This window comes from Gobio gobio (assembly GCF_949357685.1).
Source record: "Gobio gobio genome assembly, chromosome: 1".
Lineage (NCBI taxonomy): Eukaryota > Metazoa > Chordata > Actinopteri > Cypriniformes > Gobionidae > Gobio > Gobio gobio.
The window spans coordinates 26,851,973-26,924,061 of record NC_137097.1 but is presented as its reverse complement, the minus strand read 5'-3'; the positions used below and the strand labels follow the sequence as shown (position 1 = coordinate 26,924,061).

General features: G+C 38.9%; 1 long non-coding RNA gene across 1 annotated transcript; it reads left to right on the top strand.

The window, feature by feature from the left end:
* The first annotated feature begins 14,526 nt into the window (after positions 1-14,526).
* Positions 14,527-45,995, top strand: LOC307137588. The gene is made up of 3 exons (XR_013817937.1): positions 14,527-14,637; positions 14,893-15,106; positions 40,823-45,995. It is a non-coding gene; the product is annotated as an uncharacterized lncRNA (long non-coding RNA).
* Positions 45,996-72,089: the final 26,094 nt, after the last annotated feature.

Genomic DNA, 72,089 nt, shown 5'->3' with positions numbered 1-72,089 from the left:
ATATACTTGGGACTAATGAAAACCAAAAAATATGATTTAATCCCTATCGTTCCCTATAATTTGATCCTCACTCTTATCACTCTGCACTCTTCCTATTGCCCTTTCTGTAAAATATTGCTGTATTCATTTTCTGAAAAGAAGAAATAATTGTGTTACTTATATATAAACACAACTATACTACAATAAACAGTCATAAGGGTCTATTTTTTTTTAATTGAGATGTATAGATCATCTGAAAGCTGAATAAATAATCTTTCCATTGATGCATGGTTTGTTAGGATAGGACAATATTTGAAAATATTGAGAAAATCTCCTTTAAATTTGTCCAAATGAAGTCCTTAGCAATGTATATTACTACTAATAAAACATTTTTTATATATTTACAGTAGGAAATCTACAGAATATCTTCATTGAACATGATCTTAATATCCTAATGATTTTTGGCATTAAAGAAAAATTGATAATTTTGCCCCCACAATGTATTGTTGGCTATTGCCACAAATATACCCGTGAGACGCATGACTGGTGTTGAGCTCCAGGGTCACATTTTATCTTTTTATCTCAAAATAAAATAATAAAATAAAAAAATATTTTTTTTACTCCACAAATCTAAAATCATCAAAGTGTCTACAAATCTCTACCTTATTTAAATTTGAACAATTACACTTTTAAATGTGTTTAGTTTATTTAAACCGAGGGTAGAAAGGTTGAAAGCTTCCCTCTGGAGTTCATTAATTGTGTTTGCTGTGTATGTTATCAGAGTGTCCTGTGGCAGCACCCACACTGCCCTGGGCCTCTGATAGCACAAAGGAGGACAGACACGCATATCACAACCCTTCCGGCAGCCTGCAGATAACCAGCAGCTCACACCTGGAGACCAAACACTGCAATTCACCAATATGCTAAATTAATGACATATAGGCTGAAGAGGAAAACGGGCAACTTTGTGTTTCCCTGAACAACGGCAAAAGTAGGATTTAAAGTCTCTAGTTGGTTTGCTTTCATGCTTTCTGCAGCCCATATTAGTTAACTTGTAATCCATGCCAAGACACTTTAAAGGAATTACCCACAACCTATGATTTAATCATAACTAGTTTCCTACCCAACATCAGTAAAGTTTTAAAAACATCTAAATAGTGTAGTCACACAGTTGATAGCTTTTCACAAACCTCTGAGATGAATGGGCATTCCCAAAGACGGTGGAAAAATGTGCCGATACTGTTATGGCATTTATGACACTGGGGAGGTGTTTTTGGGGACATATGAGCTCTGTGTACAATGTTAAATTGCATTTAGTTGAATCTGGTGCAAACTGAAGTATTTCAGGGCAGTTTAGAAATGTTCTCCCAGACATTTTTTGGGATTTAAAAGTGTTATAGTAAGAATTATTAACAATGTCAAGTACAGTTAACACTCTAACCTCTTCTGGTCCATTTACCTGAGTCTACATAGCCTATTATGTGTTTACATACGCAGGCAGCTTTAAAGAAGACTGTAATATTTGGTGCATACTGCCCTCTTATGGTGTAAAGGTGTAACTAGTGCACTGTTAATTCAACATCATCTCATCTGCTTTAGCTAGAAACCAAAGCAATTTGGCTTAGATTTAGTTTCTAAAACAGATCCACAGATTGGATACATTAAGTATTTAGTTGACTGGGATTATACATTTTTGGGTATGAAATTTTAGATATATTTTCCTTTTTTAGTGGTTTTATTTAATATGTCGTTAATGAGCACAGCAAGATTCAACAATATTTTGGATATATTCATTAACTGATCAGTAACAAAAAATAAATTGCTTGTGATTCTGCCATATTGACTTATCCTTAACCCTGTAAGACCCATTGTTGTAATATTACAACATCAAGTTTAGCTCTACTAAAATAAATCTGTAGATATTTTTTTTCTCTCTAAGACCACATTTACACAACTAATAGGTCCTATTGTTCAGTCTTGCAATGCTATTGGATGGAACATTTTGTGAATAGGCCTGTTTACCTGGCCATGAACTCACACAACCTGCGGATTTGACTTGAAGCAGATCATGAAGTTTTACTGGACTGGATAAATCAACATTCAAGTAAGTAAAATTCCCCAAAATATTTTTTATGTGATTAGTACTATGTCTAGATCATGCCGATATTAAGGTACTGTTGAATACTTTAATCATATTAGAATTTGAGCTTGTAATGTCAATGTTGTAATTTTACAACATTGGGTGAAAGGGGTAGCAAAATTTACCCGTGCACCTTGCATATTACATGGATGAAATGTACTTCTCACCTGTTCCGTGTTAAGTAAATACTAAAAGAAACAATGTTTTTGATCATTTAAAAGTTTTAAAATGTCATCTTTGTTACAATTTTGAGTTTTAATCAACATTTAATTATTATTAAATAAGTTAAAGTTGAATTAAGGAATACATTATTTCTTTGAGAATTTGAAAGTATTTGTTTAGCAGTATTTGAAACTATCTGTGTCTTATGATTTATAAAACACTCTTAACTGGTTTTGTTTTATGGGCTTTGTTTGCCCAAATATCTGCTTCCTGCATGAGGGACAGGTGATAATGTTCAGGAATGTGGGGGGTAATAGTGCTATTAGCATGATAGTAGAGGGCACAATAAGCTAGCCAGATGGTATTGTGTGAATTCTGTGGAACGTGTGAATTCTTTATATGTGTAAGTATCATTGGGATATGGAAAATAACCAGTGAGGAAAGACTGTATTATCTACAAAGTGTTTGATGTCATTGATGGCATCCAAAATGGTAACAGTGATTTTTAAATGGATTCTGATACAAGTTAAGAAGATGAATGTGGAGATGCCTGTGAACTGGAAAAGTAAAATAAACAACCCAGTGACCACCCGTCTGATGATTATGTGGACATCATGCCAACAAAATCGAGTCCCTCAAGAAAACAGACCATGCCCCGTGACAGGTATCACTGGCTGATAAAGGATTTTATCAGTCCAAACACTGATTTTTCAGGTTATATCAGTAATGATGCCGAGCTTAATAAACCACTGGAGTATTTCTGAAAGTTTGTGTTGGAAGATATGAAGAAAATAGAGGATGCCGCAGACACTGTGGTAAAGGCTACACCAACACACTTTGCAGCAAGGGCAATGTCCACCTCTGCTTCTCTGAGGACAAGAACTGCCTTTGGGACTATCATAACTGAATATGGCTATGAACATAGCTAAATGACTTAAATGCCAAAGTTTTCATTAAGTTCATCATGTTTTGAAATTACAATCTAAACATATTTTTTTATAATAAATAATTTTTCATAAAAATATGACTTGTCCATTTATTAATATTGTGTGATTATTAGTGTATACATATGCTACTAATACAGGAAAATATTCTTAATGTAAATCAGTAACCCTTTGAGAATCCTTGCTCCTGCTAACAAATTATCCTGTGAAGTAAGCCTATTTGCAAGAACTTCCAATAAATAAAACATTTATTAGTTGTTGTAGTTGTAGTAGTAGTAGTAGGTGGAGTAGAATTAGCATTTTTATCCTATCTTTAATAATGTTAATTTGCACAGTATTTTATGGTGATTTTTTTTTGTGTGGTGTAAATACTTTCTAGGCAATCTGTAGTTAACTTGTTTTTTTTTATATATATATATATATATATATATATATATATATATATATATAATTTAAGATCAGATGCTGAAAGAAAGCTACACAAAAAAGACGGAAGGAAATGAAGACAGGTATAACTAACTAAAATACAACCCCAAATCAGAAAAAGTTGGGACAGTATGGAACACGCAAAAAAAAAAAAAAAAGAAGTGATTTCTAAATTTACTTTGACTTGTATTTCATTGCAGACAATATGAACAAGGACAAGGACAATATTTTGTCTGGTCAACTTCATGTAATTTGTAAATATGCATCCTTTCCTGTCATTCAGACCTGCAACACATTTCAAAAAAAGTTGGGACAGTAAAGCATTTACCACTTTGTAATGTTGCCATTCCTTTTCACAACACTTAAAAGACGTTTAGGGACTGAAGACACCAAGTGATGAAGTGTTTCAGGTGTAATTTTGTCCCATTCTTCCTGCAAACAAGTCTTAAGGTGGGCAACAGTACAGGGTCTTCGTTGTCGCATTTTGCGCTTCAAAATGCACCACACATTCTCTATTGGAGACAGGTCGGGACTGCAGGCAGGCCAGTCAAGTACCCGAACCCTCTTCCTCTGCAGCCAGGACTTTGTAATGTGTGCAGAATGTGGTTTTGCCTTGTCTTGTTGAAATATGCATGGACGTCCCTGGAAAAGATGTCTTCTTGAAGGCAGCATATTATGCTCCAAAATCTCTATGTACTTTTCAGCATTAATGGTGCCTTCACAGAAGTGCAAGTTACCTTTGCCAAGGGCACTGACACAACCCCATACCATGACAGACCCTGGCTTTTGGACTTGTTGCTGGTAACAGTCTGGATGATCCTTTTCTTCTTTGGTCCGGAGCACACGGCGTCCATTCCTCCCAAAAAATACCTGAAATACTGATTCATCTGACCACAGTGCACGTTTCCACTGTGTGATGGTCCATCCCAGATGCCTCCGAGCCCAGAGAAGTCGACGGCGCTTCTGGACACTGTTAACATAGGGCTTCCTTTTGGCACAGTACAGTTTTAACTGGCATTTGTGAATGTAACTACGTATTGTGGTATTGTGTGAAATATCCAAATCTCTTCCTATCTTTCTTTGAGGAACATTGTTTTTAAACATTTCAATAATTTTCTCACATATTTGTTGGCAAACTGGCGATCCTTGGCCCATCTTTGCTCCTAAAGGATTAGACCTTTCTTGGATGCTGCTTTTGTACCAAATCATAATTACAATCACCTGTTGCCATCACCTGTTTCAAATCACATCATTATTTAAACATTTTACCTCATTACTAGCCCTAAATTGCTCCTGTCCCAACTTTTTTTGAAATGTGTTGCAGGTCTGAATGACAGGAAAGGATGCATATTTACAAATGACATGAAGTTGACCAGACAAAACATGTAATATTTTGTGTTCATATTGTCTGCAATGAAATACAAGTCAAAGTAAATTTAGAAATCACTTCTTTTTTTTTTTTTTTTGCGTTTTCCATACTGTCCCAACTTTTTCTGATTTGGGGTTGTATAATCATTACACCCTGTAAATGAACCCTTAGATGTTCTCTACATTTATTCAGACAGTGAGTGAAACCACTGAAATGCCGCTACCCAACAGGCCCAACGTTGCAATATTACAACATTCCCCTAAAAACTTGATAAAATGTCGAAAATGTAAAACAACATATATTTCTGCATTAGAGGCCTCCTACAACAACATGTATAAGGTGGAAATTTTTTTTACAGGTTTTTTTCTATATTTGGGTCTTACAGGGTTAAACAAGTGTAATGATATCACATTTTTAAATGTGAATAGTTTTTTTTTCTTCTTCATTTTAAATCTATCACATGGGGAATTTGAAAATGCCATCGGTCTGCGGAATTTGCATAACGCAACCTGGGCTCCTGGGACATATGGCATCCGTGGCCGTGCTAATGCCACCCGGACTGCTCCATATGAGACCGCTTCAGCACTGGCCTTGCGATCGAGTGCTGAGATGGGCATGGCAACAGGGCATGCTCCGGGTCCCATTGACTTGGGCCTATGTGACAGGCCTATGCGCCGAAGTGAAACCTCTTCATCACCTGGCCTTTTCCTCGGAAGACCCCAGGAAATGCCTTTTGGGTCAGTACCTTCCACAGGTAGAGCAGAGCAATGGCAGTCTCCTCTGCCCTAGAGGTTTAGCCCACCTCGACCTGGTGGACTTAAACGGTACGATCTATTCCGCAGATCTTACATGCCCTCTTGGGACCTCACAGTGGTGTTACTACCCTGCTGAGTGCTCCCTTTTTGAGCCCTCGCAGTCCGTCTGAGTTTAAGGTAAGTTCCTTTCAATGAAAGCGACACTCTCGATTGCAAGGCTCCTTTCAGGGGGATATGTGACCTGCAGGCATTGTCGGTGACAAGTGTGCCTGGGATTCAAGCTAACTCTCACGTGCTTACGTGAGACCCCAGCTTGAATATGTGCCCAAGGTTCCCACCTCTCCAGGTGCCGAACCTGCAAGCACTGCCTTGGAGGAGGCAGACCGAGCCTTGGCATTGCCCCATCCAGTACGCGCCCTTGCGCTTACGTAGACCGGCCGCAGTGTTCAGTACCTCAGATTAGTTCTTGTCTGTTATGGAGTGCAGCAGAAGGGAAGGCTCTCTCCGTGCAGAGGTTGCTCGCTCTGTCAAGCTGTGGTGTGTAACAGCCACTTAGGCGGGCTGAATTTTATTGTAGCCTCCTCAAATCGCAAGCAATCGCGTTGCACATTATAACCAATCAGACGCGCAATCTGTTGAGTGTATGAATACAATGGCAAATAATCAGAGGCGTTAAAAAAAAAATGTGACGATGATTGACAGGACAGTTTAAACGGTGACGGGATGCACGTAACTAAGCAACTGAGTCCGTTATAGATGACAAAGTAGTATGCCCCAAAGCTTGCATACTCTTCTGCTACACACTCTTAACAAAAAGAGTACATACTTTTAAGTCGTAGTAGATCGTCGCTGTCCGATGAAAACCACGTATGTCCATTTTGCCGATTTTGAGATTTTTCAACGGATTGAATGTCCAGGTTCATTTCCGTATACAGTATGCTTCACATATCTAAATGGCCAATGAAAAGTTGTGAAATCATGTCATCTGATTTTCACGTATATCCATTTGGTGTCAAAGCTGTCAATCGCGCCGCGGATCTCCCACCCTGTGGAAGCATCTCGCCGGTCTCGTGAAGTTTCATCGAAGCTCAGCACTGGATAGCCGAATAACACTGTGAGGTAAAGTATCAGCAAACGTTTGTTTTTGACAATAAACTGAGCGTATTCCTCTGTCAATATGAAACGCGACTTGGCCATTCTAATTAATGATCGGAAGAACGCGTATCGACCACCGTTACTGTAAAATATGCACGTATGTCCATTTAAACTCAATTTTGGTCAAATGTGGATTATATCATTACACTGGCAAGAATATGGTTACATGTAAAGATGCCGTACCAAGTATGACAACGCTACATTCAACTGCTTTTGAAATACGGTGTTTTTTTCACTTACTGAAAAGTAACCGTTTTGGACATACGTGAGTTTCATCGGGCAGCGACGATAAGTAGGCGAATTGAGACGCAGCAGTAGCCTATGTGCGATGTACATAGGAGATTAATTCATCATACAGTGCTTGACTTTAGTTTAGTTCAGCAGCGAAAATAGATTCAAAGAAAGATCACAGCAGAGCCACAGCGCATCTGATGGGACTGGCATAAAGTTGGCTTGATTTTAGACGTTCGATATTCGCAAATTTAGGGACATTTAATGAAAAAAAATGTCAAATCACATGAAAATATGGATATTTTATGGCTACTGTATCAGCTCATACACAAAATATGCTAGATTTAAATAGGCCTATGTCATAGCTAATATAACACTTATGAGAATATTGCTTGAGAATAAATATTATATATAATATAATACATTTTATTTACACCAAAAAATCTTATATTTTTCAGACAAGCAACGTTTCTCTGTCTAGATTAAGGAGCTCTACACACAACCGTATCAGAGCTAAATAGGCCTATCTGATGACCTGTCATGTTATACATTTCATCTAGACTTGATCATGTAGAGTTGGTGTGTACAGTGGTCACTTACATATAGCCATTAACAAATTTCCCTACAACAAAATTGTGGCAAGTGAAAAAGAGGCTAGTAACTATGGAAAACTGCAGTATCACTTAAAAAAGGGCAGTATTTTTTTGTAAGGGTTGGCTCCTACAAAATGTCCCACCTAGCGTGGCTTCAGCATCAATAGGTATGGAGTGTCTGTTTTGCCTGTTTTCTGGTCTCTTGGTTTATATGCTGACCATATCATATTATTGATAGTCCAACATATCTGCTTCAGGAAATTTAAACAAAGATGTGTTGACTTGTTTGTGGTAGCTTTGGCACTTGACAATGATTTTCTGACTAATTTGGCAATATTATCTTATACTTGCAACTTCACCATCATCCCACCAGCTTCATTATCACTCCACTGCTAACAGGAATGACAAGTTCCCCCAGCTTGGTCATCGCTCCACTTTCCACTGATTATGCGTCCTGTTGAAAACAAACAAAACAACAACACACACATACAGTGATTGTGTAAAGCTTTGCAAATTAAATCCCACCTGTTCGACAGCTGGAACTTGAGACTTACTCTATCTAGGTATAAGTCTTGCTTTAGACTTCTCGATCTCATCTGAAAGACTGAAAACTTGCATAATGCCAGGTTGTCTGGTGGAGGAGAATCCACTCATACAATTATCACTCTCATCTGAGACGTCATACTGAGTGACGCCCGTTTCACACATACTCCGTCTGCAGTGCGTTTGCGGTGCTTGTTGCGGTGCGTATGCGGTGCAGGAGCAGCACGTGCTGTTGTGCTTTCATATATGCTGCGTTTGCAGCACGCAACTGATCCGTGGTTGTATACCACAAACACAGCATTTATTATTGTCTTTTTTTTTCAAATCCAAAAGTTGTTACTGAACATGGCTTGTCAGAATTGCAATTCTCTTTGTTTACACTTTCATAGATGTCACGTTTTAACGTAGTAGTAGGCTACATTTAAACAACGTTTTATTCAATTCACTATTTATATTTATAGCCTATAGATTTAGCTCACACAAGTGGCAAAACATTTAAATATAACTTATAGCCTATAAACATTTTAAATTAGAAACGTACAATAGGCTATATAAACAGCCGACTTTCGTCTTTTCTTTCGTTTTTAAACCCTTTTAAAAGCAGGTCATAAAGACCTTTGTTTTTCCCCCTCCATGAACGTATGTGCTCTCCATTATTTCATTTTTTTTAACCTAAATGCCAGGTAAGGTGTCGTTTCCTTGCTTTACCCGAGAAAAAAAAGCCATGTGTTGACTTTGAAACAGAGTATATTTTAAATTATATGCATCTGTGGTAAAATTACTAGATTTTCGTGTCAGTACATGTTTACTTTAAAGCGAACAATGTTCTGTCACTTTAATTGCGCAGTGCAGCACAGCAAAAAATAGACTCGGTACGGAAATGATCGCCGGACTGCTGCAGACACACCGCACCTGGAACGGACTGACGGACAGCATCCGCGCGCAGTGTGAAAGCTGTAATCCGTTAACATGGGTACGGAAAAAAATACGCACCGCATACGCACTGCAAACGGAGTATGTGTGAAACGGGAGTGAGAATGGCTCTAATTTACATGTATTTCTTTTTACCTGAAACTTTCCCCAAACTCCTGATTCCCTCTCCTGAAGAGATCATCCGAAATATACCCAAAATCTATTGGATTTAATGTCAATTCTCACTATACAGTATTATATGTGTTTGATATCGTTTGAAATGTCTCAGTGCGACTGGTACAAAAATCTTATAACCACAGAAGTATACAAGAAGTTAATAAGAGTTTTTAGAGCTTAGATATTTTACTTATGATGGTGGGTTTGGCTGTTGGAGCCATTTGGTTTCTTTTCAAGACGGAAAATGGGAGTGAAATTAAATTTAAATTCCCTTTGTTATCAGATGTTTCCATTTGAAAGAGGTTTCGATCTGGTCTGAGCTACTTAAAGCGATGTAGCAGTGAGTTCGGGGCGCAATACTATAACAAGGTTGGCCTGTAGACGCTCCGCGTTATGTAATATTCAGAAGTCAGGTATCAATATCTTATTCTTTGCTATAAAGTATTTGATATTAATTATGGATTATCTTTGAATTGATTATGTAATTGGCATTATACATTACCTGACTTTTAATACATTTTTAAATTTTTGATCCTTTCTGAATTACTCTGTAATTATTAACTATCTCTAGTACGGAACGGTATAATTGCAACAAAAGGTTAAAACAGAATGATTAAATGTGTGACTAACTATTAAATATAAATGACCAAACAACCAATTCTATCCTAAATTCGAGATTATGATAAAATGGAGTCAGATTAAAGACACATTAGAATTAAATCCATTCTGCCCAGGTGAAAACACCGAACGCACAGCGACCTTCGAACGGAGATCATTAGCCTCCATTGGAATGAGAGAGAGAGTGAGAGAGAGAGAATTTTTGAATTTGAAAATCCTTTTATTACAACATTTTCAAACTTCATTCACAAAATCAAAATACATACATTCCACACAAAAAATTTTATAAAGTAAATAAATAAAATTTAAAAAATGAATTACATCAACACTTCTGAAATAGCAATTTCATTATCAACTAATGCACATAGCACATTATCACAGCACCACTCCATTTCAAAAACATTCAACGCACTCATTAGTTTATAGAAGTTAACTCAATCACAAATCGGGATATTACCATTTTTTTAAAAATTGATACAAGTTCTTGGTCCCCTTTCTGTTCAAGATTATTTCTCCTAGTTATATAGATGGCTAATTTTGCAATACCAACAATAAAATTGAGCAATTGACATTTGCACAAGAAGAGAGATGTAGCCCAGAATACAAAGAATTACAGTAATCAAGCAGAGTTGATATAAAAGCATGAATTACTGTTTCAAAACTTTTCCTGCTTAAGAAAGGTTTGACTTTGGATAATCGGCGAACATGATAAAAACTGGTACTAACTATGGTGTTATGGTTGTTTGTCTAGTTTAAGACTATTATCTAGGTGAAATCCTAAATTGTTAACATTAGAAGTAAGATAGGGAGTTAGAGTGCCGAAGTCAATTGCATCTTTTGGCACCCAGACGATTTGGGTTTTTATCGTCGTTACGTAGCATTAAATTATCTTTCCGTTTAATAGGTATATAAAGTTGTGTATCGTCCGTATAGCAGTAGTACTATACCCCAAATTTACGCATAATTGATCCCAGAGGTAACATGTACAACGAAAATAATAACGGTGCTACAATCGATCCTTGGGGTACACCACAGGTGACATGAGCCACCGAGGATGAATGGATGCCCAAATTCACCGTAAATCTTCTATTTGACAGGAAAGATTGAAACCATTTCAGTACCGTACCTGTGATGCCAATCGAGTGTTCAAGACGAAATAAAAGAATCTTGTGATCAACAAAATCAAAAGCAGAACTCAAATCTACTAAGGCCATAGTATCACCAAAATCTGTGGTCATTAAAATCTCATTAAAAACTTTTAAAAGAGCGGACTCAGTGCTATGAAGGTTTTTAAAGCCGGACCGAAAAATATCAGAAATGGAATTGGTTTGCAAGTAATTCTTCAGTTGTATAAAAATGGAAAATTAGAGATGGGTCTATAATTTGCATATATTGTGGGGTCAAGTAAAGGTTTTTTGAGTATGGGAGTCACAGCGGCAAATTTAAAACAGGCTGGAACTGTTCCGGTCACTAGACAGTTATAAATAAAGCGTAAAATGTCCAGGCCGACTATATAAAAAATCTGTTTTAGCAAATGAGAAGGAAGAGTCATGAGGTGAAAAAGTCGGTTTCAATTTTGAAGGGATTTCGCTACATGTCTGAAGGGAGATTGGATCAAATTCACTCCACTGTGAACTGGAGAAAGAGAGATCAAGTACAGGCTGTATCGAAATAAAAACTTGGGCTCGAGTTGTGTTAATTTTGTCTGAAAAGAAGTTAAAAGGTCCCATGGCATGAAATTTTCATTTTATGAGGTTTTTTAACATTAATATGAGTTCCTCTAGCCTGTATATGGCCCCCAAGTGGCTAGAAATTTTGATAGGTGTAAACTGAGTTCTGGCTGTCTTTTTCTGCCTTGTGAGAGATGAGAGCTCAGACGAGCCGATCTGGAATGTCCCTGTTATGTCATCAAACAAGGAAAGGTTACCTCCCCTTCCTCTGCTTTGCCCGCCCAGAGAATTAGGAGAAAATGGATTCAGTCTTTGATCGGTTAACTATTTTATATGTTCTTCAATATGTTTCATGCGGTTTCATGCGCGAGGGACGCCGGACAAATGGATGTCTATCTGAGTCTAAAAATATACAGGCAGCATGTGACCTAAATCTGGTCTCTAATTGGTTCTTAAAGATCCTCCTCCGGACGCAGGTCGCTGCGTCCCTGGCGAATCAGAATTGGATGCGTGGTATTTTATCCAATCTGATTGGTTCTCGTCACCTGTCATTCAACTTTCCGTTCTTGGCCACTAAAGCGAAAGTGCGCGGGGGACACAGTCACTTGGACTCCGCCAAAACCTTGTTATGATGTTCAGTTTCATAGAGATGGCAGCAGTTAAACCAAATTCTTTCACAAGGCGTTCGTTGGAAGATCCCGAACCGGACCAATGCGATTTACAAATCCAGCAGCAGGCCAGTGACAGGACGCAGCTGCACTCGGAGCTTCACCTGCGCTTGTTATGAGAAACGTAAGTGGCTGGCTGGATGTGTTGTTAGCAATGCCCTTTATTGCTTTCCCTGTCTTTTATTTCAAAGTGTTGGTAAGTTTTGTGGACAACAACGGGGGTAAGAGACCTCAAATATCTAACTGAACAATACAAACGTCATGACACTACTGAGATGACTGACTTTAATCAGGAGAGTCATTGAGAAATTTGCTGGCCAGAAAAAAAGGAGAGCAAAATGTATGTTCAATTAGTCAACATGCTAGTCTGTTGTGGCTGTTTTCTTTTGTTTTTGAATTCCTCATTCAATTATATGTGGTAAATGAATGTGTAAAAAGATAAAAGTGAAGACACTGTTCTCATTAATGCTTGAATTTAGTCAACATGCATCTTGATACTGCCAACCCCCCCTGCTGGCTCTGTAGTGGTTAAACATGATATAATTAGTCTTGTCTAGATCTAACGGGCAATCTTTGGTCTCATGAATCTATAATTTGTTCCCTGGTGAATCGTTTTGACTGAGGGCAAAGTGAAGTTTAATAACTATTTATTTAGGCTATTTAACTTTACCATTGTAGCCAGTGTTGGGCACGTTACTTTAAAAAAGTAATTAGTTATAGTTACTTGTTACTTCTTACAAATAGTAACTGAGTTACATCATTATAAAAGTAACTAATTACCAGGGAAAGTAACTACTGTTACTTTTTTTTTCTTCAAATGTTCAAATATGTCAAATAACTTGGATGCCCCCAAAATTAAATATATTAAATAAGTTGCACGTTACATAAACATTTCACCTCAACGAGGGAAAAGTAGCGCCTATACTTCCAGACTTGCCATCGCTGACTGTGCATATGCGTGTGCGTCATAGGTGCGTGTGTGTGTGTGTGAACTCAACCTATCAACCTCAACCTTGTCTCCCACCCACCAATCATCATCAGTTATGTGTACCACCCAACCCACCCCCCAACACGCATGGCTGGCGCGCACACACACACACACACGTTGCAGGTCCGACTGACAGAGAACCAGTTCGGATGAAAACCGCTTCAGTGAGCTCAGTTATAGTAACGCCACATTTTTTTCTCAGTAATGCTAACGGCGTTGTAACGGAAGAAACAGTAATTCGTTTGATTACTCGTTACTGAAAAAAATTATTCCGTTAGTAACGCCGTTTATCTATAACGCTGTTATTCCCAACACTGATTGTAGCCTTTTAGCGCTAACTTTGTTTGAATGAATTGTTTGCTTTATTTATTTTATAGCTTCTTATACCTTTTACTTATACTTTTATAATGGCTATTATTGATCACACATAAACTGACATAAACTGATTTAACAAAAAGAGACAGGGTTGTGCTTTGTCATATTTAATTTATTACAGTTATAATCATATACGTATATGCACACTTATTTTCTGAACCACATGTTAATGGGTTAAAAAATTATAATTTTTGTAAACGAAGAGGCATGGTTGTGTTTTATATTTAGTTTGTTATAAATATACATGCAGTGAAGATAATCCAGGTATGCGTTGCCTGAACCACATTTGTGTGGCTATTATCTTAATAGATAATTGAAATGAGCTGATGACATCACCGTTTTCTCCAGAGCGGCTGTACTGCCGAATCAAATGCTGTTGCATTATTTTCCTGTTTAACACTGTGAAGCTGCATTGTAAAAAGGACTATATAAATAAAGTTGACTTGACTATTAATGTTAAATATTTTTTTAATTAAAATTAAAAGATGCATTGTGGTGTTTTATGATACATTTCGTTTTATTGTAGCCTAAAATATACATACAGAAGTGAGAGCGAGCTGTCATCCAGGCGCAGCTCCTTTTAACAAACACATTATTTTTTCCCCCTTCTCCGATAAAGGACATTGTGCAAAGTATGGTAGCTACACAATGATGAGCTTAGATGACAACAGGGCAGTGGACAATCAGTTGGTGCAGGTAATTAAATAACCAAAACATTTTTTTTTAATACAAATATTTTTTATTGTACCCTTCCACTCTCCAGCGGGGCAGAATACATGTGTTGAAGGACTAAGAAAATGATTTTATTCTTTCAGAGTAAAGAGGTTTTTGAGGAACACAATAAGACTTATTGTCACTGATCGCCATCCAGTACCTCAGGGAGCAGCGACCTGACATCAAACATTATTTTGACACTTGGCATGTATCGAAAGGTTTGTTCTTTTCAACGTGAATTTCCCTTGCAGTAATTCCGAGTGGATAAATATGTTTTATAAATAAGATGGTTGGGCTATTTAGCTGTCAAAGTTTAAATCCCATCTGGCTAGCGCGCGTTTACCTTCTCCATTATATCAGTAGGCGGATACAACCACATGACTTATGACAATTTATACATTTTGCATGAAAGGAGAAAGTTGATTTTCTAGCTCTGAGCTAATTTTACAGGTTCTCTGTATTGATTGCCCAAGGTCTTGCCAAGAAAATATATGCTCTCGGGAAAGAACGAGCTTGTGGAGAAGTGGTGAATCACCTGGTGCGGAGTCTCTTCAAAGACCGGAGAAGAAGCTGTGACAAAGTCGAGGTCAATAACAAATCATGTGCAAAATGTCCATCATCACAGCAGTGAGGTATTTCCTGTGTGTGCTCATCTACAACTTGAGGAGCGAGCATGGCTGAAACCTAGTAAGTAGCTTAATGTAGCAGTAGCGTATTATGTATTTTAAAGCTACACTGTGTAACTTTTTTAGTTTATTCTTAGCTAAAAACACTTAGTTCTTTCAAAAATATATGTGCTCATTAATGTATATTTACTTCTTTCAAGTAATAAAGTATTCTCTTAAGTTTATAATATGCCATTGAAAATACATACGGATGAGGGGTTCGAATGCCGGTCGCCATGTTGCCCCTCGCATCTTGAAAGTACATTAGCCAAAGAGGGACATACCCGTAAATTCAAGCTTCGCCTTTCGCGTTTTAACACTCGATGGCACCGTGTCGAATGTGGACGAGGTCGAACTGGAAACCATGTTAATCTTGGACTAAATCGGCCACCGTAGGAGTTGAGAGGTATTTAACAATATCTATAAAACTTTCATCAACCAAAAAAGTTTTAATGGGTGAAATTTAAATATTATTAGTGAGTTAGAACTCTATTCTTATTTAAATTAACGAGTAGTCTATTTAGATCACCACTAGGGCTGGGACGGTTACCGCATTACCGCGGTCATGTGACGCCTACCGCGGGTCTGAGATTGTCACCGCCATCACCGAAAAAAAAAAAACCTTGGCCTGCACATGTGTGCACATTGTGTCTAATTCCATGGATTCATTGATTCTAATGACATGGATTGTGTCTAATGACATGTGTCTTATATGGATTCAAGGTTTTTTAAACAAAACTTCCATCAAAAGATGGAGCAAATCCGACCTTTCCCGAGTTGGGGAGCGCAATGTTCCATTATAACATTCCGTTTGTATTGACTATTAGGCCTATATGCCTGTGTAATGTCTTGTAGCCTATAATTCAAATTTAATTTTATTAAAGCATAAAATACAGGCGCATAAGCAGGACCTCAGTTTTTAATTGCACATGCTTTACACAATTCTCTCACGTGGTTGCACAGTCGAAAATAGCGAGTAGGTAGATATAAGTCATGAAAGCAGAAAAAGAATGTAACACCCGGGCCATGGGTTTGTGTCGAACGCTGGTGACCGCATTCTCCCATAGCTAGTAAAAAAAAAAAAAAAAACGGCTTCAGAAAGAAAAAACTGAGCTGGACCTGCCTCTTAGTACTGGTAAGTTTTAAAGGTCCCATGGCATGAAATGTTCATTTTATGAGGTTTTTCAACATTAATATGAGTTCCCCTAGCCTGAATATTGTCCCCAAATGGATAGAAATGTTGATCGGTGTAAACCCGAGTTCTGGCTGTCTCTCTCTGCCTTTGAGAAAATGACAGGCCAGACGAGCCAATCCTGAAGTCTCCTGGTTTGACGTCCAAGCAGGAACGGTTTCCTCCCTTTCCTCCGCCCAGAGAATCTGGCACGCCCATGCAAACGCTCGCGAGATCATGGGTTGTGAACGAGTGAATGCTGGCAGTTTCTCAGTGTTTGGATGTACAAATGAAAACAGAAGTCTTTTTTCAGTTCCTTCTGATCTGTGATCAGTGATTTCTGATGTGTAGCTAATTATTTATTATTCGTGCACACAATGCGGCAGAGTCCTGCACGGGTCCATTTTTGGAGACCCGCCCCCGCCCGTACCCGCAAAGTTCAGCACCAGATACGACCCGTCACCTGTGATAATATCAAAATGAAATCCGCACTCGCCCAGACCCGTTAATATTTGGCCCGTTACCCGATCCGTGCCCGTGATAAATCACACACGCTAAAATCATTATAATTAAAGTGCTTTATTTTTTTATCTTGAACCTCTCTCTCATAACATCACAACAGCGTCATAAATGGGCTATGAAACACTTTGTTTTGCGCCATTCAAGTAGCCTACGAACCTAAATAGGCTATGGAAACTGATAACTATAGGCTACCTACGCAAATAGACCTGTTAATGAAGAAAAAACGAAAAAATAAAAACCTGAGCCTGTCACTCACAAACAGTATAGTTTAGGCTATATTATAGACCTTACTTTCCCTTAAGGTTACTGTGCAGGAAAAGGATATCGTCCACAGTCCCAGGTTTAAGTTGCGTTCTCCGTTCTTGGATAACAAAACCAGCTGTGGAAAAGTCTCTCTCACTCGCTGCGCTTGATGCTGGGATGGACAGAACATTCCGCGCAATCATTGCCAGGTTGGGAAATGTTTTCGCATGCTCTTTCCACCACAACAAAACATCGAAAGGATCCCCCTTGGGTGGCTTGAACTCAATGTATGCAGAGACCTCGTCCTCGGGCAGCACAGTGTCTTCGCTGGAGTCCTCTACGTCTGACAAACAGTCAACTGTTGAAACCAAACGAACTCTCTTCGCAGCTGGGGCCGCCGACATGCTGCGGCCTGGTAGCTGATGTTCGCGTTTCTCCTCGAGTTCTATTTAAAAGAAATAGATACATGGATGTATATATTTCACTAAATGATTAATTTGCCCATTAACAATAATTGTTAATTATTAAAGACAAGCAATGGTGGAGGAAGTACTGAATCTCAGTAGGCTACTTAAGTAAAAGTACAAATAACCAGATACATATTTAGTTTAGTAATAGGTAGGCCTACACAATTAAAACCCTACTTAAGTAAAAAGTACCTGATTTAAAATGTACTTTAAGTATTATATTTGCATTACACTCTATTCTCTTAAATGTCTATATTCTAATAATTAGGGCTGTAAAATCGAAATCGCGACACACCCCTATTTGAAGTTAACATTATAGCCTAAATAGAAATAGAAATCACAAAGCCTTTCTTTAAAGGTAATTTCGTTTTGTATTAATTGTATCTTAATTTTAATCAATATTTCATCAACCAATTCCCTGGATTTAACAAATAAGAAGTAAATATAGCAGACAGATGATCGCGACACGGAGGTGCGTGAACTTTAGCTCGTATCATAAATGAACTAAAACTCTAAGTATTAGGTAGCCTACTTGTCTCACAAACCTAAGAAATATATCTATAGCCTATTGAAATGTCTACTTTTAAACAGAGCAATTCAAAACGAAATAAAACAGACTGCTCTCTGCTTATGTAATCCGAATGAAATGTGCATTTCTCTCAGGCGCGTTCACTACCGCGAAGATCGCGAGTCAGCATCACATCTTTGCAGCCACTGACACAGAAAACACTTGTTTATTAATAAACAATTAACATGTCTCTTGCTATATTTTACATAATCATTACTTTTTTGCCGGTTCTTTGTGACAGCTTTTAAGTGCTTTATTGGCAGCGCAACCCTAAAATTTTACATAAACGCATCACCACCGCATCAGCACAGAAAACATGGAGATTTTTTTCAATTCCTGTTTTGGCAGGTGGAAAAACCATGGAAAACTGATCAGAAAATGTTTTTTCTTTTTTTCAAATAAGTATTTGTAATTCGTTACATTCCACCACTGAAGACAAGTATAATTAGTTTGTGCTTGAATAGCTTAACTTTCACAATACGCCGTGCTTCGTTATGAACTGCCATAATGTCACCATGGTCTGCCAGCAGTTTCAGGCTTTTCAACTTTGGATGCAAGAACATTGCCAGCTTGTGCAAGAGATGCAGCTCAAATTTCTCTGTTAAAATCTTGAGGCATTTTTCTTTAAGCGATGACAATGTCAGACTGTCGGTAGAAGACGGCTGAAGGTGACGTCTGAGGCGCTCCAACCACACAGCTGTCAAGTGAATGGTCGGAGTTTTGGATGCTTCCAGGGCTTTGGTGGCTTCTTTGAATCGTGCTAAAAAATTCACAATGTCATGCAAAGTCTCCTTGCTCATGCAGTTTAGACGGTGTTCTTCGTCACATTCCTCCAGAAGAGCATGGATGGCCTCGTACTGGCTGCTAATGGAGTCCAGCATCGTGTGAAGCGAGTTCCATCGCGTCTCCACGGATGCTTTCAGTGTTTTTTGCAGACGATTCTGGGGATGTGACTGCTTAAAATAAGTCACAAGCGACTTAGCGGACTCAATGACACCAGATACCTCTTCGCCAAACAAATCGCCCTCAGCAGGTTTCCCAAGTGTGGTATGCAATACTGTGTTCAGGATATGTGCTGCGCAACTCAATCTCGTGGCTGTGCGGAGGGCCGCAACAATGTTTGCACCTCTGTCAGTTACATACACTAGTTTGGGAAAGAACTCGTCCAGTCCAAATTTGCGGAGTGCTTGGACGATGGCTGGCCTGAGGTTGTCAGCTGTTTTCCGTAAATTGCTGTCCCATTCAGCTGTGCAGAGCACTCGCTCCTGCAGTTCCCAATTGCTTTTAATGTAATGTATTGTCACACAGAGATATCCAATTTTTCGGAAATCATCCGTCCACAAATCCAGCGTCACAGCTAGAGGTGCACCGATCCGACTTTTTCAGTCCCGATACCGATACCGATGCCTGGGCTTTGTGTATCTGTCGATACCCGATACCGATCCGATATATTGTTGAATTAATAATAAACTGTATATCTTCCACCTTATACCTTCCTTGAAGAGACTAAAGGCACCAGACTTTACTAACTAAACATAACTAAGACAAAATAACAGATGTATGTAAGGTGTTGAATTCTTATTTATTTAAAAAACAATTGTGCATTCAAATCTAAAATAGAATGTAATCTAACTTCTTTAAATAAATAAAATGTAGCAGTGGAAACAAAAAACAGTGTATTGGTCAAACATACAATTGTAATCTGACAGTTACCAAACATTTTTTACACTACAGATAATTGTTTTGGTATATAATCATATCAATATTAAAAAGTAGCATTACAAATTAACAAATAGTCTAATTTTCTACCATATGCAATTTAATAAAAATTTTCAGCTAGCTAATAACAACTTTGTTCTGGTTTCACCTCACTCCAGATTAAATGATTGTAGGCTAGGCCTATTTATTTTACTACACATTGTCAACAGAAATAAGATGAAATACTGTTGATAATTAAAAATAATTCTTACTACCCACTCTTGCTAAAATGGGTAAGCACACTTGTGTTCTCATTTCAGTTGCGTTCTGAGTAAATTAATAAACTGAGTTCATGAGTTCAGTGTTGGACAGATCAGTTGTTCTGGCCAGTCGTTAAAATGATTCGGTTCAAAGGAGTCATTAGGTCACGAATCGGACATTAGCAGACGCGTTGTGTGCGAATCCCGTCTGTTAGAACATCGCGAAAGATGTCAACACACAGAAAACACTTCATAACTGGATATAATTTGTCTCCCGCTTATTGAAAGTATGCTTTATGTCAGCTGGTCAGAGAAGAGTCAATGTTTTTTGAGCGCAATTCACACCCAGTGATAATTCAAGGACAAAATTGTCCGAATGTGTCACGTGCAACATGGTTTCGGTCTTCCGAGCTTTTGATTTGGATTAATATGTGAAATATGAGAGCGAACACTGATTATTTTGAAGACCCAGAGAGCGCGCGCGGGGGAGGAGCTCTCAGATCGGTCTCTCTGTCACTCAGTCACAAGCGCAGCATCTGTTCTACATCACTCGTAAATCACAATAACTCATCAAATTAGGCTTTGGCCGTCAAAAAAATGTCAATGCAGGAAAGACCCTGACTTTGCAGTAATACCCTCGAAACAGCGACGAACTAGTTGGCGTGGCAAGCGTGAAATATCTCCTCCACACAGCCGACTCTCTGGCTCGCTCCCTTCTAGCATGCGACACACGTGAAGCTGACGAATGACGTAGGTTCTGCTGCGGCGGAAAAAAACACCTGGATCGGCTTGTGGATCTGTTAATTTTTCCGATCCCCGATCCAGCTATTTTGTCAGTATCGCGGCCGATATCCGATCCTAATATCGGATCGGTGCACCCCTAGTCACAGCCCCGTTGCTCTCGGTCAATTGTTCCCTCAGCTCCGGAATTATGTCTTGTCTTTTATCCTCGGCATATTTAGTGATCCTACGGGAGACAGTAGTTGGATCGGGCAGAAGCTGACGCGCGTCCACAAGGCCAGCTCGTGCCCCAATGCCAATTAAACCCTGTGCCAGTTCCAAAAATCCATCGCCGCACACAGTCTCAAATGATCTAATGTCTCGGCACACAAATTGCACAGCCAATTGTGTTATTGTCTCCTTGTCTTCCCCTCTTGGAGGTTTGTAGCCTTTGGCAAAGTACCTGTCAATTGTCGCACTGGCAACCCCTGCTGTGCTCCTGCAAGTCTCGACATGCTTCCTAAGAGAAGACGTGCCCAGCTTCCGGCTATCAAATGCCAAAACTTTATGGCATGTTTTGCAAGCCGCAAAGCCGCTTATGATGTTATTTTCCTGATCTCTTATTACGCCACACTTTCTCCACACATCCGATTTTGCCTTTAAAGACTCGTTGTCAACAATTTTATATTCTCCACTCGCCACCTTTACTTTTACTTCATCCATACTCCTGCAACGCTCGCTCCAACTAGGCCACGGGAAGCATCAACAAAAGTCTCACTGTCGCAGTGGTGGTGACGTGATGGGTCAAATGTCATATCGTTGTTCCGTATAATGGTAATTTAGACATACAAATATTGCACATATTTTTCATCCGCTCTACTACCCGCCCGCAAGGAGTTAATTATCCGCCCGCATCCCCGCCCGTGAATTTTAGGAATGTCATAATCCACCCGTTTTAGCCACTTTTATGCGGGTACCCCCGTTGCAGGACTCAGCAATGCGGCTTCTCTCTCTCCAGACAGAACGGTGTTTTCGTGTTTTCTATCTTGTGAGTCAGTGTTTTTGTAGGTCCTTGTCGCGTCTATCGGTTCTAAAATGTGCATACAGTCATGAGTTTCTGCTCAACATCAGCCTCACACACGCCGAAGCTCGGGCTGCACTGGCCGGTGGCCTTCAACATCCCCGACCCCCAGTACTGCATCTGGCCCACAGCGGAGGCACCAAACGCGGCGTGAGATTAAGCAGAAGGGGGGTAAGCGTGAGCATATTCGGGCTAGCCAGCCTAGCCCCACAATAAACTGGATTACATTTGATTACTGCTGTTGTGTCTTTGTTTGCGCTGTGTACTCAACGCGCGTCACAGACGCTTTTATTTTATTTTAAAAATAATGCTATTATCAACACTTACTTTTAACTCGTTCATCTCGACAGCTGTAATGGTACTTTGCATGTGTTACAAAGTTGGTAATAATGATGAAGACGGACTCAGTGTGACTGGGACTCGTGTTTATTCAGAACTCTCAGATACAAACACAATAAACTCGCGCTGACAGACAGCGCTCTCACAACTCAGTAGTTACTATAAATAACTTTGTTAGCAATCGCTCAGTCTCTGGTACATTAGTGATGTCCGGTTCGCGAACGATCTTTCTTTTGAACCAGTTCTTTTTAGTGAACCGAATCAGTTCACCAAATCGGACTGAATAGTTCTAAACGGTTCGCGTCTCCAGTCAGCGCTGATCCATAATTTACTAAAGTTACTAACTTTCTGACATGAGTGACAGTCCCTCCGACTAGAAATAGACTTATAACCTGAAGTATATGCTGTAACTACAACAGTTCAGACATGCTGAGAACTGATGTGATTGAACTCGGGTCCATCCGTCTCTCTGGCAGCAGCTCGTGCCTGCTCGTGCCTCGTTAAACCACGCCCCCTCCGCTCATTTAAAATGCAAAGATGTCAGCCAATCACAACAGTGGGCGTTTTTACTGAAGTCTCACAGCAGACACGCCTCTTGAAGCAGGGCATTCAGCCACAGGGCAAACAGCAGTATTGAAAAAATGCCTTTTATTTCTAAATTATGACATTTTATGATGTAAAAGTCATACTAACAATATAAGTACACCTCAGGAAACATTATAAAATAATAGAAAAATGCCATGCCATGGGACCTTTAACTCTCTTCCAACTCTGTTCGGGAAAGATTGACTACAAATAAGCTGGGCCTGTGAAATTTCATTCAATATAATCAATAAATAATCTATTGTAGGCAATTCAATATTTAAGTAGGCTATGTGATTAAAAGGCTATCGAAAAAGATATACGTCTTGCAGGCTTACAAACACAGTAGACAGATAGAAGTCATGAAAGCAGAAAAAGAACGCACCGCCCGGGCCATGGGTTTGTGTCGAACGCTGGTGACCGTTTTTTTCCCGCTTTCTCTCAACACTTTGTTAAATTAAATAGCCTTCGTTAAATATTTGAACCACTGAAACAAAAGCGCACACAAGCTATATAAATTAATATAAATATGTAAAAATATGTCATATAAATATCAATAATAAGTAATATACAATCATGGTAGTGTGAGCAACAACAATTTGTTAAATTAAATAGCCTTCGTTAAATAGCATCACTGAGACAAAAGCGCACACGAGAGAGGCATATAGGCCTATATATAAATTAATATAAATACGTACAAATATATAATATAAATAACAAATATAAATAATAATTATATATATATATTTATATAAGTAATATACAATAACGGTAGTGTGAGCAGCGACTATTTGTTAAATTAGCCTAAATAGTCTTGAACCACTGAGACAAAAGCGCACACCACACAAGATATGTAAATTAATATAAATAGGCCTATGTAAATGTTATAAAATATTAAATGTAAATTAATAGCCTGAATTTGTAAAAAATATGTAATATAAAAATATAAATACTATAAATATAAATAATATATTATATTATATGCGCTGGTGTGTGCTCGAAAGTCGTTAGTTTAAGTGATTGTTTGATGACGACGACTGTAAGCTGAAAGTAAAAATATGGGAAATAAATAAACATGAAAAAATAAATATATATTACTGATAAATAAAAATGTGTTTGTTTGTCTTTGTTTATAGTGTTCCATCTTCAGATCTCTCAGTCATGATCTGGGGCCTCATTTATAAAACTTTGCGTAGGATTTGCGTCAGAAGCGGCGTACGGATGAAACATAGGACATGCGTACGCACAGAAATATTCGGATTTATAAAACCGTGCGCACGCACATCCTACGCAGTTTTCCCTTAATAAATCACAATCAATTCTAAATGTAGCGCAGCTTTTGCGGCTTCATGTCACGCCCATAGTTGCCCATAAATAGTCCGTGAAACGCCCACAAGTTAATATTTATCGATTGCGAAATCATGGCAAATACAGAGAGGAAATCAAAAAAACGTAACTTCACTCAATGTGAAGTAGAAATTATCGTTGGCGAGGTGGAAAAGAGGAGAAAAATATTTGTTGGAGGGCACAGTGTGGGCATTAGCCTACTAATGCCAAAAAGGCACTTGAGTGGCAAAAGGTTGCAGACGCCGTGAATGCTGTAGCATCACAACCTCGGACCGTGGCCGAAAAAAAAAAGAAATGATCGGACATCAAAGTCAAGGCAAAAAAGTGTCTAGCGCTCCATCGCCAGAGTGTGTCTGCCACGGGTGGGGGAAAGGGGACACCAGAGCTGACCCCTCTTGATGAGAGACTGGCGGCAATTATTGGGGAATCCCTATTAATCCCTATCCCTATTATCTACGTGGTAATGGGAAATAGTTCAGTGCAAATGTAATTTCTTGCAGCTTTCTGAATGGTTGAGACATACGTCATATGTTATTTTATCGAAAATAAAACAAACTAAAGGCATTTGCATTAATACCATGATTCCGTAGCTGATGAAGAAATTTTTACTATGAAAACAACTTTCCACAGTGGACAATTAATACATCTATCTATCTATATATCTCCCTAATTATCTATCTATCTGTCTATCTGATTGCATCTCTGCTCCGCCAGACGGACACATTGACGAGAATATCAGTTTTGTACATTATTTCGTTCTGTTTACCATATTATTTATGAGGATGAATTGCATAACATGCCAATATTGTTGCAGAACATATTTCAAATTTATTTTTTTTTGCATTTCTGTTTTCGTTTGATTTAGTTTGTTTTACACTGCAGATCGATCAAACGGGTGTTCGTGTAGGCTGTTAATTGTAATACTTGCTTTGTGAAGTCTTCAAGTTATTTATGAGAGGCAGTATTGCCATTTCTTTTACACAACGGTCTGCAGTTTCACACACTTTCACGTGTTTCTTCCATCTGCCGACGTTGTCGCCATTTCTCATTTCACCCGTTTTTGTGCGTATGCCTGGGTCAGAGCTTGTGTGAAGGACCGCACATTTTCCCGTCAAGTTTGCTTTTTATAAATACCAATTATTGCGTAGAGAGTGGCGTACGCCTTCTTTTGTGCGTACGCAACGTTTATAAATGAGGCCCCTGATCTGCTCTCTCAGCAAAAAATATGAAGACTGGGATGTAGACCATAGCCTAGTCTAATTTCGTTTTGCCAGTACTTTTTTTTTTCAGATATCATTCCATGATATCTTCTAGGTTCTAATTGTTCCTGTTCTAAACGTGAAAAAATAAATGTAAAATAAACATGTTCCTTATTATGTTCAATTGCCTGCGCTGGTGTGTGCGTGTGAAAGTCGAGCGGGAGGTGTTTAAAGCGGTTTACTCCTGAACCGCGGGAATTTTTTGCTTTTCAACCGCGGTAGGAAAAAATACATACCGTCCCAGCCCTAATCACCACAGGTAAAAACCAAACTGCCAAAAATTGCTTTTCGTACTTAGTATTTGTGTCTTTTTTCCAGTTAAAATATCTAAAATATAATATAATATAATGTCTCCTTTTACTAAGGAAAATTACATATTTTTTCTTGATTTCTGTTTGGGATAGAAACAAGATTTCAATCAGAAACAAGGTTATTTTTCTCACCCCATTAGCAGATCATTTTGCTTGTTTTAAGCAAAAACTCACTTCATTTAGATTTGTTTTTCCAGAAAACAAGAAAAAATATTGTATGTAATTTTACTTATCTAGTAAATGCATCTTGATTTAAGATTTTTTAGATATTTAGACTTGAAACAAGACAAAATTACTAAGTAAGAAAAGCGTTTTTTTGGAGTGTAAATGTGCATTTTTTATATTTCATCTTACTGCAAAATTAAGAGATTAACGTTTAGACTATTGCATTTTATAACCTGGATGTGGGAAATAATTACAGTTCGATCCAAAAAGATAGTTTTAGCAACATAGCACAGGTGCTACAGAACATTGTTAGCTTACTATAAGATTGTGTGCTACACTAATATATTACTTCACAGGCATTACTGGCTTTGTACTTTTAAATCCATTATATTATATTTACAGTTTATTGAGGTTCTGTTGTTTTACACGCTTCACGCTTAATTTTTTAAGACCTCATATTATTGTAAGGTGAGCTGAAAGGATGCACTACTATGAAAATCACAGCTTCAGTGTGACATCAATAAGAAAAAGTATAATTTCACAGATATTTTCAATAGATGTTCATATTAAAATCTGTATGAACTTAATACATGAACTACATTATTTATTTAGAAAAATATTAATAAAAACAAATGTTTGCTGTACTAGTAAAGCTTAGTGTGCTCCCTTTAAGCTCATTCACATTAAACGTCTATTCATAAACAGACTTTAAATATTAACTGATGGTTGTCACTTAAAGTTAATCGTTATAAAATTATTCTTTAAAAATGGTGTTTAAAATAAACAAGAATCCTGCATAGGATTGCCTATATGGGGCTGGGACTTGATGAACGAATGACTCAAACCCGAAGACTCGAGAAGTGAACTAATCAATTCTGTTTCCTTTACAGAACATGTGGGATGTTGCGCATGTACAGTCAACAAAAAATGAACGAATCGCTCTCTCTGAGACAACTCGTTGATCTTGAGTCATATTTAAGATTCGTTCAAAAGGAACAAATCATTCATGAACGACACATCACTACTTTTTTCACAAACATACATTTGCGCTTTTCACTTTGCTTCTTTAAAACTACTCAAACAATTCAAGCGGTATATTATGCATATAAAATCATCACACGACTGAACGTGCAAGTAAATATATGTAAACCATACACATTTAACATCCAAGTTACTGATTTTGATAATCAGATCTGCCATTATTTTTTTTCTATCTGCATGTGTTTGCATTGCAGTTTATAACATTTATCTGGAGAAGTGCATTGACATTTGTCTCACACATGAACTCTAATTAACCAAACACAAATATAATATGGATAAACAAATAATGAACATAACTTGGTAACTGGAGCCGGTAATACATTTCACACATGCAAGCATTTTACAACATCCGCAAAATGGCGGATGACCTACACATTTTCAATATATTCATCACACATCAGAACATACACAATATATTTGCAACATAAACATACACATAGTAATTAAAGGACTCGTGTGCATATAGTTTTGTTGTCATGAAAGTCATACCAGTGAAAACAGGAAAATAAATGAGGAGACAGGAGCGAATGCGTGTGTTTCGCCCATAATCCCCAGCAAGTGTTCCGGTGTACGAGTCCTCCGTTCACTTTCAAAATAAGAGTCCCGATCTCACACAGCAAAAGACAATGCTTTATACTTGACATTTTCAGCTTCCTGTTACATGTTACGTATAAAATATAAGCACAAATTAAAAATAGTATATGGAAAATAAACCTTTTCTTCCAAAATCAATACCCAAAATGTGTACATACTTTGGGTGTCACAAATGCTATTCATCAGTAATGGCATTTTGTTTTGCATTCTGTCTAACAGGCTAATCGTTATGTAAAGTTGTTGATATTTTTTTATTTTTTATTGCAAAATTAAAGTTATATAAAGTGACAAAAGTGTCAGCATGGATGTTATACGTTTTTAAAGCCTTTGATTTCAAAGGTTTTGACATTTTCTTAAAGGCCCCCTGAAATCAAAATGGAAGTTTTTTAGCTTTTAGTATGACTATATACTTTAGGCCTTAAAGGGATAGTTCACCCAAAAAGGAAAATTCTGTCATCATTTACTCACCCTCAAGTTGTTCCAAACCTATATGAGTTTCTTTGTTCTGCTGAACATAAAAGAAGATATTTTGAAGAATGTTTGTGACCAAGCAGATAGAGCAACCATTGACTACCATAGTAGGGAAAAAAATACTATGGTAGTCAATGGTTGCTCTATCTGCTTTGTTTAAATGGATCACAGATTTTGATGACATCATCGCAGACTTCACCTTCTCGTCAAATCTTCTGCCCAATCAAATGGTCTCTAGAATCTGAAGTGCCCACCCCCTACACTATAAATAGATGCTGAAGCAGCGGCTGAAATCGGTCAGCTGTTCACACATTTACTATTTTCTACATGGTGAATGGCACATAGCGCACTATATATGCGATAGGAAACGATTCACACAGTATAAATATGCTTTTAGTTAAAGGGTTACTTCAGTGATTTAGCATTAGGCTTTGTATCAGTAGAAACCAGGTAGTATATTCAAATTATGGTACTTTCCCCCTTCATATCCCCCTGAGACAAGAGAATTAAAATATCGTCATTTTGCGTCATCAGAGGATTTTTTGGCCAGAGGCTAAAAACTACAGCCAGTAGATGGAGTTGTTCCGCATGTTATGAACCCGCCCACAGTAGTGATGGGAAGTTCGGTTCTTTTCCGCGAACCAGTTCTTTCGGACAGTTCGTTTCAATGAACCGGATCAAAAAACTGGTTCACCCGTTCTTTTGCGCTCAAACGTAATGACGTCATTTTGCGATGACGTTATTACGTCAAGTCCATTGCGGGCTGGATAAACAAACACTTTACACATTAAAATATATAAAGTCAGTAATCATAACATCATGCTCAGTCAGCATCAGCTCATCAGTTCTCAAATCGGACATGTCCGAAATAAACAGTACTCGGTTCAGTGTACTGCTGATCTGAAAACCGCTGCAACCGGTTGCAACCGATTCTTGATTCGAGAACGAGAACGAAATTGAGATTCGAGAACTGCCAGAGTGATTCAAAAGGAGTCACTTGCTTCGCCTTCGCTGTAGTTTGATTAGGCTATGTTTGATTAGGCTTTCCAAAGATGGCGCCGCCGTGCTCGGTCGCCGTTCAGGTCGCTCCGCTAAGACTTTGCTTTTATTTATTATTCTACTCTCTTTTACTCTCTATTTTTTCCAACGGATCATCTGCTTTGATCTGTTACGACAGCAAAACACTTCTGGAAATTGGTTACCGCTACACTGACCTGTTTCAGGACACTTTCTCCAATCTTCCATCTGAGATTCGCCGGGACGCCGAGTTGAACAATGGCCACTCGAGTCGACGGCGAAGATTCAAAAAACACCGCGGGAAACGCGCTGGGATCCGCAACAGACTGAGAAAAAGAGCATTCAGTCCTCCTCTCCCGAGCATTTTGCTCGCAAATGTCCAATCCTTGGAGAATAAGATGGACGATCTTAGAGCCAGGATAAGTTTTCAACGGGACATGAGAGACTGCAACATCTATTGTCTGTCCGAAACATGGCTCACGCCAGCGGTCCCGGATACAGCCGTGACGCCGTCCGAGAACTTCTCTGTTTTTCGGATGGACAGAACAGCCGAGGCCGGGAAATCTAAAGGCGGTGGAGTGTGTTTCATGATAAACAAGAAATGGTGCGATCCTAGGAACATCTCCATTCTTTCGCGATCCTGCTCGCCTCACTTGGAACATTTAACTCTCATGTGCCGGCCTTTCTACCTGCCGAGGGAGTTTTCCTCGGTCATCACCACTGCCGTTTATATTCCACCACAAGCAGACACGGGGCTGGCTTTATCTGCCCTCCATGATGTGACCAGCGGCTTCATAAACAAACACCCCGACGCTGCTTTCATCGTCGCGGGTGATTTTAACAAAGCTAACCTAAAGAAAGTATTGCCAAACTTTCACCAGCATGTCTCCTGTCCCACACGAGGAGCAAACACACTGGATCATTGCTACTCTCCGTTTAAGAACGCCTACAAAGCTCGTTCACAGCCAGCTTTTGGCAAATCGGACCATGCCGCCATTTTCCTCACACCGGAATATAAACAAAGGCTCGTTCAAGAGCCCCCGGTGAGGAGGGAAGTCAAACGCTGGTCATCCCATTCAGAGATCACGCTACAGGCAGCTCTTGATGACGTCGACTGGGACATGTTCCGCGCGAGTTCTGAAGACGTCAGCGAGTTCACAGAAGTGGCGCTCTGCTTTATTAACACACTGACAGAGCAAGCCACACAAACATTAACTATAACGTCCTTCCCTAATCAGAAACCGTGGGTGGACAGTTCAATTCGCACTGCAGTAAACTCGCGCACCACCGCTTACAATGCCGGTCTCCTAACGGGGGATATGAGGGAGTACAAAGCTTCATGTTACGCTCTCCGGCGCGCCGTTAAAGCCGCAAAACTCCGCTATAAAGACCGAGTGGAATCTCATTTCCAACTCAATGACTCCCGGCGGATGTGGCAGGGACTGAGAACCATCTGTGCTTTTGGAACTAAATCCTCTGCAGAGGTGAGAGCTGATCCGTTACTGGTGAACGAGTTAAACTCTTTCTACGCTCGCTTTGATGGTAATCGCGGCAGCGCGACTCCGGCGAGTGACGCGTCAGAGAGAGTCCCTCAGAGCAGCAACGGTCACGTGATCTCTGTCTCGGAGGACGAGGTTCGGAGGGCACTCAAACGTGTGGATGTCAGGAAAGCTGCTGGGCCGGATGGTATTTCAGGTCGTGTTCTGCGGTCCTGTGCTGATCAGCTCGCAGGGCTCTTTACATCCATATTCAACGAGTCCCTTGCTACATCTGTTGTCCCCACCTCCTTCAAACGATCCTCCATCATCCCTGTACCTAAGATCAGTAAACCCTCTTGCCTAAATGACTATCGTCCAGTGGCTCTCACATCTTTAGTCATGAAGGTCTTTGAGAGACTCATTAAAAACAACATTTGCTCCTCCATTCCTGACACTTTGGACCCTCTTCAGTTTGCCTATCGTCCCAATAGATCGACTGAAGATGCCATTTCTCACGTCCTTCACTCCTGCCTCACTCACATCGACAGCAAAAGTGGGAACTATGTCAGGCTGCTATTTATTGACTATAGCTCAGCCTTTAACACCATAGTTCCCATTAAGCTAACACACAAACTCCTGGATCTAGGCCTGAATTCTTCTCTCTGCCTCTGGATTGAAGATTTCCTCACTGGCAGACCCCAGGCGGTGAGAGTAGGCCAGTTCACCTCCACCTCCATCACCCTGAGTGTTGGAGCTCCACAGGGCTGTGTGCTGAGTCCCCTGCTCTACTCTCTCTACACCCATGACTGTTTGTCCACACACAGCTCCACCTCGATCATCAAGTTTGCTGATGATACTGTTGTCCTGGGTCTCATCTCCAACAACAATGAGACGGCATACTTGGACGAAGTGGAGCAACTGACATCATGGTGCCAGGACAACTGTCTCTCTCTGAATGTTAACAAGACCAAAGAACTGATTGTGGACTTCAGGAAGAGACAGCATCGGTCATACTCCCCTCTCATGATCAGCGGGACACCGGTAGAGAGAGTGAGCAGCTTCAAATACCTGGGTGTGAACATCTCCGAGGATCTGACCTGGACTACACACATCCAGACACAGGTGAAAAAAGCCAGGCAAAGACTGTACCACCTGCGCCAGCTGAGGAAATTCAGGGTTTCACCAGCCATCCTGAAAACTTTCTATCGAGGGGCGATAGAAAGTGTCCTGACTCAGTGCATCACAGCGTGGTACGGGAACAGCACCAGTCACGACTGCAAAGCCCTGCAAAGAGTGGTGCGCTTATCCGAGCGCATCTCAGGCTCAGCTCTCCCGTCTCTGCAGGACATCTTCACCAAACGCTGCAGAGGTAGAGCTACTAAAATCATCAGAGACATTAATCACCCTGCAAACTCTCACTTCACCCTGCTGCCATCTGGTAAGCGCTTCCGTAGCCTGATGGCAAAGACTGAAAGACTCAGGAGGAGTTTCTTCCCCCAGGCCATCAGACTCCTGAACTCAGTCACGTGACTCACTTCACCCCCGCACACGCATAAACATACGGTCTTTCAACATTAACATCCACATACTGCAATTGCACTGCACTTTACTTTACGTCCCTATTGTTACTGCGTAACAACCTGTAATAAACCTTGCACATTATACTTCTTTATATATACATATTATATATTTTATGTTAACCACTTATTTTTAAGTCTACAGTTTATCTCACTTATCATCCACATATTTTTTATATTTTTATTTTTATCTTATTTCCTATTTTTATCTTTTACTTGATTTATTTATAATTCTACTTATGTTAATACTTTTTATTCTAACTTTATTCTATTTCTATTTAATTTCTTGTAACTGTTATTTGCACTGTCCATGGAGCGGACCTGTTTACATTTCACTGCCAGTTGTATATTGTGTATATAACTGTGTATGTGACAAATAAAACTCTTGAATCTTGAATCTTGAATCTATGTCATGTTTATCTTTATATCACCTTGTTTACATATTAAATACAATGGAGTCCTAACAAAGTTAGGCAGATTGTTTTTCTGAATTCAAACCTACCCTTAAGAGACAGTCAAGCTGCATATGGTAACTTAACCTCTGTTTAAAACTGCCTTTGCACTTTGTTTTTGCTATTATTATTATTACATTTTTTTTATAAAGCACAATAATTTTTTTCGTTTACAAACAACAGGCAATACCTGTTAAATATAGTGTGTAAGGCAATTACAGTGTGTACGTGCACTTTTCCAGCAATTGTTCTTTTTAAAATGTGTGTATTATTTGAACACTTTAATACATTTTTATTAAAACATTGTTTATTTAATACTAACCCAATTTGTGAATGTGTCCTCATTAACTATAATTAACCATAAACATTAATCTTTTAAATAAATAAATAAATACTTCAATCACAAATAGTCAATCACATGCTCATAAGACAGTAATGAACTTGAAAATGATGAAAACATAATTCCACTATGTTTTATATTATAACACGTCTCAGTGTTCAACAAAACTTGCTTTTCGTTCTCTTGAAAAATCACATATGCATGCTCAGTCAGTATCAGCTCATCGGTTCTCAAATCGGACATGTCCGAAATAAACAGTTTTCGGTTAGTGTACTGGTGATCCGAAAACCGTTGCAACCAATTCTTGACTCGAGAACGAGAACTGGGACAGACCGGTTCGCGTACGGTCTCGATTCAGTGTACTGGTGATCCGAAAACCGCTGCAACCGGTTGCAAACGATTCTTGACTCAAGAACGAGAACTGTGACAGGCCGTGTAGGCAACGCTCGTTCGTGTACGCTGCACGCATGCTCAGTATCATCAGCTTCTGCTCGCTGACGTGCTCGTCACAATCAGTTCTCTCTTACAGTAGGTTAAGTGTATTGTTGGAGTAACTGAATAACTCCAGGATGTTGGTTTATTTCGAGTCAGAGGGACAGTCAGACACGCCAAAAAGTGATTAACTTTATACACTTGTGGATTAGTGCTTACTAGAGATGCAAACTGTTTAGAACGATTCAGTCCGATTTGGTGAACTGGTTCGACCGGTTCACTAAAAAGAACCGGTTCAAAAGAACGATTCGTTCGCGAATCGGACATCACTAGCCCACAGTGAAGGGATCTCACTCACAGAATGTAAATGTGCGTGGCCGCTTGGCTCGGGCCTTGATAACAGAGCGCTGCGGAGAAAAGTGAGTGTTTCAACTTTTCAATGAATTCCTATCAAAGTTTAGCTTCCATATGCGATCTGAAAACGCGGCAGGCTAGACACGCACCGTGTCTTATACCTCAGCTCTGCTCAGCGCTTCTCTGTTATAAATGAAATCTGACACTGCTGCGTCTGTGCCGTGACTTTCGTTTGGCTCACTCACACGTTCAGACACGTTCAGTTTTTAATTGTAGCGTCTATTCTCTAACTGAACGAAATTATTGTATTAATCAAAACTACGGCGGGGGCGGTGTATGTGAGCAAGTAGCCGTGACTTTGGGAGTGGCCTCGTTGGGCAGCGAAACAAGTGCATTCTGGGAGTTGTTGTCTTTCATCCATATGAGCCAAAAATAATTTTTTTCTCAGTCTAGAAGGCACCAAATTCAAAAATAATTTCACATTTCTACTACATAAATGGCCCAGTTTAAATACAGATTCATCTTCCCAGCGCTGAAGTGCTCCTTTAAAGCGAATGAAGTCTGGTTTCACGTTACTTTCACGCACACCGCTGCATCGCACACACACATAGTCTAGGCCAGAGCCGTTGACTAGAGACACGAGATGAGAGCGCAGCACGGATCATATGCACGAGTCGGCGCAGACAACAAAACATATCGAACCCATTTAAATTTTGCACAGAGTGCTGTATTTCAAAGCGATATGGAGGAGATTATGATGATAAATGGTTAGAGATTAGGAGGAAACTCTGGCTTTACCAAACAGAAAGGCCCTAGTCAAACTGTGATATTAACGAAACGCTATTGGCTGTTTCAAAAAAGGGGAGAAGCTGCTAACAGCTTGAGCCGTTTCAGGGGAAATTACGTCAACACCCCAGGTAGCAAAAATTGTGCGGGCCGAAAGTGGCCCAATTAAGGATAAAACACTCTGCCGTTCCTCGGCATGAATCTAGGTCCGATTGCTCTGCAAGTGCTCAGTTTTAACACGGCCCGGGGGTTCGGTTATAATGCAGCCCGAGTGCTCACACACGCTCAATCAGCTGTAATGTTATACATGAGGTTGACTTGCCTAGTTTGTCACCTGGTTCCGATTCGGCAGGCCAGCACTCTCCCTGACAGAATCCGAAATCGCCCCCTATACCCTCAAATAGGGCACTATTTGAGGGGACAGCAATTTGTAGTGGTGTCCGAAACCATAGTGGACGTTATGAGTGCACTCATTCAATCCCACATTGAAACGCAATAATGAGTGTACAGCTGATGTACACACAACAGCTGTCCGAATTCACTCACTCGTTTTCATTCACTCATCAAGTGAACTGAATTAGATAACGTAGGGATTTAGTAGGGATAACGAAGAGGTTTTAGGGGGCGATTTCAGATTCAGCCCCTGTCATGGAGACTGACGAGGGCAGCCCATAGCACATCTCGATTGAGAACAGAGCTGTCAGATGTGTGTGTGTGTGTGTGTGTGTGTGTGTGTGTGTGTGTGTGTGTGTGTGTGTGTGTGTGTGTGTGTGTGTGTGTGTGTGTGTGTGTGTGTGTGTGTGTGTGTGTGTGTGTGTGTGTGTGTGTCATAGACCTATGGTCATAGACCGTAAAAAAAGGTGTGTGTTTGTGGGCGACTGTGCGCGCAATCTTGATTGAGCGCTGTGGTCCGTTCTTCGTACCTCGCTAACTCAGTTAGCTGGATTTGATTGTTGACGATTTGGTATGATCTTGGATTGTTTGGTTCTTCGACGCTCATCCTGGACTTGCTGTCATAGTAACAGGTCCGTAAGCTTAAACCTACTCATGAGCAGGCTTATTTCATGTAAACAGGATTAGATTGGATCTTGAAGTGATACTTAAAATCTGTCCCAGCCACTGCTACTTTATTACAAGAGTCCATTACTGAACCAGGGGCAATAATAATAATTTTAAATAATAATAATATACAAATTTTAAATTGTATATGTATATGAGAATGTATATAATATTATAATGTTGTGTATAATACTATAGACACAGCCACTTGATTGAGCGATTTTATTTGTGATGGAATAATTACTTTATAATTTTATTGAAGGTTTACACACATGTTGTACAGTTAATCTGAGCCGTGCATTCATTTAAGTGATGATGGATATCATGGGAGTGGCTTGATGCAGCGCAGGAGATGCAGAGAATTTGATCTTGACCCTTAAGAAACTTTAATACTGTCACGTTACAAATCTGCTTCAAATTTAATTAAAAATGTAATTACAACATTGAAATAAAAATGTAAAGGGTGTACAAATACTGTATAAAATCGTGAATATAAATAATTGGTAATCATGTAAAAAAAAAAAAAAAAAAAAACTTTTATCATTGATCTATTATAACTTTTATGTTGGTTTGGTCGTTTAGCTGTTACCTTATAAAGGTCCAGATATTCGTGGGGTTTTTTTTTGTGTAATTTGTCAAGTTTTTTGCCAGGTGGCTTTTTTAATTATATGATGTCCTTACGTTGCTGATCATGGTTTCGAGTATTGATGCATCTGCCCTCTTCAGGGAAAACAAGAACGCACAGTGATCTTAGATCATTTAATCCAGATATTTAAATTCTTTTGAAAAACCAAATTAGCCAGACATCAGTTATCACGATTAAAAGATCTGGGATCTGTCAAATCATCTCAGATGTATTAAGCGAGGTACGTAGAACGGACCCCGGAGACCCTGTCAGATGTATGTGTGTGTGAGCGTGCGCGTGCCGATTTGTTGGTGTGTAATGTGTGTGTGAGAGCGTTTGTGTGCACGTGTGTTTGAGTGTGTTTTAAATGCAATTACAAAGCAATTGATTGGTTTTGTTTAACTCTGAAAAAATTTTCAAGGTGTGTTTTGTGGTAAAAATAGCTATGGGTAGAGCCAGTTGATTGCCGAGTGCAACCATTCTACGTCATCAACAGAATGCAAACAAAATGGCTCCGCCGATTGTCCAAATATATAATGGATTTTTTAAATAACGTGGATCTTTCATGGGTTTTCAACTACATATTTCAGTAAGACACATAATTTATGTTATATTAAGCCATACAAGTCTCAAAACCATGGGATCCCTTTAAAGCAGCAGTTACACGTGTCTATGTAGACCAGACGCAATCTTTTATCCCGTCGAGCCGTGACGCATTTAGTGAACTATATGCTGCTCTTAGGGATGCACCGATCCGATACTCTGTATCGGCATCGGCTCCGATCCGCCATTATTTGCCGGATCGGGTATCGATCAGACAGGACCGATCCAAATCCGATACTGTGCGTATAATATTCAGTGCCCCACAAAATGCACACAAAACATTATAAAGCATCATCAACGCTTCGTGCACTATATTAAGTGTTCTGAAACCATTCCATAGTTTAATGTGAGGTACATATGAATATTTAAGTCATTAAATTCAAGTTCATGTGAATAATTCCCTCCGCTGCGTCTGTCAGCCATTCTCCATTCAACTTTAAACTGTGTGTCGCGTTCGGTTACGACAGTCAACACGATGACACACTCTCCAAGATGATTAAGTATTTCTGTTATTATGCTTGATCTGCAGATAACGCTCTATGGTTTTGCATAACTTGACTTTATCTTGCTGGAGTTTATTGCTGTAAACGTGTTAACATTAGGCTACTTTCTACCGGGTATCTGTTAGATCACAACACTGGACTAGAGACTGTGTTGTTCTTCACACACGGTAACTGAAGTGTTAAACTATTAAAAGAAACGCCTCAATAAAATATTGCATCGATAGATACACTACGCATCGATATATCTTCCCTTTGTGTTTTGAAGTTAAACTTTTCAATGCGGACGGAGCAGTGCGCTGTGACTCTGTTGCTTCAAGCGCATCATCCTGCCAGGGTTGCAAGGTCCCAGAAATATTTCTAGCCCAATAACAGCTCAAAACCCGCCCAAATGGAATGAAAACTAGCCCAATTTTCCAAAGGGCATAAAAATAAACGTTATATATATATACAGTACTATTTTGATTGTTTTTGAAAGAAGTCTCTTCTGCTCACCAAGGCTGCGTTTATTTGATCCAAAATACAGCAAAAACAGAACTATTGTGAAATGTTTTTTTTTTTATTTAAAATAGGCTAACTTTTTTTCTATTTGAATATATTTTGAAATACAATTTATTTCTGTGATTCACATGATCCTTCAGAAATCATTCTAATATGCCGATCTGCTGCTCAAGAAACAGTTCTGATTATTATCAATATTGAAAAGAGTTGTGCACCTTTTTTTCAGGATTATTTAATGAAAAGAAAGTTAAAAAGAACAGCATTTATCTGAAATATAAAGCTTTTGCTACATTATAAATGTCTATACTTGATCAATTCAATGCATCCTTGCTGAATAAATGTATTCATTTCTTTGAATTAATCATAAATTGATCTTTATTAAATTGATCACAGGAATAAATTACATTTTAAAATATACTCAAATAGAAAACAGTTACTTGTTTACACATTATTACATTATTAATATTTCACAATATTACAGCTTTTTTTGTATTTTTAATAACATAAATGCAGCCTTGGTGAGCAGAAGAGACTTCTTTAAAAAATAATTAAAATAGTACAGTTTCCAAACCTTTTGACTGGTATAGCGTATGTGTGTGTGTGTGTGTGTGTGTGTGTGTGTGTGTGTGTGTGTGTGTGTGTGTGTGTGTATATATATATATATATATATATATATATATATATATATATATATATATATATATATATATATATATATATATATATATATATATATATATATATATATATATATAACATAACTATATACAATCTTAGGGCTGTTTTCTTTTAGACATTTGTGCTCTCTTCCCCACCTTTCTGAATAGTTTTTAGCAGTAAAGAGAGAAAGCATTTGAAGGTTTTTCTCATTTTATAATGCTGCTTGTTTATCCACGGACAACCGAACCGATGCTTCTAACTCATGTGATAACGTTCATGCGAACCATAACTCATGTGATGTTACGTCAAATGCACACGTGCAGCAGCGGTTGTTGCCAAGTATTCATTCCCGGGGGATCAATACAAACTAATAAACGGTTCCATTTTCACATTTCTTTGCCTGATTTGCCAAATTTTTGTTGCGGCCGCGGTACATTATAAAAGTAGCCCAAAAAAACCTCCGTAATTTTTCCTGCGACTCCTTTTTTAAAATAGCCCAATTGTGCGGGAAAACCGCGACCCTGGCAACTATGCATCCTGCGCACGGGATGCGCATGCGCGCCGCACTGTATTGGAGCCGTTAGTATTCTAATACTTTTGCGCTATGAAAGATTATTAATAGCTTTTCTTGTTCTGCCCCATCTATAATATGTTGCTACCTCATTACAAAGATGCGTTATACATTTAAAATAAATGTCTTTTAATTTCTTAGTATAGGCCCTATTTCTATAAATATATTTAGGCCTACTTGTTTTTCATGAATGTATTTTACAACATTTTACCAGATTTAGAGCTACACTTATTCACTTTTATGAAAAAGTGTCAAAGTGTCAACCCCGATTTTAAATATCGGACCGGTTCTGAAAAAATGGTATCGGTGCATCCCTAGCTGCTCTTAAAGCAGCAGTTACAGCGTGTCTATGTAGATCAGACGCAATCTTTTATCGCGCCTCGCTGTGACGCGTTTAGTGAACTATATGCTGCTCTTAAAGCAGCAGTTACACCGTGCCTCAGGGCTGCAGTACTCAATAGGTTCATATGACTGTGTTATTTTTAGTGAACTACATGCTGCTATCAGGGCTGCAGTACTCAATAGGTTCATATTACTGTGTTATTTTTAGTGAACTACATGCTGCTATCAGGGCTGCAGTACTCAATAGGTTCATATTACTGTGTTATTTTGCTACACAACTTATTTTACTGTGTCATATAATCAGAGTTACAAATGATTTGCTCTTATCATCCGATCGTGACTGTATCTCTCTATTAGTGTTACTCGATCTTAGCGCTGCATTTGATACTATCGACCACAACATTCTTTTGAATAGACTCGAAAATTATGTAGGTATTAGTGGAATTGCATTATCATGGTTTAAATCATACCTATGCGACCGTTATCAGTTTGTAGTAGTAAATGAAGATATGTCACACCGATCGCAAGTTCAGTATGGAGTACCACAAGGCTCAGTGCTAGGACCGCTACTCTTCACCCTGTACATGCTACCACTGGGAGATATCATTAGGAAGCATGGCGTTAGTTTTCATTGTTATGCTGACGATACTCAGCTCTATATTTCTTCACGCCCTGAAGAAACTTACCAATTCACAAGATTAACGGAATGCATAGCTGATATAAAACATTGGATGACTGGTAATTTCCTGCAACTCAATTCAGAAAAAACTGAATTTTTAATTATTGGACAAAAAAGCTCCACAAGTAGTAACCTAGAATACTGTCTAACACTTGATGGCTGTTCTGTCAAGTCCTCGTCGTCAGTGAGGAACCTGGGTGTGCTCTTTGATACCAATCTTTCGTTTGAAAGCCACGTTTCTAGCATCTGTAAAAATATATCTAAATTACGGCACATGCTCTCAATGCAAAATGCTGAACAGTTAGTTCATGCGTTCATGACCTCAAGGTTAGATTATTGTAATGCTCTACTGGGTGGTTGCCCTGCTCGCTTAATAAATAAACTCCAGCTGGTCCAAAAAGCAGCAGCTCGAGTTCTTACTAGAACCAGGAAGTATGACCATATTAGCCCAGTTCTGTCAACACTGCACTGGCTGCCTATTAAACATCGCATAAATTTTAAAATCTTACTTATTACTTACAAAGCACTAAATGGTTTAGCTCCCCAATACTTGAGCGAGCTCTTAACATATTATACTCCATCACGTCTACTGCGGTCTCAAAATTCTGGCCAGTTGATAATACCGAGAATATCCAAATCAACTGCAGGCGGTCGATCCTTTTCCTATTTAGCTCCAAAACTCTGGAACAGTCTTCCTAACATTGTTCGGGAAGCAGACACACTCTGTCAGTTTAAATCTAGACTAAAAACACATCTCTTTACTGTGGCATACACATAAAACACTTTTTCAATGAAATGATTGTTAGGCTGCATTAACTAGGTCAGCCGGAACCGGGAACACTTCCCATAACACCTGATGTACTCGTTACATCATCAGAAGAATGGCATCTACGCTAATGATAGTCTCTCTGTTTTATCCCGAGGTTTACTGCAGTCAGCCAGATCCGGGCCGTATCCAGTTCAGATGGTGGACCTGCGCCCAGAGAAGACCAACACAGGACCCCAAAGTGTCTGGGAGACCGTGATTGGACTCCCCCTGCAACTGCCTCATCGACACGGCATCTCAATAAACCCGTCTCCGGCGTGTTGACTCAGATTGTTCGAATATTAAAATTAAATAATACTTAAATCGATATGTCATCCTCAATAAACCCGTCTCCAGCGTGTTGCCTCCGATCATTCGAATATTGCACTTTAATAATTATTTAATCAACATCATCCTCAATAAACCCGTCTCCAGCATGTTGCCCCCGGTCCCTCGAATATTCTGATCTATTATGACCTCCGAGCTGTAAAACTGCCAGAATAATAATAACAATACGCTGTTTGTTAATTGGCCAGAGGAGAACTGGCACCCCGACTGAGCCTGGTTTCTCCCAAGGTTTATTTTTCTCCATTAGGTCACCTAATGGGGTTTTGGTTTCCTTGCCACTGCTGCCTCTGGCTTGGCGTGCTCAGTTGGGGACACTGAATTTTTCAACTAAACATCGAAATACATCTAAATAATAAACTAAATTAACCATTTAAACTAAATTACTGATCAAATTATTGATCTAAAGCCCACACTGTCACTGTATGATACTTGAAATTTTTCCAGAATGGCTATACAGCTGAATAAAATTATGCTGCATTATTTTCCTGTTTAACACTGTAAAGCTGCTTTGAAACAATCTACATTGTTAAAAGCGCTATATAAATAAAGATGACTTGACTTATTTTTAGTGAACTATATGCTGCTCTCAGGGCTGCAGTACTCAATAGGTTCATATTACTGTGTTATTTTTAGTGAACTATATGCTGCTCTCAGGGCTGCAGTACTCAATAGGTTCATATTACTGTGTTATTTTTAGTGAACTATATGCTGCTATCAGGGCTGCAGTACTCAATAGGTTCATATTACTGTGTTATTTTTAGTGAACTATATGCTGCTCTCAGGGCTGCAGTACTCAATAGGTTCATATTACTGCGTTATTTTTAGTGAACTACAGGTGCTGGTCATATAATTAGAATATCATCAAAAAGTTGATTTATTTCACTAATTCCATTCAAAAAGTGAAACTTGTATATTATATTCATTCATTACACACAGACTGATATATTTCAAATGTTTATTTATTTTATTTTGATGATTATAACTGACAACTAAGGAAAATCCCAAATTCAGTATCTCAGAAAATTAGATTATTGTAAAAAGGTTCAATATTGAAGACACCTGGTGCCACACTCTAATCAGCTAATTAACTCAAACCACCTGCAAAGGCCTTTAAATGGTCTCTCAGTCTAGTTCTGTAGGCTAGTCCTTAGAGAGAGTTAGTGTTTTTAAATTTTTAGGTATTTATTTTGATGCAAAACCTACATGGGTGGATCATATAAACAAAGTTATTGAAAAATGTCAGAAGGTATTAAACATTATGAGATGTGTAAGTGGAGTGTCATTGGGAGCACATTTTTCATCGTTAAAAACTATTTATGTGGCAATGATTAGATCTGTGTTTGATTATGGCAGTGTGGTATATTGTTTGGCTTCAAAATCCCTGTTGGAAAAACTGGAGAAAATACAAGCCCAAGCTATGAGACTATGTTGTGGAGCCATTCCTTCTTTACAAGTCCTGACAGAAGAGATTCCTTTGGAAATGAGAAGGAAACAATTAATGATCAATTATTGGGCTAACCTCAAAGGACATAAAGAGGGTCATCCTACAAAAATGGTTTTAAAGAATTGTTGGGAACAAAATAAGTTGTGTAGGAAAAGTTTTGGATGGTGTAGTAAAGTGTATGTAGAAGAGATGGAAGTAAATAAGTTTAAGATGAGTCCTACAGTGGTGATTCCTGAAAATGAACCATGGAGTTATTCAACTCCCCATGTAGATTTACATTTGTTGGAAATTAAAAAAACAGAAAGAGAAGTAGACATGTCTTCAGCATTCTCTGTACATCTTAGAACAAAATATCCCCAATACTTACACATATTTACAGATGGCTCAAAAGATCCAGAGCACGAGATAACTGGAGCAGCTTTTTTAGTTCCAGAATGGGCAATGAGTTGTACATCCGATCATTTGGCAGTATATACTGTTGAAATGATAGCAATACTTTTGTCCTTGCAGTGGGTAGAAGATTATAAACCTGGAAAAGTTTTAATTTGTTCTGATTCACTCTCAGTTTTAAAGAGTTTAAGGTCTTTTAAATCCAGTCATCAAGATATTCTTTATAGTATTTTACAGATATATTCAAGATTGGTTCAGAATGATAATTTAATCAGTTTTATTTGGGTTCCATCACAAGTAGGTATAAAGGGAAATGAGAATGTAGATACGTTAGCAAAACAAGCTTTGAAGAGAGAAGAAATAGAATTACAAATTCCTCTAAGCAAGTCTGAAATTAAGGTTTTAATATGGAAAAAGGTTATTGCAGAATGGCAAATAAAGTGGGACAACAACGGAAAGGGAAGATTTCTCTATAATATAATATAATTAACAAAGTAAGTCAAAAAATAAGACATATTGGTAATACAAGGAAAGAAGAGGTTGTATATAATAGAATATTGCTGGGACATTCCAATCTAAATAGTACAGTCAGAATATTAGGGAAACATCCAAATGGTTTATGTGAAGAATGCAAAGTAGAAAAAACAGTAATTCATGCAATTCTTGAATGTAAGCGCTATGAGGAAGAAAGAAGTGGTATGATAGTTGAAATCAAGAAGAATGGAATTCAGGAGGTACATTTTAAATCTGTATTATAATAAGTAAACAAGTAAAATGAATAGTAAAGTTTTCTTAGAATTCCTTAAAAGGACGGGTTTAATAAGTAGAATATAATGCTCTGTTCCACACTCCGGAGCAGAAGGTGGCAGTAATGCACCTAATTAAGCTGGTTGCCAGCCGCCATTCAAAAACCAAAAAGAAGATGAAGAAGTTCTGTAGGCTACACAATCATGAGGAAGTGTATATGCTGCTCTCAGGGCTGCAGTACTCAATAGGTTCATATTACTGTGTTATTTTTAGTGAACTATATGCTGCTCTCAGGGCTGCAGTACTCCAATAAGGTAATTTTTTCATTAGTGTAATTGTTCTGTACAAAGTATCCAGGACATGTATGTATGTATGTATGTATGTATGTATGTATGATTTCATACCTAGACTTAAAAAAAACTAATAAAAAAAAACAAAAAACTATTATTTTATTTTTACTTTTCCAGGTTAAATGGAGAATATTTGGCTTGAAAGTAAGGGATACCAGAATTCAGGTTCTTTGTTTCTTTCTGCTGAGCTGTCTTCTAACATAATTAATGTATTTAGTCAGACCGGAGTTCTCGCGTGAGAGTGGAATTGTTATTAAAAATAACAATATATAAACTGCAGAATATATATGCTATTAAATATATAAACTGCAGAAAGTTTATGATCCAAATTGTCTGTGTGCTGATGTGCAGCGAAATGGAGAAAAACAAAACAGATTATGGCGGAGGAAATGGTTGGGTGTTCTGCACAGAGAGTAAATAAAAAATTTAGCAATGTGCTGCTGTTGCGGCTGGTCAAGCAAATGTGTGCTTTATTTCTGTTTGATACATTTTCTGAATTGTAAATATATCTATTAAAATACTAATATTCTTGTCTATAACTCCTCCCTAAACTTCCCACTGCCCTGTATCTTGGTCTCTCATTGGCTGTCAGTCATCGCCGTTGTATTTTTGTGTCAGAACACATTTCACACTGCAGGATTTTAAATGGCCGATAAGTGCAATTATTGAGCATGACGAATATCTCACGTGCGTTGGCGACTCGTCTGCGATTCTCTCTGATCGCGTCTTTGATAATTCACTCTGCATGATTGTCACTTGTGTGCACGAGCATCAGTTTGCCTATGATTTTGCATTTGTCAGCGATTACGCAAAAGGGTGAGTAATTAATAACTGAATTTTCATTTTTGGGTGAACTAACCCTAAACTATGCAATATTAGAAGGATTATTTTATAATGTAGTCACAAGGGTCATTAAATCCAAAATTAGCTACCTGTGCAAAAAAGACACTTTGCATCCTCTTGTTTCCCAGGTAGACACTTTTTATGGATCTTTACTTAACAGGTTGAAAATTTTTCCTTGAAAGATAATTTGCATGAGGTTAGATCAAGGTTATCCAATTCCTGAGGAACATTTATATATTGCATTTATTTTTTACTCCCCAACAAATTAGACAATTTGATCTGGTGTACTAGATCAAAAGACCACTGGAGAAACTGTTTTAGCTTAGAATCTAATTTTAGTTTTTTACATCCGATCATTTGGCAGTATATACTGTTGAAATGATAGCAATACTTTTGTCCTTGCAGTGGGTAGAAGATTATAAACCTGGAAAAGTTTTAATTTGTTCTGATTCACTCTCAGTTTTAAAGAGTTTAAGGTCTTTTAAATCCAGTCATCAAGATATTCTTTATAGTATTTTACAGATATATTCAAGATTGGTTCAGAATGATAATTTAATCAGTTTTATTTGGGTTCCATCACAAGTAGGTATAAAGGGAAATGAGAATGTAGATACGTTAGCAAAACAAGCTTTGAAGAGAGAAGAAATAGAATTACAAATTCCTCTAAGCAAGTCTGAAATTAAGGTTTTAATATGGAAAAAGGTTATTGCAGAATGGCAAATAAAGTGGGACAACAACGGAAAGGGAAGATTTCTCTATAATATAATATAATTAACAAAGTAAGTCAAAAAATAAGACATATTGGTAATACAAGGAAAGAAGAGGTTGTATATAATAGAATATTGCTGGGACATTCCAATCTAAATAGTACAGTCAGAATATTAGGGAAACATCCAAATGGTTTATGTGAAGAATGCAAAGTAGAAAAAACAGTAATTCATGCAATTCTTGAATGTAAGCGCTATGAGGAAGAAAGAAGTGGTATGATAGTTGAAATCAAGAAGAATGGAATTCAGGAGGTACATTTTAAATCTGTATTATAATAAGTAAACAAGTAAAATGAATAGTAAAGTTTTCTTAGAATTCCTTAAAAGGACGGGTTTAATAAGTAGAATATAATGCTCTGTTCCACACTCCGGAGCAGAAGGTGGCAGTAATGCACCTAATTAAGCTGGTTGCCAGCCGCCATTCAAAAACCAAAAAGAAGATGAAGAAGTTCTGTAGGCTACACAATCATGAGGAAGTGTATATGCTGCTCTCAGGGCTGCAGTACTCAATAGGTTCATATTACTGTGTTATTTTTAGTGAACTATATGCTGCTCTCAGGGCTGCAGTACTCCAATAAGGTAATTTTTTCATTAGTGTAATTGTTCTGTACAAAGTATCCAGGACATGTATGTATGTATGTATGTATGTATGTATGTATGATTTCATACCTAGACTTAAAAAAAACTAATAAAAAAAAACAAAAAACTATTATTTTATTTTTACTTTTCCAGGTTAAATGGAGAATATTTGGCTTGAAAGTAAGGGATACCAGAATTCAGGTTCTTTGTTTCTTTCTGCTGAGCTGTCTTCTAACATAATTAATGTATTTAGACATAGTATTAAATGACCAGAGAACAGACTATCTATTAGTGAATTTTAATAATAGTTTTTCAGCCTCTAAAATTGTAAAATGCCATATAGGGTTAGTTTGCCCTAAAAATTCATTTCTGTCATTAGTTCCAAACCCGTAAGACCTTCGTTCCTCCTCAAATTTTCAAAGTCGTCGGATCACTGCTCCTTTCACACTTCATGACTATCTGGGCCAGCATTCAGTCACTGCTGTGTTCACATTGCAAGATGGATCGGCGATAGGGGGTTTCACACTGTATTACTATTACCGTAGGAAGAATCGCAGACAACTCTAAAACTATGCAAACTACGTTTCACAACCAAACACACGCAAGATGTGACAAGGAAACAATGTGAGATCATGCGTGTGTCAGACCGGAGTTCTCGCGTGAGAGTGGAATTGTTATTAAAAATAACAATATATAAACTGCAGAATATATATGCTATTAAATATATAAACTGCAGAAAGTTTATGATCCAAATTGTCTGTGTGCTGATGTGCAGCGAAATGGAGAAAAACAAAACAGATTATGGCGGAGGAAATGGTTGGGTGTTCTGCACAGAGAGTAAATAAAAAATTTAGCAATGTGCTGCTGTTGCGGCTGGTCAAGCAAATGTGTGCTTTATTTCTGTTTGATACATTTTCTGAATTGTAAATATATCTATTAAAATACTAATATTCTTGTCTATAACTCCTCCCTAAACTTCCCACTGCCCTGTATCTTGGTCTCTCATTGGCTGTCAGTCATCGCCGTTGTATTTTTGTGTCAGAACACATTTCACACTGCAGGATTTTAAATGGCCGATAAGTGCAATTATTGAGCATGACGAATATCTCACGTGCGTTGGCGACTCGTCTGCGATTCTCTCTGATCGCGTCTTTGATAATTCACTCTGCATGATTGTCACTTGTGTGCACGAGCATCAGTTTGCCTATGATTTTGCATTTGTCAGCGATTACGCAAAAGGGTGAGTAATTAATAACTGAATTTTCATTTTTGGGTGAACTAACCCTAAACTATGCAATATTAGAAGGATTATTTTATAATGTAGTCACAAGGGTCATTAAATCCAAAATTAGCTACCTGTGCAAAAAAGACACTTTGCATCCTCTTGTTTCCCAGGTAGACACTTTTTATGGATCTTTACTTAACAGGTTGAAAATTTTTCCTTGAAAGATAATTTGCATGAGGTTAGATCAAGGTTATCCAATTCCTGAGGAACATTTATATATTGCATTTATTTTTTACTCCCCAACAAATTAGACAATTTGATCTGGTGTACTAGATCAAAAGACCACTGGAGAAACTGTTTTAGCTTAGAATCTAATTTTAGTTTTTAATCTCTTCAATCTTATTTTCTAATATTTAAAATGTAATTTGCATCATTTGCCTTGTGAACTGTGGCCCTTTTGCCAATTATGTTTCTTCCACACCGACGCCTTTTTGCCAAGTTAAAGCCAGCCTCGTCAACGTAGATCATTTCATGTGGGACTTGATTGGCCTCCAACTCCATGACTCTCTTAAAGTAATCATAGTGTATGTTTGCTTTGCAGTATATCTACTGTATATCCTAATGTACTCCAAGTTTATAGAGTAATTTACTGCAAAACACACTATAGTACAGTAATGGCCAGAGGTGTGACAAAGTCATTGTTATGCAAGTCACAAGTAAGTCTCAAGTCTTTGCCCTCGAGTCCCGAGTCAAAGATAAGGCAAGTCCCGAGTCGAGACAAAAGTCAAAGCCAACAAGTCTCAAGTCGAGTCCAAAGTCCTACCATTTTAGTTTCGAGTCATTTCAAGTCCTCTTACCACAGAAATAAAATGTATAGAAATTATGCATGTCTGTAAGATTTGCATTTATTTAAACCTCTTTTTATATAATGACATTAATCAAATACAGTAAAAAACAAACAAACAAAAATGTCACAAATAATGCTTGTATTTCAACAGCATCTTGCACTAGAACAATGCACAGCAGCTTCAGTCCTGTATTGTATTGACCTCATATTGCAAAACAGTTTAACTTTCAAATAGACATGGCATGGGTCCTTTTAGCCTAAACTTAGGGCTAACTTAAACATGTCATCAATAAAATCCTCACTCCTCAAAATTATCACTTCTGGAAAAACTGGACCAACGTAATAATTAGAGCCCTATGAAATCAGTTTTAATTTTTGCTGATTCATTTTTTTCCCATTTTAAATTTTGGGAATTCATTTTTTTTTACCCTTAACTGTTATTTTAGTTGTAAAAATTGTGCGTTTTTAATGTTAATATAATAGAACATAAAACATAAAATAAGAATGACCTTAAATTTATTGAGGTAACAAACATTTACTTTTCAGGACAAATACAGCATGATGCAACATAACACTGCACTCTAAGCACTTCAAGTCACAACAAAATATAAGTGCTGTGAATTGATAATTTAAAAAAAACTAATCGCATTTTTCTGTAATTAATCATGATTAATTGTAATTTAAAACATTGGAGTTATTAATATTTTGATATTGTAATAATTTCAGTTACTCTCTAAATAAATTTAGAAACAACTTAAAGACAGTATATTTTAAATATGTGTTGTAATGGCATCTTTTTATGAATGAAGGCATTGATGACGTTACATTACAGTATAACTGAAAGCTACCAATTTCAACATTTATTAGGCTTTAAAAAAATAACAACTTTTAATTTAATTGAACTTAAAACAATCTTTACATAAACCCATTATAATAAATGTTATATTTACCTGGCCTTCCCTGTCAGACATAGTCTACACAGAAATTGAATAAAGTTATCAACACCTTTCTTAACTGCATAAATAATAAATGAAATATAGATTAATCATCATTAAAGCTACAATCTTCTCTGTTCCCGTTGTTCTTTGAACATTGATGACAGACATTATCAGTGATAATGATAAAGATCTACCTCTGCCGAACATGATGTGGATAAGTCGCGCTGTCCCGCGCATCTCATTTCCTCTCAAGTTCATTTAAGACATTATTTTCCATACAGTACATTAAAGTGCATTAAAAACAAGGCAAAATACAGCAAGCACTCCCCGCGAGGGAACTGCTCGGCTCGGGACTGAGGGCTTAGCGTTGAGTTTCTTAACTTTTTCGCCGACGAAAGCAGAGCCGCGGAGAGCCGCTTCGCCATACTTTCATTGTTTTGAAGGGGGAGCTGAAATGACGGGAGGGGTTGTGTTGCCTAGATTTGCTTCCCCCGGTCTGCATTTTCCCCAGACATTCGTTGTTCTCCCACTCAAAACCGCATTTCATTCCAAATATGTAAAATTACGGGAAATTCCGCGTTAACAATAGATTCCGCGTTAATATGCCAATTCCGCGATTCCGTGATTGCGGAAATCATAGGGCCCTAGATAATAAGAGAGAGAGAGAGCGAGCGAGCAAGTGCGATCAAACCAACGTGGGACTACAGTGATTGGATGTCGTGCAGGCAGCGCGCGTGCTCTCTGCATGCATACAGGTGGTGCACATTTTTTTCACAGATGCAGATACACTGAGAGCGGCGCGGCCGTGTGAAAATTTTTTTAAGCAAGTCTTCTCGAGTCAAAAGGCGTAAGTCCAAGTGAAGTCACGAGTCATTGATGTTCAAGTTGCAAGTCTTTGTACATTTTGTCGAGTCGAGTCTGAAGTCATCAAATTCATGACTCGAGTCTGACTCGAGTCCAAGTCACATGACTCGAGTCCACACCTCTGGTAATGGCTGTATTACATAATCTTACCTGGACGTATTGGTGGCGGAGTTCTTTGATGCGCTCACCATTCCTTTCAAAAGGAACTTTGTATAGCGGTTTCATTCGGACTCTGTGTTTAGCTAGAGCCTGAGAAATGTTATGCTGATTGCTGCAATGTTTTCAAAGACAAGGTTGTCCTCTACAATTCTGGAGTGAATGTCCTTAAATTTTATTTAATTGTCAACAATCACCATGTAAACAATTACAAGTTCCTGTTCTCCATTCAGGAGCTTTACTCTGCCCCCCTGAGGGAAGTAGACAAATCCTGAAGTTGAATCCTAATGCTGCGTTCACACCAAACGCGAATAGAGCGTCAAAATTGCGTCTACCGCGTGTAGTTTCACGCGCAAACATTTTGAATGTATTTGCGCGTCCGCGGCGAATTGGACGCGCGTAGAAATCGAGCGTTTGAAGCGAAATAGATGCGCGTTCAAGGTGCTCCAGGAGAAATATGTCATAAAACACCACTCTGCCTCTTTTCATTTTCATTAAAAATTTATATTAAACATTAATAACCACACAAATGTGGTCCAGGCAACTCCTACATTATCTTCACTGCATGTATATTTAAATATTCTTAAAAAATAAAGTTATGAAACTTCTCTTTGCCCTCAGTCAAAACGATTTGGCAGACAACAAATGATAGATTCATGACACCAAAGATCGGCCACAAGACGAACCACTACAGGACATCAGAGCCAGCGGCAGATGGCAGAAGGACTGGCCGAGGAAAGGCTGCTCTCGCCGGGGTTATGAGTGGTGTTTTCCCGGTGATCGCCTGGATCTCACAACTCCAAAAACACAAGATTATTTTTTTTAAATAGGCGCTCTCTTTATAAATAAACCACAGATTTGAGCTTTAAACAACTACATTCTCACCTGAAAAAGTCTTAAAACTACATTTTGTGACACAATAGTAGTATTTTTAAATTATGCAGGGTTTCTCATACACGTCACTTTACCACGTGACCGCAGCGAGCAGCCTCCTGATTGGTTAACGCGGTGCGAATTGTTCAAATTTCAAATTTTTCAACCTCCGGCGTCAGACGCGAATTCGCTTCAAACGCGTGAATGCACAAATGCACCACTCATGTGTAACGCGTGTATCGCGCAAGACGCTCAATTTGCGTCATTCGCGCGAAACGCGCCTTCCGCGGGACCTCCAGACGCACGTCAACGCGCCTTTCCTTTGACTTAACATTGAAATCACTCGCACCAGACGCTCTATTCGCGTTTGGTGTGAATGCAGCATTAGAGGGACAAAATACAGTTCCATATTCCATACAGTCACTGTAATACATGGTAACATTATTTACTATAAACTTTGCAGTAGGAAGAGCAATATCCTACATGCTGGTTTCTCTAAAAATACGAACAATTGATGCCACTGTGTCCCGGCTGAGATTTGGCTGAACTCGTTCGCTTGCCTCTCTGTATGATAGCCCACGGTTTATGACATGATCTATTATAGTAGCTCTTATTTCATTGGTTACACTAGCTCTGGCCCTTCTTTGAGCACCACCACGCATTCTAACTCCTATCCCTCGTCCCACTCCTCTCCCTTGCCCCACTCCTTGTCCCACACCTCTCCCTTGCCCCACTCCTCTCCCTTGCCCCACACCTCTCCCTTGCCCCACTCCTCTCCCTTGCCCCACTCTTCTCCCTTGCCCCACTCCTCTCCCTTGCCCCACTCCTCTCCCTTGCCCCACTCCTCTCCCTTGCCCCACTCCTCTCCCTTCCTCTCGTCCTTGTCCCAGTCTCACTCCTCTCCCTTGTCCTGGTACTCGTCTTCCTCTCACTAGTACAGACATCTTTTGTTGCACTATATTGTTCCCTTTCCACACAAGATAAGCCCAAAGAGGTCCTCTTTTATACCATATAGTGATGTGATTGAAAGAACCTCAACACCTGAGTGTGTTTCCTAGATGGGAATCAACTGTGATTTATATATTTACATTACTTCGATCAGCTGTTTCTCATTAACAATGGAATAAAATACAGGGGAGATATTTGTGTTTCAAATCAAAATATGAACAGCTGTTTACCTTGACTTTAGCCTATACAAGGTTATGTTTAGAACAAGGTGTTATCTGTTCTGACATACAGTGTTAAAGCACTGGTAAATTTGGCAGTAAAAATCCATTGTTTCGGTCTTGGTTGAGCTTGTGTGTAAAAGAAGTTGAAGCATTTTAAATTTGTGTTAACTATATGCATTTTGTGTCAAAGCAACAATAAATGTGTTAATTGTATAGTCTACACAGACAGATGTTGTGCTGACTGTGTTAAGAGTTAAAGAAAATTTGTTAAAAGTATAGAAAAATTTGTCATAGCGATTTGTAAAATGTAAATAAGATGTAAAAGTTTGCGAATGGTTCTCAGCAAAGTATTGGAAACAAAAGTTTATGAGCAAATGTAAGTGTTTAATAATTTTCAGCATGCACATTGAGAGGGACACTCAACAGGAACAGCATTAACACAGATGGCAGATGATTGCTTAGCACAGATTGAGGAAAATAAATTAGGAGCAGTATTGTTAGATTTTATTTTACAATTACTTTTCATACTGTACATTGGTTTAAAAGTTATCTGTTTAATAGGGGACATTGTGTATTTTATATTGGAAGTTTTTCCAGATGTGAAAGAGTTGCAATTTGATTTGCCTTTAGGAAGTTGTTCAGGACCATTACTATTTTCTATTTTACCAATAAACTTCCTCTTGTTTTAAAGTGTGCACGGACAGTCATGTATGCAGATTGAACAACGTTATATTTAACTGCAACATCAATTAAGCAGTTGTCTACTGCTTTGGATGAGGGATTACAATTGGTCAAAGTAGGTACAGAATAATAAATTGGTTGTAAACTTGACAAAAACCAAAAGCATTTTGGTGATCCATAAATCAGAGTAATATCTGAAATGTCACTCACGAAAGCCAGCTATACTATTAGAATAACTATTTCAGATTAATAATTAAAGGTAATTGAAGATTGTCTCTCTGCTTTGTTTTATAAGAAATCATTTGTCGAGAGTTCCTAATGTCCTGTAATGTCAACTTTTATATAGTAGTACTTGTCATAATTTCAACACCAGGCATGCATCAAAGGGATGTTTTTTACTTCTTGTTTCTAAAACTACTGTAAAACAACATACTGTAACATATAGAGGAATTGAAATATGAAATGATTTACCATTGCATATTACATATTTGATTTGTAAAAAATCTTTAAAGGAACATTTACAGTTTTTTCTGAATGCTTAAACCCTAACCATGATTCTTATAGCACAATTTCTAAAACTATTAACACTTATAGCAAAACCACTCACTGAGTTGGCAAAACTAAAAGCACAAACACTGCTTTGCACTCAGTTTGCAATTTTGTTACACACACTTTGCAGAACTGTGGGTACAATCCACTGCACAGCACTCTTTTTGCGGAACTGTAAACACAACTCATTGCTTTACACTCAATTTCCAAATGATCAACACACTCCTAGCAAAACTATACACATGTATGGCTATTATTTAAACTATTTTGCCAACTGTCTGGCACACTGTCACGTGAAAACTGTTTTAGATAATTAGTTCACTTTGCAATCAGCCTAAGCACTATAAATAAGCCACAGGTAAGCTATCCCTGTGGAGTACAATGGAGGGAGCAGGAAGAGTTAGAAGAGTGAGAATTAGAGGAGGCCGAGGAAGAGGACGTGGAGGTGAAGAAGTAGGAGGAAGAGGAGGAGGAAGAGGATGTGGAGATGAAGAAGTAGGAGGAAGAGGAGGAGGAAGAGGACGTGGAGATGAAGAAGTAGGAGGAAGAGGAGGAAGAGGACGCAAAGATGAAGAAGTAGGAGGAAGAGGAGGTGGAGGTGAAGAAGTAGGAGGAACAGGAGGAAGAGGACGCGGAGGTGAAGAAGCGAGAGGGAGAGGACGACAAGGACAAGGAGGTGAAGTTAGAGGAAGAGGACAAGGAGGAGCAAGAGGAGGAAGAGGAAGAGTAAGAAATAGAATTACTGATGACATCAGAGCTACAATTGTGGACCATGTAATCAACCATGGAATGACCAAATTGTTACTTTACAGAATTGCTAGACGTCCAGATGCTGGGGGCAGAGGAAGAATGTTCACTGCAGAACAAGAGACCCATATAGTCAATATGGTGATTGCAAATAATTCCATAAGGCCACGAGAAATTCAGCAGCACATAATTGAGGATGACACCACCTTCCAAAACATACACAATGTGAGCATTTCTGTATTATCTTGTGTACTTGCCCGTAACAGAATCCAAATTAAACAAATCTACAGAGTCCCTTTTGACTGCGAGTGCAGGTGACTATGTGTGTAATCTGTGGACTATATTATGACTATGTGCAGGTAAGCTATAGTATCATTGGTAGGCCTACTGAATCTGGAAGTGCATACTGTAGTGCTGTGCATGGCCTGCTGTGCAGCATTTGTTTTGTCTTTTCCATGAGCAGCTTTTTGTGGATGAGGCAGATTTTAACCTCACAAAAACAAGGAGACGTGGCAGAAACATTATTGGACACCGTGCCATAATCAACGTCCCAGGACAACGTGGTGGTAACATAACTATGTGTGCAGCTAAGTCAAAATGGTGTTCACCATCATGCAACCCTAGGCCCATATAACACTGCACACATTATTACATTCCTGGACACCTTACATGACATGCCCACTCTTCACTGTACTCATCCTCCCCCCATACTCTCCATTCTTGAATCCAAGAGTTCTTCTCTGCCTGTCGCTGGAAGGTCTATGACCGTCTTTCCCATCAACGCATAGCCCTTTTACAGGCAATGGAGGAGGCATGTGGGGATATTGACCAGGCATCCTGTCAGGCCTGGATAGGGCATTCCAGAAGATATTTTCCCTGGTGCCTTGGACTAGAGGACATCGCATGTGATGTAGACGAAATTTTGTGGCCAGACCCAGAGAGACGACACGATGTAGACTGAATTTTTTTTTCATTTTTTTTTTCCAGTGAAATTACTATTTTGATAAAAACACTTGTGTTGTTTTGATGTGTGTAAATAAACACCAGTACTTGAAGTTTGGATCACTGTATGTTTACAGAACTATGACCAAAGTATGACCTCAAACTGACATAGCCCTACCTTGTGCACAGAGAAAGCAAAAGCCAGATGTGTTTTTTATTCAAACCATCAGTGTGTAGTTGGTGCATTGTGTGCTTATTACAGTTTTTTACAATCGCTATGACATTTTTTTATCTATACTAGTAGCTCCTGTTTCATCAGTTACCCTAACTCTGGCCCTACTTTGAGTGCCACCATACATTCTAACTCCTCAATCTCTATCTTGTCCAGGCATTCCTCACCCTTGATCTTGTCCCACTCCTCTCCCTTGTCCTGGTACTCATCTTCCTCTCCCTCATGCAGGCCTTTTTCTGACTTTCTTTGTGTTGCACTATATTGTTCCTTTTTCACACAAGAGCAGCCCAAAGATGCCCTATTTTACTGTATACCATGTGGTCATGTGATTGACAGAACATCGACACCTGAACAATTCCTAGATGGGAATCAGCTGTGATTTATATATTTGCACAAACTAAAGCTGTTTATCAGTACCAATGGAATAAAATACAGGGGATATATTTGTGTTTCAATTCTCAATATAAACAGCTGTTTACCTTGACTTTAGCCTATAAGGTTATGTTTAGAACAAGGTGTTATCTGTTCTGACATACAGTGTTAAAGCATTGGGAAATTTGGTAGTAAAAATCCATTGTTTTGGTCTTGGTTGAGCTTTTGTGTAAAAGAAGTTCAAGCATTTAAATTTGTGTTAACTATATGCATTTTGTGTAAAAGCAACAATAAATGTGTTAATTGTATAGCCTACACAGACAGATGTTGTGCTAACTGTGTTAAGAGTTTAGGAAATGTGTTAAAAGTTTAGAAAAAATTGTCATAGCGATTGTAAAAAAACTGTAATGTGATGGCTTGTGTTAACTGTTTGATACGAAAATACAATTTTTACGAAGATTGGAATAGTTAAGCAAGGTTTATTAGCTTTTGCAAGAGAACTACAATGTTTTGCTGATTTGGTTAAGGGTTTTCTTATTTGTGTGTAGAGTTTAGCAAAAATAGCCAATAGTTACAAAAAATGTGCTTAGGCCATCAGAAAAAAACGTAATGGCACAATAGTAAATTGTTGATTTTGATATTTGAAATTCATTTTTGGGTTTGTATGTTTCATTGACTTTTTATTGTTATGGATTCATGTATTTTTACTAGTTACTTGTCGGACTAGCGGTTTCGAAGATAATCGCAAAAGTTTTGTAAGCGCTAAATTACACAGTTACACAAACCATAAGGCAAAACCTGCCATGTTTGGTATCGTTGGACTCGGCAAGGAGTCTAAGGAGGTGACTCTCGTGAAAAATACTGGCTTGAAACTCCTTCAAGGCATTGTGCCGATGATGCAAACTGTGTTTTTTGAGATATACCAATGTTCTCATAGACTATCATGGCACCCTGGACAAAGACACTGCATGCCACTTATTATCAGATTAATGGTTGGGTGTGGTGATAGCCATTTTCATGAAATTTTTTCCGCTTACAGCGCCACCAAGTGGCCATCGTCACAAGTTTTGTCATGTGACCTGAGTTTAGCGAAAATATCTCGTTTTGTTCACAAGTTATAGTCCTTTTAGTAAAAGTGGCCCCCGACACGTTGAACATTTTGGTTCCCCTTAGCGATGAAAAATCTAATTTTTTTTCAAAATTATTGATAGTCTCTCTCCAAAGAAAATTTCTACAGTGGTTTGGTTACGATTAAGTTCAGACTGCACGATTTTCAAACTCGTCGGATCACTGCTCTTTTCACACTGTATGACTATCTGGACCAGAATTCAGTCACTGCTGTGTTCACACTGCACGATGGATCGGCTACAGGGGGTTTCACACTGCATGACTGTACAAGAGGAAGAATCGGCGACAGCTCTGTCCTGTCCGCAAATTAAAGTCCCTGTAAAGTCAAAACTAAACATGTGTTCTGAGTTCCTCACACCACAGATAAATGTGTTATTAACCACCCAGCCAAATTTGAATCATAAAAAAATCCGGGAAGTACATAAAATAGCTTATCAAAAACCTGAAAAAATGAGCAGCATTCTCTGCTCTCAAACGCTGGGGGTGTGTCCGCTGTCGGCGCCGAAACCACGCCCACTCGCGGGAAAGCGGCAGTAGCACACAAGACAACACTCACTGATCACGAGCGTCTATGATCACGACGCACCAGATGTCGGCGGGACGGGAGGATGAAGGCCTGGGCAGGGGATAGTCGGTTCTGCAGCGGATTATCATTGAATCCCAGTTGTCTCCGGTGAAAGTTTGTAAAACGATCCGGTGTAAAGTCACTGCAGAGGTAGGTGTCGGTGATGATCCTCAGCTCTTCATCAAGGTTGCTGTTCACAAAATTAATCCACCTCTTCATCGTTTTTGTTTTGTAAGATGTTTTGTAAGTTGTTGACTATAGTAACTAACAGTACTAACAGTAACTCGCGATCGAGCGGGCGAACTGATGCAAATGTGCTCTAGTTATGATCGTGTTAGGGGAGGAGCCAGGCTCGGTGGCTTCAGTGCGTCATCGAGCCACCGTTTTAGCCCCGCCCAGAAAATCCTGAACACAGCAACGGTGAAAAACTGTTTAACGGTCTAACTTCTGAATTCAGTACTTCATAGTTCACAGTCTTTGTAATGTGTTTCAGCAATACATTTCTAACATTTATAATGTGTTTAGAAACAAATCTCAGAATTGCCTTTACAGGGACTTTAAGTTTCACAACAAAACACACGCGAGAAGTGAGAAGGAAACATATGGGGGTAGATTTGTTGCATTATTCCAAACAAATAGATTGTTATCCACAAATAAATGTAAAGAGATTCACAAAAATGAAATAAATTCACAAATAAATAGAATGAGATCCACAAATATATGCAGGAGTTTCACAAAAATGAATTAGATTCACAAATAAATACAATGACATTTGTGAATAAAAAAAATATCCACACATATGTTTTTATGTCACAAACACAACTCTGCCCTGCATTCATTTGTGAATCTCTTCCTGTGCATTTGTGAATCTCTTCCTCTGCATTTGTGGATCGCTTCTTGCACATTTGTAAATCGCAGCACAGCGCGTGGATTTTGAAACATTTCTAGCGTCTACACTCAAACAAATCCACAAATAGGTAGACTCCACCCACCGTCTACTTGAGCCAATCATATAACGGCCATATTGTGCTGACCAATCGTAGCACATTCTCGCTCCAACCAATCACGTTTTGGCCAGAGCCGTTAGTTACCACTCCCATAGACTTAAAGAGTGTCATGGAGTGACCAATAATAGTTCTTCCAGCATTGAACCCTGAACCCCATTCATTTCAGTGTAGGTTATCTCAAGCACACTCCTGGCAAACTGATGAAATTACTGCATATTGTGAGATTTTATGACATTAGTTGACCTCTCAGGAATATTGATAGAAGATGTATTTTGTGAAGCACGTTAGAGGTAATGTTTAGTGTTATATAATATATCGTTAGACTTCAGTTAGATAACGTGAGCACCACTGCAACAGCTACTATATCCAGATGCTATCTGTAATTTCAACAGTTTTTAGATTCTCTGAGATCTTTCAGTCAAAAGCGTCTATGAGAGCTCCGTGAACTACGTGACCGCGCGTGCCGCAGGGAGATGAGAGCAGGTAGTTTTTCAACGCCTCTGACTTTACTCATTAGTGCCACACCGCTTTTTATTGTTTGAATTTCGTTTTAAAACTTAAAAAAATGTAAACGCTTAGACTTTGTTTCATATCAAAAGCAGCTTGGCAATTTGAGAGCGAGAGACGCGCGTGAGTGACAGAGAGACGGAGGAAGAGCAGGGAAAGGAAATGCAGCTGAACGTTTTAAATAGCGTTAAAAAAAAGTTAGTCTATGTGTGGGAAACACTGTGATTGGTTATTATTTTCAACAGAAATGCCCGCGATTGACTACAATACTCAACGATGTAATATCATGTTGTACTGTCATGACCCAAATAAAATGACCAGATCACTCAAAAAAAGATTAACGTTGTCTTTTCTTTATCTCTCCCCAGAATAAAATGCTACTGTAAAGCCTAATCGAAGTCAATGCACATATTGTGTTAATATTCGACAGAAATCGCTGCAAATACAGTGAAAATGCTGTCTATCCTGCTAAATCCTATTAAAACAGACTGACAGCGCAGAGATGTTTAGAACTAGCGAGAGCTCTATGGCTCTAGTCAGCACAATATGGCCGTTATATGATTGGCTCAAGTAGACGGTGGGTGGAGTCTACCTATTTGTGGATTTGTTTGAGTGTAGACGCTAGAAATGTTTCAAAATCCACGCGCTGTGCTGCGATTTACAAATGTGCAAGAAGCGATCCACAAATGCAGAGGAAGCGATTCACAAATGCACAGGAAGAGATTCACAAATGAATGCAGGGCAGAGTTGTGTTTGTGACATAAAAACATATGTGTGGATATTTTTTTTATTCACAAATGTCATTGTATTTATTTGTGAATCTAATTCATTTTTGTGAAACTCCTGCATATATTTGTGGATCTCATTCTATTTATTTGTGAATTTATTTCATTTTTGTGAATCTCTTTACATTTATTTGTGGATAACAATCTATTTGTTTGGAATAATGCAACAAATCTACCCCCATAGAAACAACGCGAGATCACACGTGCGTCAGACCGGAGTTCTCGTGCGAGACTGGAATTGCTATTAAAAATATAGACTGCAGTGCAGAAACTTGCGGTCCAAATTGTCTGTGCGCTGATTTGCAGCAAAAGGGAGAAAAAGAAAAAAGATTATGGAGGAGGAAATGGTTGGGGAGACAGGGAGCAATGATTGGGTTCTGCAAAGAGAGTTGGAGGTACATAAATAATTTAGCAATGTGCTACTGTTGCGGCTGGTCAAGCAAATGTTTGTGCTTTGTTTCTGTTTCATATAATTGTAAATATATATATTAAAAAACTGATATTACGGTCTATAACTCCTCCCTGAACCTCCCGCTGCCCTGTATCTTGCTCTCTCATTGGCTGTCGGTCATCGCCGATGTATTTTTCAGTCAGAAAACATTTCACACAGCAGGAGTTTGAATTGCAGACAGGTCCAGATATTTAGCATGCCAAATATCTCACGGGCGTCGGCGACTCATCAGCGAGTCTCTCTTCAGCACTTCGTGCTTGAACCCCTAATTAAAAGCATTTTACCACAGCTGTGAAAACACCACATGAAATGATATCATGCTGGAAGCTATGTTTCCTCTGTACTTTTTTCCATGGCCCCTGGAAGCATTTTGATGCTGCAAATGTGCTGAAATGTAGATAAAGATTAAAATATGTAAAGTAGTAAAATAAAATAAAATTAATAAAATAAAATAAATAAAATGTGTAAAATAAAGTTTCTATAGAAAAACATCATGTATATTAGTTTTTTGGGGGGATAAAATGCCTTTACCTCCAGTTTTCTGCTATTTTGTTGTATTGTTCATCTGTTTCCCCAAGTGAATTGAGGTATGTAATTGTACGATCATATATGCTGCAGTGATGGAAAAGCACTAGGAGCCAATATGCCTGACATGTTTATAATATGTGTGACGGATGTTAATATGAGTGAATATTCATTGAGAATTCATGTATTTCACCAATAATCCTTCCTGTCAATTTTAGTTTATTTACTTTATAATACTGTGTCTAAGAAAAGGCTATAATTTGGTTTTTGACATCATTAGTATTCATTTGGTTAAAGAGTTTTGGGATCTTTTTTTGTGGACGTCGTGACGTCATTGCCGCTCACCTCGTGCTGCGTCCTCAGTCTGCTTTGAGTGCGCTGAGGAGAGGTAAGCAATTAGAGGTGCTTTTCTTATATAAGAGTATAAAAGTTATCCTAAATGTGATTAAGTTTATAATATGCTGTAATATTATTGTTAAGACTGTTATAAGTGTTGTAGGAAGTGTTTTATGAATGGATGGATAAGATTTGATAGTTTTATTACTGAGAACAGCAATTTGAGTATGTGTGTGCGTAAATAGAACGTGGTGATTGAGTATGTGTGCGCGTCAATAGAACACGGTGAATTTTACTGATTCATTTACTGGTATTTGATTTGTGCAGGTGATTGAATCACAGAGTGAACACATTGTTGCTGTATTTTGTTTAATCCATCCAGGTATGTTTTATTTCTGTTAAATTTCCTAATGTATTCATTTTGTTTCAGTTTGTTTCTTTACTAATTTGTGATTGACTTAAAAATAGCTGCAGGAGAATGTAATGTATGTTTGCTGTAAATGCTTGTGACAATTAATTTTGCCATTGTATGTAACATGTTTCACACACAGTAATTTTGATGTCATTATCATTGTGATGTGTGCTCAGTCTGCTTTGAGTGCGCTGAGGAGAGGTGATTGAATCACAGAGTGAACACATTGTTGCTGTATTTTGTTTAATCCATCCAGACTCCTTTGAGCATGCTGAGGAGAGTACCATCTACTTCCTCAATGAAAATAAATTCTCCATGAGCAGCAGTTCCAGTGTCCGGTGTCTTCTCTGAATAAACCAACACAACGCAGATCATAACAGTGGGCAGATTTAGGCCGGTTACATATGCACATAGTTACACTCTAAAAAAAAAGGTTCTATATGGCACTAAAAGTGGTTCTTTGTCGTAATCATAGGGGAACCACTTTTGTTGCTATATAGCACCATATCTTAACACGTTCTGTATATGGCAGCCTGTATACCTCAGCCAAAGAACTGGTGAAGAACCACTGAAGCACCAAGATTGGTGCTATACAGCACTTAAAAAGGTCCCCCTATGATTACGAGCCAATAACCACTTTTAGTGCCATATAGAACCTTTTTTTAGAGTGTACTTGGTGAGTAACTTACAAAAAAAGTCCAATGATTCCCATCCTCCAAAAAGGGACCAACAACCTCAGTTTTATTTTCAAATATGTTCTTCTTAAAAGCTGAGAAAAATGTAATGTAAATTGTATGTAATATCTTTAATTCAGTATGAGCAAACTAACAACTATTGCGTGAGACTAGCAATGAATATTTGTCTATATTAGTTATACCCATAACACTGGTGAGAACTGGCTTTTCAAGTTTTGTCTGGGTACTTCTTACCTTCGTAAAATAACTGCTCCTTGCCCGGGCGTCACCCTCCAGAATGTGAGCCAGGGTCTGATTATTAATGCCCAAATAATTTGGCCGCTTCTAAATAAAAAAATGTAAAGGTATTGACAATAATTTTCCAAATAATTATTCTACAGATGTTTTAGACAAGTGCAACTTTTGGTGCCACTTCACAAGATCAACAAGGTGCATGGAAAAAAGCGAAATAATTATTTGAACAGTACCAGCAACACTGGTGAATGGAGAGACCATTATCTCACCATTCACAAGTGTTGCTGGTACTGTTCCAATAATTATTGTATTGAAAGTACTCCTAGGTAGGGGTGGGTCATATAAAAAATATATATCACAATACGAAGACATTTTTACAATACATGATACAATATTCAGGTGTGTTAGATTTATGGTAGCACACATATCTGTAGGATGATGGCACTGAAGGTAGACTGGTGTCTCCCCCTTATATAGAAAGTGTTCCAATTAGTTTAGTTAACATCTTACCCTGCTGAACAGATGGAACAAGGCATCCATTATCTAAGGAGGCATCAACCAAAGAACAAAGATCTTTTTTTAAGGAAAAAACACTAAATTATGATAGTAAACATGTTTTGAGAATTTTATGAGTTTCAAAAGCTTATAGTTCACTAAAAATAACAGTAAAATTAATCTATTGAGTACTGCAGCCCTGAGAGCAGAATCGTGCAGCTCTAGGGTGAACTTTCTCTTTAAAACAAGTTGAAAGATAAAATACAAGAGAAATGTTACTTCATCAGATACTTCGTTGTTTTCTAGGAGGGATTCAAAACTCTCCATGTAAAGTGGATAGGGTCCAATCCTTCCAATGCCTCTTCCATGCAGTCCTCCAGTCTTCATACGTTGTAAAACTGCATAAATGATTATTTTCCCCGTATTGAAATGTTTTTAAACTGTTGTTTTAATATTCTATATTTTTGTGTTAAAATTATGTGGAAAGACCACAGGACAACATTTTCTAAAATGCAGGCCTATAAAATGCTTTTGTACTCGTAGACTACACCGTTTTCCCTTTATTGTCATTAAGATACATTGTATACAGAGAGCCTTGCTAACTTAAAAGCAAATGCACATAACAAAAGAAAATGCATACTTACCATTCATTTTTCTCAGAAAGAAATGCTCCTTGAAGGCAGAGGGATAAGCGTATAGTAAAACATTGGAAAACATTACCTATGGAGAACATTGGCCTCAATCTTAAAGCATCAAATATTAAGATAAAATTAAACCTGCAAGTAGCGACGAAAGGGCCTTTGCACCCGGTGGCTTTTGGAAAACCGGTGGGAAAATGAATTTCATGAAACGTAGCGCGAACTGTGCTTAATTGTAATTTTGTAGGTGGCGCTATCGACCCAGTAATAGGAACCTTATGAGTACTGCAGCCCTGAGAGCAGCATATAGTTCACTAAAAATAACACAGTAATTTGAGTACAAATTGGCTACACATGTGTGCATCTTGTTTTTTGCATGAATTATTAATATGTCTAATCTGTCTCCATAAAATTGGGTTTTACATTTACATTACATTTACATTTATTCATTTAGCAGATGCTTTTATCCAAAGCGACTTACAAATGAGAGCAATAGAAGCAACTAGAACAGTCAAGGGCAACAGTATGCAAGTGCTGTAACAAGTCTCAGTTAATCTTGCACAGAACACACAGGACAGAACTTTTTTTTATTTTTATAAATTAGACAGAAAATGAATAGAATGATAAGTGCTATTCTTGATTGGTCAGGTGCTGCTTGAAGAGATGTGTCTTTAGATGTTTTTTGAAAATGGCTACAGACTCGGCTGCTCGAATTGAGATAGGCAGGTCATTCCACCAGGTGGGGGCAGTCCAGGAAAAGGTCAGTGAGAGCGATTTTATGCCTCTTTGGTATGGCACCACAAGGCGTCGTTCACTGGCAGAACGTAAGCTCCTGGAGGGTGTGTAAGTCTGAACAAGCGAGTTTAGGTATATTGGTGCAGAGCCAGTGGTTGCTTTGAAGGCGAGCACCAGTGCCTTGAATTTGATGCGAGCGGCTATTGGCAGCCAGTGTAGACTGATGAAGAGAGGGGTAACGTGCGCTCTCTTCGGCTCGTTAAAGACCACCCTCGCCGCTGAATTCTGGATCAGTTGCAAGGGTTTGATAGTGCATGCCGGAAGGCCCGCTAGAAGAGCATTACAGTAGTCCAGTCTGGAGAGAACAAGAGCTTGGACCAGGAGTTGTGTGGCCTGCTCTGATAGGAAGGGTCTAATCTTCCTATTGTTGTATAACACAAATCTGCAGGACTGGGTTGTTGCAGTAATGTGGTCAGTGAATTTTAGCTGATCATCAATCACAACTCCAAGGTTCCTGGCTGTCCTGGACAGAGTTATGGATGATGATCCTAGCTGAATTGAGAGATTGTGATGAAGTGCTGGGTTGGCTGAGACCACAAGCAGTTCTGTCTTTGCAAGGTTGAGTTGCAGGTGATGGCAGGCAGCGATACAAACACCAACCGTGGGATCATCTGGTTGAAATGAGAAGTAGAGTTGAGTGTCATCGGCATAGCAGTGATAGGAAAAGCCATGTTTCTGAATGAGAGATCCCAGCGATGACATGTAGATGGAGAAGAGAAGTGGTCCAAGCACTGTGCCCTGGGGAACTCCAGTAGCTAGATGATGTGAATTAGACACGTCACCTCTCCATGACACCCTGAAGGACCTACCTGAGACGTAAGACTTGAACCACTAGAGAGCATTTCCTGAGATGCCCATCTTCATGAGAGTTGACAGGAGGATCTGGTGATTAACTGTGTCAAAAGCAGCAGACAAATCCAGTAAGATAAGTACTGTGGATTTGGAAGCTGCTCTTGCCTGTCTCAGTGCTTCCGTAACCGAGAGCAGGGCAGTCTCAGTTGAGTGGCCGCTTTTGAAACCGGATTGGTTGTTGTCCAGGAGGTTGTTCTGTTCAAGAAACGTAGAGAGCTGGTTAAACACAACTCGCTCAAGTGTCTTTGCAATGAAAGGCAGAAGGGATACCAGTCTGTAGTTTTCTAAAAGTGCTGGGTTCAGAGAGGGTTTCTTACAGTTTTTGCCTATTGCTTACACACGTTTTGCTAAATTTGGCTCATTGTGTCAAAACTCTACACACAAGCAAATAAGACACAACATTGGGAAATAAACCATTCACATATATGTCAAATTGAAACTCTACTATCAAAACCTAACAATCCTTTGTCAAAATGTCACTCTGATGACAAAATGATACCCACTTGCATCATATGAATACACTTTCAGATCAGCAGCAACACACCAGTCTACTTTATATAAAAAACTACAGTCTTTTGTTTTCAATGTTTTTCCTCAGTTCCATAGAGGGCATGTTTTCACAACAACCAAAAAATGAAGTAATGAATTCAAAATCATTACATTAGTATATTTTACAGTACAGTAAATTCAGTTAAATCAAAAATAAAACAAACAATACACTACTGTAAACACAGAAAAACACAATTGTGCGCAAGTGGGCTTATGGATCCTGCCGTCTGTTGGGGTCTGGCCACAGGATCTTATCAACATCACAAGCAATGTCTTCTCTTGCTAAGCATCGGGGAAAATATCCCCTTGTGTGCCGAATCCATCCCTGGATTGACCTCACCTCAATGTCTCCGCAGGCCTGTTCCCTTGCCTGCAGAAGAGGCATACGGGCATGTGGTTGGCGGTCATATACGCACCATCTCCAAGCGGAAAAAAAGCCTGGGGTTTATCAAGGTGAATGTTGAAGTCCCTGAGCAGTACCAGAGGAGTGCCATCCTCAGGAAAGTGAGAGAGTAATATATCCAATTTCTCCAAGAAGTTACCCAGTTGACCTGGAGGGCGATAAACAACTACGATATGGATTTTAGCAGGGTGAGTAATAGTGATTGAGTGCGAAATAGAGAAGGAATTGGCTAAAATTTCCAATCGTTTGAGATGAGCAAACCAGTACCTCCACCCCTCCCAATCGGGCGAGGGGTGTGTGAAAAGGTGAAATTAGTAGAGAGGGCCACAGGAGTGGCAGTGTCTTCTGGTTTGATCCAGGTCTCAGTTAGAGCCATGAGACTGAAATGTGAATGAGTGGAAAAAGATAAAGTCTGCTTTGTTTACAGCAGACTGGCAATTCCAGAGACCAATTGGAATGGACATTAATGTAGTAGAGGAAATAGGTACACTACGCAGATTATTAGGATTACGGCGTATAGAATATACAGAGCGTGACTTACGGGTGTATGTGGTAATAGTAGAGATTTGAAAGCACATAGTGAATACTGGTCAGAGAAATAAACAGATGAAAACACAAAAGTGGACAAAGTAGAAGGAAAGCTATACTCAAGTGCCTTGTCGGTGTCCTTGCTCGAGTGGAGTCGCGCAGAGTAGAGTCGAATGGTCTTTACACTCTTCGGGCTTCACACGATGAGGGCTTCACACGAGGGCTGCCGCTTCCGCTCCCGCGGAGTACCACTCAATTTATACACACTTTAAGTGTCGTTATTGAATACAGCTGGCCACGCCTAGCGAAACGTCTTAACTCCCACGAGATGACGTGGTCTACCCGTTAACAAACGCGACTACAAACAGAAAGCTCACTACACCACACAGACAATGTTCTAAATAACAGCTGAACTAAAGATCAAATGAGAAAATGGATACAGTACTCACACACTAGTTGTTCTCCTTGTCTGTTGGTCGATTGCTTCTCACTAACTCAATGTAAACAATGCACGCTGATATACCACGCTGGCTTTTAGGCCATGCCTAGCGAAATGTCTTAACTCCCGTGAGATGACGTGGTCTACCCGTTAACAAACGCGACTACAAACAGAAAGCTCACTACACCACACAGACAATGTTCTAAATAACAGCTGAACTAAAGATCAAATGAGAAAATGGATACTCACACACTAGTTGTTCTCCTTGTCTGTTGGTCGATTGCTTCTCACTAACTCAATGTAAACAATGCACGCTGATATACCACGCTGGCTTTTAGGCCATGCCTAGCGAAACGTCTTAACTCCCGCGAGATGACGTGGTCTACCCGTTAACAAACGCGACTACAAACAGAAAGCTCACTACACCACACAGACAATGTTCTAAATAACAGCTGAACTAAAGATCAAATAAGAAAATGGATACAGTACTCACACACTAGTTGTTCTCCTTGTCTGTTGGTCGATTGCTTCTCACGGTTTTGTTAAATTATTGTAAATTTTTGAAATGAGTGTTAAATTTTGCAAAAGATCTGGGGTGTTCTGCTACTTGTGTGTGTGGATGAGTGAATTGTGTGTAGTGTTTTGACAAAACGAGCCTCATTTTTAAAATTGTGCTTAAGCAATCATTTATATTCACTTTTAGACAGGTTAATTTAGTTATTACTTATTTTAGCCACTGGGGGGAGCATCGCACTAGGTGTGGCACTTCACTGGGAGTTGGGTATATTTACAGGTGTGGTAATTAGTTAGGCAAGGTGAAAAACAATGTCTGGGGAAATGCACAGTCTGTTAATGAATTATTTGAAAAATACTGGGATATGGGAAAGAATTTAATATAAGTATATAGTATTATATATATATATGTATATGTGTATATATATATATATATATATATTTATAAGTTTATAAGTATATATAAGTTGCTGTCCACACTCCAGTCCAGTAGGTGGCGGTAATGCACCTTTTTCAGTTGGTTTGCCAGCCGCCAATACAAATTAAAAGAAGAAGAAGTTAGGCAAGGTGTGGATGGCGGGGAACACACTGTTCTTACCATAGCCGTGAGCGCCCTTTCCACCAACAGCACAACCGCACTTTATTTATAGCCACACTAGGTGAAGAATCATCTGATGGAAAATACCCTTTCTTCTTTTATAATAAATGAGAAAAAAAGCTAATGCTTGGACTTGGATTCCTTTGCTATGAGTTGAGAACACCATGCCATCCACGCCGAGGCCTATAGGATAGCCTCAACAACAGTAAGAACATATTCCTTTTTTGTCTGGATACGCTTCTGAATTGGACAGGAGCGTCCTGATCATTTGGATATCGAAAGGAGTGTCCGTCTCATTGGATTGCTTATCTATCACGGAGCCTGGAAGTTTGAATTGAAACACCTGTAAGTCCTCAAGCAGACCGCAACCACAGAAAGCTGGTGGGTACACTTTCATATATTTCTGCCGATGGAATTGGAAAAGGGTGGACTCTTGAAATTGAAATGAAAGACTGTTTCAGTGCTGTTGCTTAGAAAAGGCTGTTGTTTTAAGGCTGTGTTGTGTGTGCTGTTGGTTGCCTCTGCATAAGTAAAGTTAACTGTGCTGTTTCATTGAGTGCTTTGAATTTGACACGCTTAATGCACAAAGATGAGTGCGGAGGAAGAAAATTTGCCCGACAAGACCAAGACCGCTTCTGTGGCTACAGACAATAATGATATTCCTGATAAGTCTAGTTCTGTTGTTGACAATTCGGGGAAACGCATAAGAAAACTAACAGCTAAGGGATTTAAAATGCTGTTTGAAAATCTGCAAAAAAATCGTAAATCCCACCTTATGCAAGCTAATAAAATTAAGCAAAGGATCAATGAGGCTCTCTCTGGAAAAAGGACATCTCAAACTGTGTTTGACGTGAAAAAATGTCTAAGTGAATATATCACGTTGTGTAATGATGCTTTGGAAATTCAAATTACTCTGCTGGAAATGCCTATGCCAGACCCTGAATACGATAAGCAACAACATTGGCTAGCACAGAAAACAGGAAATTAACAAATTTGAGAATGATGTGAAGAAATGGTTGGCTGATGCTGCTGCAAAAAAACCCGATGAGAATCTTGATGTGTTGTCTATAACAAATTTTGACATAAGGCCTGAAGATAGCATATCTAATGTTTCAAGTAAAGGGTCAAACCATAAAGATCACTCTTCTGTCCATTCAAAGGCTTCCAGTATTATTTCTGTACGTTTAGAGGCAAAGGCTGAAAGGGCTGTACTTTTACAGTCTGCAGCTGCTTTGAGAAAAATGCATGATATTGACGTTGAAGAAGCCCTTCAAATGGAAAAGACAAATTTGAAAAGGAAAATGGAACGGCTAGAGGTTGAGGCCAAGTTGGCTGCTGCTACAGCTAGATTGTCTGTGTTTGAAAATGTGTGTGGTGGTGAAGACGTGGATGAGTATGAAGAGGATAATGGAGAAGATGCAATGAATGCCTATCTTCATGCTCATTTGAAATCACAAACATCAAATTATCCGAACACCACTTCCGTTTTGCAATCTTCTAAAACTGTCTCTTTCCAACAGGACCATTCTCTACCATTGGCCGTACAGCCTAAAGGAAGGCTGCATATTCCACAAGGACAGTCTTTGGTAAGGTCTGGTAACTCTTTGTCTTCAGTGTCATATGCACCATCTTCTCACAGGTCTGAGGTACGGGAGAACGTTCATGGAACCAGACTCGCCAATGCTGCACCATCAGGACTTCAGCCCTCGACCTCACAAGGGAGTCGGCCTACCCATATGCCTGAGTCTGAAGTGCAGGGAAATGGATCCAGACTCACCAGCACTTTAACAGCAGGATCTCCGCCACTATCCCAGAGTTTGATGGTGATCCATTTAAATATGCTGCTTTTATTAGAGCTTTCGAGCAAGCAATTGAAAAGAAAATTACAGATAAACAAGAATGTCTCTATTATCTTGAACAACATACCAGAGGGCAGCCAAAAGAACTGGTTCGGAATTGTTATAATATGGCTCCTGGGCAGGGCTATGAGAGAGCAAAGAATTTATTGAAAGAACACTTTGGAAATGAACTAAAAATTGCTGTAGCTTATATGGAGAAGGCTATGAAGTGGCCAATGATGAGGGCTGATGACATTAATGCTCTGCAGTCCTTTTCAATCTTTTTAAGGGATTGTTGCAATGTTATGGAAAATTTGCAGCATATGGAGGAGATGAACGTGCCATCCAATATTCGCCTGATAATGATGAAGTTGCCATATAAACTGAGGGAAAAATGGAGGTCTGTCGCCTTGGAGCTGCAGGAGCACCGTGGTTACAGAGCTATGTTCCCAGATCTTGTGGCCTTCATTGAGCGTCAGGTAAAGATTCTGTCTGATCCTCTCTTTGGTGACCTACAGGGTATTCCACCAGACCCTTGCTCTAAACCCAAGAGCAGATATACTGGAAGAGGCCAAGCTACTGTTGTTGCCATCAATAATGCCTTAGGACCAACCACATCAGCAGCTTGGCACCAACAGCACAGAGGGCCGGCTTCACATAAAAATGATGAAGAGTCCTGCTGTGTGAGTAAGAGCCAGCATTCAGTGAAGAAGTGTTCACAGCTTGATGAGATGACACACGGGGAGAAATTGGAGGCTTTGAAAGTAGGCAGAGTGTGTTTCAGCTGTCTGAAGAGAGGTCATATGAGCAGGGAATGTGACAAGCCCTTGACATGTGATATGTAAACGCAAACATCCAACTGTCCTACACATAAAATCTAAAGTACAGGAAGTATCAGTCAATAATGCAGTTGTGTCAGTGGAGACGTGTGGCCATACTGGGGCCGGAAGTGATGAATGTGTTCTCTCTATTGTGCTTGTACAGGTGAAGGCCAAGTCCGGAAGTACGATTGTGAACACCTATGCCTTTCTAGACCCTGGGAGTTCAGCTTCTTTCTGTACCCATCGTCTCATGAGAGAACTGAATCTTTCAGGAGTAAAGACTTGCATTCTTCTTCGTACTCTTGGCCAAGAGAGGCCTGTAGACAAAGTCTTACTTGGTGGTCTTGAGGTCTCCGGCTTGAATGAGGGAAACTTCCTTGACTTACCTGAAATCTATACTCAGAGGACTTTGCCTGTGAGCAGAAATAACATCTTCACTCAACAGGACATAGAGGGATGGAAATATCTTGAAGGCATTAGAGTTCCCAGTCTTGAGGCAGAGGTGGAATTGCTGATTGGCACCAATGCACCAAAGCTCATGGAACCATGGGAAATAATAAATAGCCAAGGCTAAGGACCATATGCTGTCAGGACTCTGCTGGGGTGGGTCATAAATGGTCCACTGAGAGGTGGTAAGCCGCACAAAGGCAAGATGGGCCGCCCTGCTGTCACAGCCAATAGGATCTCAGTCGTCAAGCTACACGACTTATTAGTTGCTCAATACAATCAGGATTTCAATGAAAAATCAGACGATGTATGCCTTTCCAGAGAAGATCAACAGTTCATGCAAATAATGGAGTCTTCAATTCAGTTTGATGAAAGACACTACTGCTTTGACTTGCCTTTTAAGGCTGAAAATGTCGTCTTGCCAAATAACCACAGCATCGCAGAGCAGCGTCTTTTAAGTCATCACAGGAAGTTCAAGAGGAACAAAGATTATCATCAAGAGTACACAGCTTTCCTCTTTGAAGTTATTGAAAAGGGTTATGCTGAGCTTGTACCACATCCGCAGTTGAAGCGAGCTGACGGCAAGGTGTGGTATATTCCCCATCATGGGGTATACCATCCGAAAAAGCAAACCCTTAGAGTTGTTTTTGACTGTGCTGCTGTGTTTAAAGGAACTTCATTGAATTCACAGCTGTTGCAGGGTCCTTACCTCACAAGCACCTTACTTTGGCATACTTACCAGGTTTAGACAGGAACGTGTA